At 43.4% G+C, this 72,089-nt stretch overlaps 2 protein-coding genes across 2 annotated transcripts in view; both read right to left on the bottom strand.

The window, feature by feature from the left end:
* The window catches only part of LOC133577122 (uncharacterized), a 6,665-nt gene extending 2,327 nt beyond the window's left edge, over positions 1-4,338 (bottom strand). Inside the window, exon 1 of the mRNA XM_061930704.1 lies at positions 4,206-4,338. The gene's annotated coding sequence lies outside the window, so the exon portion shown is untranslated. The remainder of the gene's footprint in view (positions 1-4,205) is intronic.
* Positions 4,339-18,030: 13,692 nt separating this feature from the next.
* On the bottom strand, positions 18,031-63,863 carry xkrx (XK related X-linked). The gene is made up of 4 exons (XM_061930089.1): positions 63,218-63,863; positions 40,127-40,389; positions 37,350-38,178; positions 18,031-18,449 (listed from the first exon to the last, which is right to left on the bottom strand). The coding sequence occupies exons 1-3, from the start codon at positions 63,514-63,516 to the stop codon at positions 37,370-37,372; spliced, it is 1,371 nt and encodes a 456-aa protein (XP_061786073.1). The 5' UTR covers positions 63,517-63,863; the 3' UTR covers positions 18,031-18,449; positions 37,350-37,369.
* Positions 63,864-72,089: the final 8,226 nt, after the last annotated feature.

Genomic DNA, 72,089 nt, shown 5'->3' with positions numbered 1-72,089 from the left:
AATAGATTTTAAATAGATGCGGGCGGTTGGCGGTTGAACCAATTCGGAAATATATATACATAGTTAAATGTTGTTACCCACATACGAAAAACGAGCAGCACTCTTTGAAACAGTCAATTATTAATCAGGCACCGTGTCCCAGCAACAAGTGGCGCAAGTGAGCGCTCCTTCAGCGCAGCAGGGCACATTTTAGAGGCCAGGCGCTCTCGCATGAATCCTGGCACTGTAGATGCCATTTTATTCCTGCATAGTGCTAACAAAAAAAAAAGTAAGTAGACATACGGTTGGATATGTTAAACGAATTAGTCTACGTTACCTATAAGCTATACCAAATAAGCCCATGTCTAACCTGTATTGAGTTCGGTCAGCTGAATAATTTTGATGGTTACGTGTTGTTTGGGCGCACTACAATGCAAAGGAATTAAGGCAATTGCGTTGTTTATTGTGTTTTTTTTCTATTGGAGATATACTACTATGTGTGAATAATTATTTGGCCTCGCTTTCAAGTGAAGCGCATCTCCGATTGGCGACAATGTAAGGTTATTTAGCCTGCTTTGTTTGTCGCGACCGTCTATTTTCATTATAATTCAAGTTTGATGATAAAGTGCAGTCTGATGGGTTTGATTTCCCCCCTTCAGCTATTTGCCTTGGCCAATAAGTTGCAGGTAACTTATTATTATTATTTATTTAATTTATTTTTGTTTAAATAGAGATGACATACATATGTTATTGTATCATTTAAGTTTGTGCGCGTGATTGACAGCCTAAGGCTTATGAGGCACATTTTTTTTTTTTTTTTTAATTTCAACTTAAAAACGTATGAGCCTATGCCTAGAACATAGGCTATGTGTTTATCTTTATTTTCCTGCCTGTCGTTGACAATGGAGATTGTCTGATATTTTGTCATGGCTGCAGATCAATCAATAAAGGTTCATCTTTGTCACGAAATTGTTCACCGCTTCACTGTGCACCCCGCCCTCGTCCCTATTTGAGCATTATAACGTTAACAAGTTAATATTCATTGAAATAAATTCAGAAAATTTTTTTTACCTAACGAAAATATAGGCCTAGTCTTTCTAAAACATTGTTTTAACTTCTTAAAAGCCTCGTTCTGCTTGCTGCAACTGCGCACACAAAGTGTGAGGAACGCACTCCTGATCTGAGGGCATTGGCAACAATAGTCAACACTTTCTTAATGGAAATGACAATAATACTATAATAATGATAAATAATATTATCACGCATTAATATCTCTTAGCCACTAATGCGTGGCACGCATTGAATGTCTCTGCTACATTGGATCAGTCTCCTTTCTTTAACAGGCAAAAGCTTTCTAACCTCACTAATGCCTTGCATCGTCTATATTAGATATATAACAACAGGCGGGTGCGGGCGGGTGTGGTTTTGATAAAATGTTGGTTCGGGTGGATGGCGGATGGTTGACGACTTTTGTGATGCGATTGCGGATGAAATAATTGCCTATCCGCGCATCTCTAATTGAAATACATTTTGGTTCCGGTACCAAAATATTGGTATCGGGACAACCCTAATGTAAACTGTCATCTGGAAAAAATCAGATAAAAAAAAAAAAAAATCAGATTTGGGCCATTTCGGTCTGCAGTGTGAACGTAGACCAAAGTGAGCCCCGTACGATCCACCGCTCGCCAGCATTACCTCGCAGCTTGAACTCCACATACTTTTGTTCTCCAACCATGGGACCAGAGGAAGTGAGTGTGAAGGACGGAGCTGAGAAGAAGAAGCGCCGTTGATTTGAGATACAAGTGCTTTGAGATACGAGCTTTGTCACAGAACCAATCAAGCTCATTAGTTGAAGTACAACTTACATTGTAGAACACGAGCATGGCCCACATCACTTCACCGTCGACCTCGCCACCTTAATCACTCGTCTTGAGAACTGTGTGGGCATTAAGGGCGCCGCCCTCAACTGGTTCCGGTCGTACCTAACCGACGGGAGTTTTTGTGTAAAAATAGACAGTTTTATGTCGTCCACAGCTCCTTTACCACATGGGGTCCCCCAGGGCTCAATCCTAGCCCCAATTATATTTGCGCTTTACCTTCTCCCCCTTGGTTCTGTTTTTAGGAAGTACGGTATTGCATTTCATTTTTATGCCGATGATTGCCGGATCTATTTTCCCATGGCACAAAATACTATGGTTCAACGTCTCATTGACTGCCTGCACGACATCAAAGCCTGGCTTTCAGTTGACTTCCTGAGCCTAAATGAAGACAAAACAGAAGTTATGTTGTTCGGTCCAAGTCGCTCTCCCTCCCCCAACGTTGACCTCGGCACTCTGACCCCGTATCTCAGCGACTGTGTCACAAACCTGGGGGTAAAGTTCCACTCAGATTTTAAGTTTGAAATACAAATCAGCAGCGTCGTACAAAAAAGCTTTTATCAACTACGCCAAATAGCGAAAGTGAAACCGTTTCTATCGAGAAATCGTTATCTGGACTGGTCTAGACTACTGCAATGCCCTGTACGTTGGCATTAGCCAGGCCTCCCTCGCCCGCCTGCAGCTCGTGCAGAACTCTGCTGCTCGTCTGCTAACACAGACCCGCAGACGTGAACACATCACCCCTATACTAGCGTCCCTTCACTGGCTCCCTGTGCGTTACCCAATACATTTTAAACTCCTACTATTTGTTTTTAAATGTCTGAACAACCTCGCTCCAACATATCTCTCCGACCTACCCCCGATCCCTAAGATCAGCCAATCAGCTGCTACTGACGGTCCCTGACACAAGGCTGAAACTTAGAGGTGACAGAGCTTTCACCACTGCTGCTCCCAAGCTCTGGAACGACCTACCCTCTGAGTGTTAGACAAGCCTCCTCTCTTCCTGTTTTTAAATCACTCTTAAAAACATACTTTTATTCCATGGCTTTTAACACTGAGTGATCTCCGTCCCACAATGCACCTGTTGTGAACCTGTTTTTTATGTTTTATTTATTTCATTTATTTATTTTTTATCGTGCTCTGTTTGTGTTGTGTTTGCTCGGTTCTCGTATTATCTTTTAACCTGCCCATTGCACAGCACTTTGGCTACCCCTGTGGTCAATTTTAAATGTGCTTTATGAATAAAGTTGAATTGATTTGATTGGGAATCAGCACCTCCAAATCCGAGTCCATGGTTCTCGCCCGGAAAAGGGTGGAGTGCCATCTCCGGGTTGGGGAGGAGATCTTGCCCCAAGTGGAGGAATTCAAGTACCTCGGAGTCTTGTTCACGAGTGGGGGAAGAGTGGATGGTGAGATCAACAGGCGGATCGGTGCCACGTCTTCAGTAATGCGGACGCTGTATCGATCCGTTGTGGTGAAGAAGGAGCTGAGCCGGAAGGCAAAGCTCTCAATTTACCGGTCGATCTACGTTCCCATCCTCACCTATGGTCATGAGCTTTGGGTCATGACCGAAAGGACAAGATCACGGGTACAAGCGGCCGAAATGAGTTTCCTCCGCCGGGTGGCGGGGCTCTCCCTTAGAGATAGGGTGAGAAGCTCTGTCATCCGGGGGGAGCTCAAAGTAAAGCCGCTGCTCCTCCACATGGAGAGGAGCCAGATGAGGTGGTTCGGGCATCTGGTCAGGATGCCACCCGAACGCCTCCCTAGGGAGGTGTTTAGGGCACGTCCGAACGGTAGGAGGCCACGGGGAAGACCCAGGACACGTTGGGAAGACTATGTCTCCCGGCTGGCCTGGGAACGCCTCGGGATCCCCCGGGAGGAGCTGGACGAAGTGGCTGGGGAGAGGGAAGTCTGGGCTTCCCTGCTTAGGCTGCTGCCCCCGCGACCCGACCTCGAAGAAGATGGATGGATGGATGATTTGATTGGATTCAGTAACATTTCTCTGATTGATTAGTGATTTATTCTGATTCTGCCGTAAACAAGAAGCCTCCATCTAAATACACCCGCCTGCCTCGTGTGGATGTTTGCTCATCAACGCCCACATCATATTTTAGTCTCCACCTCCGTCCCAAAAATAGAGCGAGCCAAAGCAAAATACCAGCCTCTCCCGGTCTCCTCCAAGGTGTAGCAGTGGTAAATTTCGAGCACACCTCCGGTTGACCGTGACTAAAAGTGGTACTGGGTGGCAGCTCCGAGCATATACAACAACTCAGCATGCTGGCGGTGATAATGAATCCACAGTCTGGGTGCGTGGTGACGGACATCTTTTGCGTTTCGGTTTCCACTCACCTGCTGGCAGGCGACCTTGGCTGATGATCTAAGTCCTGCAGTGGCGAGCTCACAGGTCAATGTGTTAGTTTGTCATGCGACGGCTGATGGCGCTTCTCCTTCAGCGCTCTCTGGCTGCTGCTGCTGCTTCCTGTGAGCAGATTGATCTTCTCCTCAACCAGCCCCTTTTTTTTCCTCCCACCCCTTACTCACGCTCCCTCTCTCTCCCCTCGCTCACTTTCGATTTGCCCTCCTTCCCTGCCTCTAAAAATAGACCCACCATTCATATCTTCACGCCGTCGTTGGACGATCGTCTTCAGAAAGACACGACGCAGACAAAGACTTCAATAAGAAATGGGGAAAATAGGGGCACGGTCTCTTTTACTGATATGTATTACATCAGTACAATCAATCAATCAATCAATCAATCAATGTTTACTTATATAGCCCTAAATCACGACTGTCTCAAAGGGCTGCACAAGCCACAACGACATCCTCGGCTCAGATCCCACATCAGGGCAAGGAAAAACTCAACCCAATGGGATGACAATGAGGAACCTTGGAGGGGACCGTGAGTGGATCTAACATAATAGTGTGAGAGTACAGTCCATAGTGGATCTAACATAATAGTGTGAGAGTCCAGTCCATAGTGGATCTAATATAATAGTGAGAGTCCAGTCCATACTGGATCTAGCAAAATATTGTGAGAGTCCAGTCCATAGTGGATCTAACATAATAGTGTGAGTCCAGTCCATAGTGGATCTAACATAATAGTGTGAGTCCAGTCCATAGTGGATCTAACATAATAGTGTGAGTCCAGTCCATAGTGGATCAAACATATATTGTGTGAGAGTCCAGTCCATAGTGGATCTAGCAAAATATTGTGAGAGTCCAGTCCATAGTGGATCTAACATAATAGTGTGAGTCCAGTCCATAGTGGATCTAACATAATAGTGTGAGTCCAGTCCATAGTGGATCAAACATATATTGTGTGAGAGTCCAGTCCATAGTGGATCTAGCAAAATATTGTGAGAGTCCAGTCCATAGTGGATCTAACATAATAGTGTGAGAGTCCAGTCCATAGTGGATCTAACATAATAGTGTGAGAGTCCAGTCCATAGTGGATCTAACATAATAGTGTGAGAGTCCAGTCCATAGTGGATCTAACATAATAGTGTGAGAGTCCAGTCCATAGTGGATCTAACATAATAGTGTGAGAGTCCAGTCCATAGTGGATCTAATATAATAGTGAGAGTCCAGTCCATACTGGATCTAGCAAAATATTGTGAGAGTCCAGTCCATAGTGGATCTAACATAATAGTGAGAGTCCAGTCCATAGTGGATCTAACATAATAGTGAGAGTCCAGTCCATAGTGGATCTAACATAATAGTGAGAGTCCAGTCCATAGTGGATCTAACATAATAGTGAGAGTCCAGTCCATAGTGGATCTAACATAATAATGTGAGAGTCCAGTCCGTAATGGATCTAACATAATAGTGTGAGAGTCCAGTCCATAGTGGATCTAACATAATAGTGTGAGAGTCCAGTCCATAGTGGATCTAACATAATAGTGTGAGTCCAGTCCATAGTGGATCTAACATAATAGTGTGAGTCCAGTCCATAGTGGATCAAACATATATTGTGTGAGAGTCCAGTCCATAGTGGATCTAACATAATAGTGTGAGTCCAGTCTATAGTGGATCAAACATATATTGTAAGAGTCCAGTCCATAGTGGATCTAGCAAAATATTGTGAGAGTCCAGTCCATAGTGGATCTAACATAATAGTGTGAGAGTCCAGTTCATAGTGGATCTAACATAATAGTGTGAGAGTCCAGTCCATAGTGGATCTAATATAATAGTGTGAGAGTCCAGTCCATAGTGGATCTAACATAATAGTGTGAGAGTCCAGTCCATAGTGGATCTAATATAATAGTGAGAGTCCAGTCCATACTGGATCTAGCAAAATATTGTGAGAGTCCAGTCCATAGTGGATCTAACATAATAGTGTGAGTCCAGTCCATAGTGGATCTAACATAATAGTGTGAGTCCAGTCCATAGTGGATCTAGCAAAATATTGTGAGAGTCCAGTCCATAGTGGATCTAACATAATAGTGAGAGTCCAGTCCATAGTGGATCTAACATAATAGTGTGAGAGTCCAGTCCATAGTGGATCTAACATAATAGTGTGAGAGTCCAGTCCATAGTGGATCTAACATAATAGTGAGAGTCCAGTCCATAGTGGATCTAACATAATAGTGAGAGTCCAGTCCATAGTGGATCTAACATAATAATGTGAGAGTCCAGTCCGTAATGGATCTAACATAATAGTGTGAGAGTCCAGTCCATAGTGGATCTAACATAATAGTGTGAGAGTCCAGTCCATAGTGGATCTAACATAATAGTGAGAGTCCAGTCCATAGTGGATCTAACATAATAATGTGAGAGTCCAGTCCGTAATGGATCTAACATAATAGTGTGAGAGTCCAGTCCATAGTGGATCTAACATAATAGTGTGAGTCCAGTCCATAGTGGATCTAACATAATAGTGTGAGTCCAGTCCATAGTGGATCAAACATATATTGTGTGAGAGTCCAGTCCATAGTGGATCTAACATAATAGTGTGAGTCCAGTCTATAGTGGATCAAACATATATTGCAAGAGTCCAGTCCATAGTGGATCTAGCAAAATATTGTGAGAGTCCAGTCCATAGTGGATCTAACATAATAGTGTGAGAGTCCAGTCCATAGTGGATCTAACATAATAGTGTGAGAGTACAGTCCATAGTGGATCTAACATAATAGTGAGAGTCCAGTCCATAGTGGATCAAACATAATAGTGAGAGTCCAGTCCATAGTGGATCTAACATAATAGTGTGAGAGTCCAGTCCATAGTGGATCTAACATAATAGTGTGAGTCCAGTCCATAGTGGATCAAACATATATTGTGTGAGAGTCCAGTCCATAGTGGATCTAACATAATAGTGTGAGTCCAGTCTATAGTGGATCAAACATATATTGCAAGAGTCCAGTCCATAGTGGATCTAGCAAAATATTGTGAGAGTCCAGTCCATAGTGGATCCAACATAATAGTGTGAGAGTCCAGTCCATAGTGGATCTAACATAATAGTGTGAGAGTCCAGTCCATAGTGGATCTAACATAATAGTGTGAGAGTCCAGTCCATAGTGGATCTAACATAATAGTGTGAGAGTCCAGTCCATAGTGGATCTAATATAATAGTGAGAGTCCAGTCCATACTGGATCTAGCAAAATATTGTGAGAGTCCAGTCCATAGTGGATCTAACATAATAGTGTGAGTCCAGTCCATAGTGGATCTAACATAATAGTGTGAGTCCAGTCCATAGTGGATCAAACATATATTGTGTGAGAGTCCAGTCCATAGTGGATCTAGCAAAATATTGTGAGAGTCCAGTCCATAGTGGATCTAACATAATAGTGAGAGTCCAGTCCATAGTGGATCTAACATAATAGTGTGAGAGTCCAGTCCATAGTGGATCTAACATAATAGTGTGAGAGTCCAGTCCATAGTGGATCTAACATAATAGTGTGAGAGTCCAGTCCATAGTGGATCTAACATAATAGTATGAGAGTCCAGTCCATAGTGGATCTAACATAATAGTGTGAGAGTCCAGTCCATAGTGGATCTAACATAATAGTGTGAGAGTCCAGTCCATAGTGGATCTAACATAATAGTGAGAGTCCAGTCCATAGTGGATCCAACATAATAGTAAGAGTCCAGTCCATAGTGGATCTAACATAATAGTGTGAGAGTCCAGTCCATAGTGGATCTAACATAATAGTAAGAGTCCAGTCCATAGTGGATCCAACATAATAGTGAGAGACCAGTCCATAGTGGATCTAATATAATAGTGTGAGAGTCCAGTCCATAGTGGATCTAACATAATAGTAAGAGTCCAGTCCATAGTGGATCCAACATAATAGTAAGAGTCCAGTCCATAGTGGATCTAACATAATAGTAAGTGTCCAGTCCATAGTGGATCTAACATAATAGTAAGAGTCCAGTCCATAGTGGATCTAACATAATAGTGTGAGAGTCCAGTCCATAGTGGATCTAACATAATAGTGTGAGAGTCCAGTCCATATTGGATCTAACATAATAGTGTGAGAGACCAGTCCATAGTGGATCTAACATAATAGTAAGAGTCCAGTCCATAGTGGATCTAACATAATAGTAAGAGTCCAGTCCATAGTGGATCTAACATAATAGTGTGAGAGTCCAGTCCATAGTGGATCTAACATAATAGTGAGAGTCCAGTCCATAGTGGATCCAACATAATAGTAAGAGTCCAGTCCATAGTGGATCTAACATAATAGTAAGAGTCCAGTCCATAGTGGATCTAACATAATAGTGAGAGTCCAGTCCATAGTGGATCCAACATAATAGTAAGAGTCCAGTCCATAGTGGATCTAACATAATAGTGAGAGTCCAGTCCATAGTGGATCCAACATAATAGTAAGAGTCCAGTCCATAGTGGATCTAACATAATAGTAAGAGTCCAGTCCATAGTGGATCCAACATAATAGTAAGAGTCCAGTCCATAGTGGATCTAACATAATAGTGTGAGAGTCCAGTCCACAGTGGATCCAACATAATAGTAAGAGTCCAGTCCATAGTGGATCCAACATAATAGTAAGAGTCCAGTCCATAGTGGATCTAACATAATAATGAGAGTCCAGTCCATAGTGGATCTAACATAATAATGAGAGTCCAGTCCATAGTGGGGCCAGCAGGACACCATCCCGAGCGGAGACGGGTCAGCAGCGCAGAGACAGTACTGCTTTTCCATTTACCGTAAAATGTTGTAAATAAAAACAAACCAAAAAAAAGACTATATTTTACAGTACAATTCTGTAAATGTAAAGTTTTTACTATAAAATGGACAGTCTACTTAAAACAATTTATATAATTAATAATGAAATCCAGAGGCAAATTAATACATTATTCTCTGTTACAAGCGACCCTCTGATGGCAGTCATAACTGCCATAGACATATTGATATGTCTATACATATGTATTTATGTATATTTGTATATAAATGTACAAATATACATACATATATATATATATATATATATATATATATATATATATATATGCTCAAAATACCTAACCTTGATCCTGACCTCATGGTAAACTACCGACCGGTGTTCCACCTTCCCTTTATTTCGAAAATCCTCGAAAAAATTGTCGCACAGCAGCTAAATGAACACTTAGTGTCTAACAATCTCTGTGAACCTTTTCAATCCGGTTTCAGGGCAAATCACTCTACGGAGACAGCCCTCGCAAAAATGACTAATGATCTACTGCTAACCATGGATTCTGATGCGTCATCTATGTTGCTGCTTCTTGATCTTAGCGCTGCTTTCGATACCGTCGATCATAATATTTTATTAGAGCGTATCAAAACACGTATTGGTATGTCAGACTTAGCTTTGTCGTGGTTTAACTCTTATCTTACTGACAGGATGCAATGCGTCTCCCATAATAATGTGACCTCGGACTATGTTAAGGTAACGTGCGGAGTTCCTCAGGGTTCGATTCTTGGCCCTGCACTCTTTAGTATTTACATGCTGCCGCTAGGCGACATCATACGCAAATACGGTGTTAGCTTTCATTGTTATGCTGATGACAGCCAACTCTACATGCCCCTAAAGCTGACCAACACGCCGGATTGTAGTCAGCTGGAGGCGTGTCTTAATGAAATTAAACAATGGATGTCCGCTAACTTCTTGCAACTCAACGCCAAGAAAACGGAAATGCTGATTATCGGTCCTGCTAAACACCGACATTTATTTGATAATACCACCTTAACATTTGACAACCAAACAATTACACAAGGCGAATCAGTAAAGAATCTGGGTATTATCTTCCACCCAACTCTCTCCTTTGAGTCACACATTAAGAGTGTTACTAAAACGGCCTTCTTTCATCTCCGTAATATCGCTAAAATTCGTTCTATTTTATCCACTAGCGACGCTGAGATCATTATTCATGCGTTCGTTACGTCTCGTCTCGACTACTGTAACGTATTATTTTCGGGTCTCCCTATGTCTAGCATTAAAAGATTACAGTTGGTACAAAATGCGGCTGCTAGACTTTTGACAAGAACAAGAAAGTTTGATCATATTACGCCTATACTGGCTCACCTGCACTGGCTTCCTGTGCACTTAAGATGCGACTTTAAGGTTTTACTACTTACGTATAAAATACTACACGGTCTAGCTCCGTCCTATCTTGTCGATTGCATTGTACCATATGTCCCGGCAAGAAATTTGCGTTCAAAGAACTCCGGCTTATTAGTGATTCCCAGAGCCCAAAAAAAGTCTGCGGGCTATAGAGCGTTTTCTATTCGGGCTCCAGTACTATGGAATGCCCTCCCGGTAACAATTAGAGATGCTACCTCAGTAGAAGCATTTAAGTCCCATCTTAAAACTCATTTGTATACTCTAGCCTTTAAATAGCCCCCCTGTTAGACCAGTTGATCTGCCGTTTCTTTTCTTTTCTCCTCTGCTCCCTTATTCCTTGTGGAGGGAGGCACAGGTCCGGTGGCCATGGATGAAGTGCTGGCTGTCCAGAGTCGGGACCCGGGGTGGACCGCTCGCCTGTGCATCGGCTGGGAACATCTCTGCGCTGCTGACCTGTCTCCGCTCGGGATGGTGTCCTGCTGGCCCCACTATGGACTGGACTCTTACTATTATGTTGGATCCACTATGGACTGGACTCTCACAATATTATGTCAGACCCACTCGACATCCATTGCTTTCGGTCTCCCCTAGAGGGGGGGTTACCCACATATGCGGTCCTCTCCAAGGTTTCTCATAGTCATTCACATCGACGTCCCACTGGGGTGAGTTTTTCCTTGCCCTTATGTGGGCTTTGTACCGAGGATGTCGTTGTGGCTTGTGCAGCCCTTTGAGACACTTGTGATTTAGGGCTATATAAATAAACATTGATTGATTGATTGATTGATATATATATATATATATATATATATATATATATATATATATATATATATATATATATATATGTGTGTGTGTGTGTTTGTGTGTGTGTCCTGAGCATGACAGCTACGACAGTATATAAGAAAAGATACGCCACCCTTCTTCGTGCCTGTGCACCGACGCTACCATCGAAGGAAGATGTTAAGGACCGCTTCCGTCGCACACCTAAGGAGGACAAGATCTTCTTGTTGGGCGATTTCAATGCCAGAGTGGGGAAGGACAACAAGGTGTGGAGTGGTGTTTTTGGCAGGCATGGCATTGGACAAGCCAATGCTAATGGCCTACAGCTGCTAAGCCTCTGTGCTGAGCATGACTCGACCAACACAAACACCATCTTCCAACTAAAAAATAAGCACAAAACATCCTGGATGCACCCACGCTCCAAACATTGGCACCTGGTTGATTACGCCATTGTGAGACGCTTGGACATAAAATACGTATCACTAACTTGTGCAATGAGAGGAGCTGAGTGTTGGACCGACCACCGGCTCGTCATATCCAGGCTCCGGGTGCAAGTACGCCCTGCTATCCGTCTTCCAAAGTCAGGGAAGAAGAGGCTTGACTGTACCCGGCTAGCAGAGCCTATGGCTCGGGACAATCTCCGTCACTCTCTAGCCGAAAACCTGGAAGACATTGAGCATATTCTGGAGAGCGATGACTCCATTGATGACAAATGGACCTCTATCAACTCCAGGCTCTATGAGGCAGCATCCCAATCCATTGGCTATAAGCGCTGAAAGCGTCGGGACTGGTTTGATGACAACGCAGCCACAATAACCACCATGCTCAAACACATGCACACAGCACACAATGCTGTACTCAACAACCCCACTTCAGCTGTGCTCTGACAGCAATGGCAAACATGGGGCGGTATAGCTCGGTTGGTAGAGCGGCCGTTCCAGCAACTTGAGGGTTGCAGATTCGATCCCCGCTTCTGCCATCCTAGTCACTGCCGTTGTGTCCTTGGGCAAGACACTCTACCCACCTGCTCCCAGTGTCACCCACACTGCTTTAAATGTAACTTAGATATTGGGTTTCACTATGTAAAAGCGCTTTATAAATATAATGCACTTCACTTCACATCCAGAAGGGAGGTGCAGTCAAAATTGCGTGCCCTGAAAAATCCATCCATCTTCTTCCGCTTATCCGAGGTCGGGTCGCGGGGGCAGCAGCCTAAGCAGAGAAGCCCAGACTTCCCTCTCCCCAGCCACTTCGTCCAGCTCCTCACGGGGGATCCCGAGGCGTTCCCAGGCCAGCCGGGAGACATAGTCTTCCCAACGTGTCCTGGGTCTGTCTTGGTTGACAAGACTCTGCAGCATCGCGTGGACATCGGGGGCGGTACCTCTGGATTGGCAGACCGGGGTGGTGGTTCCTCTCTTTAAGAAGGGGAACCGGAGGGTGTGTTCTAACTATCGTGGGATCACACTCCTCAGCCTTCCCGGTAAGGTCTATTCAGGTGTACTGGAGAGGAGGCTACGCCGGATAGTCGAACCTCGGATTCAGGAGGAACAGTGTGGTTTTCGTCCTGGTCGTGGAACTGTGGACCAGCTCTATACTCTCGGCAGGGTCCTTGAGGGTGCATGGGAGTTTGCCCAACCAGTCTACATGTGTTTTGTGGACTTGGAGAAGGCATTCGACCGTGTCCCTCGGGAAGTCCTGTGGGGAGTGCTCAGAGAGTATGGGGTATCGGACTGTCTGATTTTGGCGGTCCGCTCCCTGTATGATCAGTGTCAGAGCTTGGTCCGCATTGCCGGCAGTAAGTCGGACACGTTTCCAGTGAGGGTTGGACTCCGCCAAGGCTGCCCTTTGTCACCCATTCTGTTCATAACTTTTATGGACAGAATTTCTAGGCGCAGTCAAGGCGTTGAGGGGATCTGGTTTGGTGGTTACAGGATTAGGTCTGTGCTTTTTGCAGATGATGTGGTCCTGATGGCTTCATCTGGCCAGGATCTCCAGCTCTCGCTGGATCGGTTCGCAGCCGAGTGTAAAGCGACTGGGATGAGAATCAGCACCTCCAAGTCCGAGTCCATGGTTCTCTCCCGGAAAAGGGTGGAATGCCATCTTCGGGTTGGGGAGGAGACCCTGCCCCAAGTGGAGGAGTTCAAGTACCTCGGAGTCTTGTTCACGAGTGAGGAAAGAGTGGATCGTGAGATCGACAGGCGGATCGGTGCGGCGTCTTCAGTAATGCGGACGCTGTATCGATCCGTTGTGGTGAAGAAGGAGCTGAGCTGGAAGGCAAAGCTCTCAATTTACCGGTCGATCTACGTTCCCATCCTCACCTATGGTCATGAGCTTTGGGTTATGACCGAAAGGACAAGATCACGGGTACAAGCGGCCGAAATGAGTTTCCTCCGCCGGGTGGCAGGGCTCTCCCTTAGAGATAGGGTGAGAAGCTCTGTCATCCGGGGGGAGCTCAAATTAAAGCCGCTGCTCCTCCACATCGAGAGGAGCCAGATGAGGTGGTTTGGGCATCTGGTCAGGATGCCACCCGATCGCCTCCCTCGGGAGGTGTTTAGGGCACATCTGACCGGTAGGAGGCCCTGAAAAATGAGTGGTGGATATCAAAGGCAGCTGAAATACAATCTCATGCCAACAAAAATTATATGCACAACTTTTACGATGCAGTGAAAATCATCGACGGCCCAAGAAACTGCGGTCTCCCCACTGGTCTAATGATGGTACAACACTCATAAAAGACCAGAAGCTCATCACCAAAAGATGGGCAGAACATTTTGAAACCCTGCTAAATCAGCCTGCCCCAACAGACCCCTCAGCTCTGGAGGAACTACCTGACTACCCGACCATCCATGACCTTGACCTTCCAGCAACCTTTGGAGAGGTTAAGGGTGCAAAAAGGTCTCTGAAAAACAACAAGACCTCTGGTCCTTACAGCATCCCTGCAGAGATTTTCAAGAAAGGAGGCTACCTTTCCATCCATGCCCTTTTCCTTGTCATCAGCAAAGTGTGGAAGCATGAAACTGTCCCTCAGCAGTGGAGAGATGCAAATATTATCACCATCAACAAAGGCAAGGGGGACAAGTCTCTCTGTGGCAACAGTCGTGGCATTTCACTTCTGGCTGTTGCTGGTAAAGTCCTGGCTAAAGTCATGCCACACAGGCTGGTGAACAACATCACGGAAGACCTGTTGCCGGAGTCCCAATGTGGTTTTAGGAAGAACAGGAGTACTGTGGACATGGTGTTCACAACACGGCAGCTTCAGGAGAATTGTAGGGAGCAGCACCAGGACCTCTCCGTTGCTTTCATTGATCTGTCGAAGGCTTTTGACACTGTCAGCAGGGAGCTTCTCTGGAATATCCTCCTGAAGTTCGGCTGCCCGCAGAAGTTCGTCAACATCCTAAGGCAATTCCATGAAGGGATGATGTCACGTGTGACTATTGGCGGCCAGGAATCAGAACCCTTTAAGGTGTGTACCGGTGTACACCAGGGATGCGTCCTTGCTCCAGTCTTATTTAATATCTTCCTCCTGTGTGTGACACTGCTGCTCCATGAGAGGATCAAGAAGGGCATTGGGGTTACCGTCGACTTCCGACTTGACGTTTAACATCCGGAGGCTCCAAGCAGTCACAAAAGTCACACCAGTGCAAGTCATCGAACTCCAATACGCAGATGACTGCGCAGTTGTGGCCCACACACCGGAAGAGCTGCAAGCTACCCTCTCAGCCGCTGCAAGTGCCTATGGCAGACTGGGCATATCTGTCCATCCATCCATCCATCCATCTTCTTCCGCTTATCCGAGGTCGGGTCGCGGGGGCAGCAGCTTAAGCAGGGTAGTCCAGACTTCCCTCTCCCCAGCCACTTCGTCCAGCTCCTCCCGGGGGATCCCGAGGCGTTCCCAGGCCAGGCGGGAGAGATAGTCTTCCCAGCGTGTCCTGGGTCTTCCCCGTGGCCTCCTACCGGTCGGACGTGCCCGAAACACCTTCCTAGGGAGGCGTTCGGGTGGCATCCTGACCAGATGCCCGAACCACCTCATCTGGCTCCTCTCGATGTGGAGGAGCAGCGGCTTTACTTTGAGCTCCCCCCGAATGACAGAGCTTCTCACCCTATCTCTAAGGGAGAGCCCCGCCACTCGGCGGAGGAAACTCATTTCGGCCGCTTGTACCCGTGATCTTGTCCTTTCGGTCATGACCCAAAGCTCATGACCATAGGTGAGGATGGGAACGTAGATCGACCGGTAAATCGAGAGCTTTGCCTTCCGGCTCAGCTCCATCTTCACCACAACGGATCGATACAGCGTCCGCATTACTGAAGACGCCGCACCGATCCGCCTGTCGATCTCACGATCCACTCTTCCCCCACTCGTGAACAAGACTCCGAGGTACTTGAACTCCTCCACTTGGGGCAAGATCTCCTCCCCAACCCGGAGATGGCACTCCACCCTTTTCCGGGAGAGAACCATGGACTCGGACTTGGAGGTGCTGATTCCCATCCCAGTCGCTTCACACTCGGCTGCGAACCGATCCAGTGAGAGCTGAAGTATGTGTGGCATATCTGTCAACGTGGCAAAAACCGAGGTAACATGCCAGTGGGCATCCACTCCTCCACCAACCTTCACCATTGACAATAAACCACTTGCAGTAGTGGACTCTTTCAAATACCTTGGCAGCTTTCTCTCTGACGATTGCAGTATCGACGGGGCGATTCAAAACAGGATTATGCAGGCGTCAGCATCTTTTGGCAGACTCAGGGGAAGGGTCTTCCAGAACAAAGACCTTAAGCTACATACCAAGGTAGCGGTCTATTCAGCTGTGGTCATGACGACCCTCCTCTACAGCTGTGAAGCGTGGACCCTGTACAGCCACCACCTCAGGATGCTGGAGGCCTTCCACATCAGGTGCTTACAATGCATCCTGGGGATATCTTGTAAGGACAGAGTCCCCCACACTGAAATACTCTGCAAGACCAACTGCACCAGTGTGGAGGCTACAGTCACCCAGCACCAACTTCGCTGGCTAGGCCACATTATCAGGATGCGGGAAGAACGCTTACCACGCAAGGTGCTTTATGTTCAGCTTCATCTTGGTCACCGCTTGGCAGGAGGCCCAAAAAAGCGTTATAAAGATCAGTCTTCAGACTGTCATGAAGAAATGCGGCCTGAACCCGAACCAGCTGGAGGACACTGCAGCCCAACGCTCCACCTGGCGGCAGCTCCTCCAACAAGGAGTTCATAAGCTACAAGTTACTCTCCATTAAACGTATCTAAGCTACAGGGGAAGCTGTCCCAGGAGAATTGTAGCTAGCTACACTACAAAAATAGCTAGCTACTAGAGATGCGCGGTTTGCGGGCACAACCGCGGAGTCCGCGGATTATCCACGGTTCGGGCGGATGAAATTAAAAAAAAATTAGATTTTATCCGCGGGTCGGGTCGGGTCGGGTCGGGTCGGGTGGTTGAAATAAAAAAAATTAGATTTTAAATAGATTCAGGCGGGTGGCAGTTAAACCAATTGGGAAATATATATACATAGTTAAATGTTGTTACCCACATACGAAAAACGAGCAGGCACCTGCAGCATATGCCACAACAGAAGAAAAAAAAAAAAAGAGATGGACACTTTTACGGAGCGGAGAAGGGACGCCTCGCCGGGGTCCCTGGACCGAGGCCCCTTCCCCCGAGAGGGCCCCACCGGGAGCCGTAGCTGAGGCGATCCGCGAGAAGGGCCCGACGCACGTCCAGGGTCACCACCGCGCCCACCGCACCGACACCCCGCCTCGTCCGCCTTTGCCGCGGCCGGCGTCACGCGCAGCAGGTAAGCAGCTTACCTGCCCGCCACCCCCGTGGCCGGGGGCACGTAACAGGGGTCACTCCGCGCGCAGTGCGCTCACGAAAGGGGTGGGGCTCACCCTGGTTGATATAGACAGCAGGACGGTGGCCATGGAAGTCGGAACCCGCTAAGGAGTGTGTAACAACCCACCTGCCGAATCAAATAGCCCTGAAAATGGATGGCGCTGGAGCGTCAGGCCCATACCCGGCCGTCGCCGGCAGCGAGACGCGCTTGGAGGTGCGCTCAGCGCGGCTCCCATATGATTGCGCACTGGTGTGCGTCTGGGTCGTGACAGCGTGGCACGCGAATGTCTGAGCTGCATTGGATCAGTCTCCTTTCTTTAACAGGCAAAAGCTTTATAACCTCACTAATGCCTTGCATCGTCTATATTAGATATATAACAACGGGCGGGTGCGGGCGGTGCGGTTCTGATCAAATGTTACATCGGGTGGATGGCGGATGGTTGACAACTTTCTGATGCGGTTGCGGATGAAATAATTGCCTATCCGCGCATCTCTACTAGCTACATTGAACAACATTTCTATCTATGGTCCACATGTACAATATCTATGTTCATGTAAGTGTACAAATATTACTATTCACTCACTATCTTAACTATAAAAGAACAGCATCTATTGACAAAATGAACTTATGATTGTGCTTGACAGTCAACAACTAAAGGCAAACATTTGTCTAAACATGTGGAAGGACTCACATTATTGTGGGTTCCTGCACCTCATCTTCATCACTAAAGGAAACATCTCATCTGTGGGTAGAAAATTCCTCTGACATTTAGTTTTTGAGTGGTCAGCTTGAAGCGTCCCTCTGTCTCGGACTCCCTCCTGGTCATGTGACATGAGGCTCTGTTACTTCCTGGTCTTATCTTGCCTCTGATTGGCCAGTCTGTAATGTTTGGCCTTAACCTTAGCCAATGGTGCCTCATCGGAGAACAGCAAGCAACCATCATGGATGTTGTCATTCTTATTCTTTATTAAAATGTTCAAATAGAAGAACCATCATGGGTGTTGTCATTCTTATTCTTTATTAAATGTTCAAATCGAAGAAAAGGGTGAAGGCACAAGCAGTAAAATAGAGAAAAAGCTCATTCAGTGGCAGCCATCTTAAATGTGTTCTCTATCCACATTTTCTTTCTGGGAACAATCTGATTGCTTGCATCTTTTCAAAGGTCCCACATATGAGTTCATTAGTGGAGATATTTGTCACACTTCCACACGCAAGAGGAGGAAGATCTCGGTGGGCGGAGCGACTCCCAGAACTCCTCACACCTTTTTGGCGAGCTTGCCTTGCACACCTGGTTCAGTTCTGAGCCGCTCTCAAAGGCGGACTTTGTCTGGGAGGATACATTGTTTGGGTCACCGCCGGGGGGGTCTTGAAGGCCAAAGTCTCCAACGATGTTGTTCAAGTCCACTCCACCTCCTTCAAGAGAACAACATTAATGAGCTACACATCTTATTCCCCTCCACCATCTTATTCCCCTCCACCATCTTATTCCCCTCCACCATCTTATTCCACTCCACCATCTTATTCCACTCCACCATCTTATTCCACTCCACCATCTTATTCCACTCCACCATCTTATTCCACCATAAGCAGGTCCAAGTACTTCTGCCTGAGAACTTCCTCCTTGATCGCTGATCAGTGGTAACAAGACTGCCACAAATGTAACAAGACTGATCAGTGGTAGCAAGACTGATAACGGTAACAAGACTGATAACGGTAACAAGACTGATAACGGTAACAAGACTGATCAGTGGTAACAAGACTGCCACAAATGTAACAAGACTGATCAGTGGTAACAAGACTGATCAGTGGTAACCAGACTGATCAGTGGTAGCAAGACTGATAACGGTAACAAGACTGATAACGGTAACAAGACTGATCAGTGGTAACAAGACTGATAACGGTAACAAGACTGATCAGTGGTAACAAGACTGCCACAAATGAAACAAGACTGATCAGTGGTAACAAGACTGATAACGGTAACAAGACTGATCAGTGGTAACAAGACTGATCAGTGGTAACAAGACTGATAACGGTAACAAGACTGATAACGGTAACAAAACTGATAACGGTAACAAGACTGATCAGTGGTAACAAGACTGCCACAAATGTAACAAGACTGATCAGTGGTAACAAGACTGATCAGTGGTAACAAGACTGATAACGGTAACAAGACTGATCAGTGGTAACAAGACTGATCAGTGGTAGCAAGACTGATAACGGTAACAAGACTGATCAGTGGTAACAAGACTGATAACGGTAACAAGACTGATAACGGTAACAAGACTGATAACGGTAACAAAACTGATCAGTGGTAACAAGACTGCCACAAATGTAACAAGACTGATCAGTGGTAACAAGACTGATAACGGTAACAAGACTGATAACGGTAACGAGACTGATCAGTGCTAACAAGACTGCCACAAATGTAACAAGACTGATCAGTGGTAACAAGACTGATAACGGTAACAAGACTGATAACGGTAACAAGACTGATCAGTGGTAACAAGACTGATCAGTGGTAACAAGACTGATAACGGTAACAAGACTGATAACGGTAACAAGACTGATCAGTGGTAACAAGACTGATAACGGTAACAAGACTGATAACGGTAACAAGACTGATCAGTGGTAACAAGACTGCCACAAATGAAACAAGACTGATCAGTGGTAACAAGACTGATAACGGTAACAAGACTGATCAGTGGTAACAAGACTGCCACAAATGTAACAAGACTGATCAGTCGTAACGAGACTGATAACGGTAACAAGACTGATCAGTGGTAACAAGACTGATCAGTGGTAACCAGACTGATCAGTGGTAACAAGACTGCCACAAATGTAACAAGACTGATCAGTGGTAACAAGACTGATAACGGTAACAAGACTGATAACGGTAACAAGACTGATCAGTGGTAACAAGACTGATAACGGTAACAAGACTGATAACGGTAACAAGACTGATCAGTGGTAACAAGACTGATCAGTGGTAACCAGACTGATCAGTGGTAACAAGACTGATAACGGTAACAAGACTGATAACGGTAACAAGACTGATCAGTGGTAACAAGACTGATAACGGCAACAAGACTGATAACGGTAACAAGACTGATAACGGTAACAAGACTGATCAGTGATAACAAGACTGCCACAAATGTAACAAGACTAATCAGTGGTAACAAGACTGATAACGGTAACAAGACTGATCAGTGGTAACAAGACTGATCAGTGGTAACAAGACTGCCACAAATGTAACAAGACTGATCAGTGGTAACAAGACTGATAACGGTAACAAGACTGATAACGGTAACAAGACTGATAACGGTAACAAGACTGATAACGGTAACAAGACTGATCAGTGGTAACAAGACTGCCACAAATGTAACAAGACTGATCAGTGGTAACAAGACTGATAACGGTAACAAGACTGATAACGGTAACAAGACTGATAACGGTAACAAGACTGATCAGTGGTAACAAGACTGCCACAAATGTAACAAGACTGATCAGTGGTAACAAGACTGATAACGGTAACAAGACTGATAACGGTAACAAGACTGATCAGTGGTAACAAGACTGATAACGGTAACAAGACTGATAACGGTAACAAGACTGATCAGTGGTAACAAGACTGCCACAAATGTAACAAGACTGATCAGTGGTAACAAGACTGATAACGGTAACAAGACTGATAACGGTAACAAGACTGATAACGGTAACAAGACTGATAACGGTAACAAGACTGATCAGTGATAACAAGACTGCCACAAATGTAACAAGACTAATCAGTGGTAACAAGACTGATAACGGTAACAAGACTGATCAGTGGTAACAAGACTGATAACGGTAACAAGACTGATCAGTGGTAACAAGACTGATCAGTGGTAACAAGACTGCCACAAATGTAACAAGACTGATCAGTGGTAACAAGACTGATAACGGTAACAAGACTGATAACGGTAACAAGACTGATCAGTGATAACAAGACTGCCACAAATGTAACAAGACTAATCAGTGGTAACAAGACTGATAACGGTAACAAGACTGATCAGTGGTAACAAGACTGATCAGTGGTAACAAGACTGCCACAAATGTAACAAGACTGATCAGTGGTAACAAGACTGATAACGGTAACAAGACTGATAACGGTAACAAGACTGATAACGGTAACAAGACTGATCAGTGGTAACAAGACTGCCACAAATGTAACAAGACTGATCAGTGGTAACAAGACTGATAACGGTAACAAGACTGATAACGGTAACAAGACTGATCAGTGGTAACAAGACTGATAACGGTAACAAGACTGATCAGTGGTAACAAGACTGCCACAAATGTAACAAGACTGATCAGTGGTAACAAGACTGATAACGGTAACAAGACTGATAACGGTAACAAGACTGATCAGTGGTAACAAGACTGATAACGGTAACAAGACTGATAACGGTAACAAGACTGATCAGTGGTAACAAGACTGCCACAAATGTAACAAGACTGATCAGTGGTAACAAGACTGATAACGGTAACAAGACTGATAACGGTAACAAGACTGATAACGGTAACAAGACTGATCAGTGATAACAAGACTGCCACAAATGTAACAAGACTAATCAGTGGTAACAAGACTGATAACGGTAACAAGACTGATCAGTGGTAACAAGACTGATAACGGTAACAAGACTGATCAGTGGTAACAAGACTGCCACAAATGTAACAAGACTGATCAGTGGTAACAAGACTGATAACGGTAACAAGACTGATAACGGTAACAAGACTGATCAGTGATAACAAGACTGCCACAAATGTAACAAGACTAATCAGTGGTAACAAGACTGATAACGGTAACAAGACTGATCAGTGGTAACAAGACTGCCACAAATGTAACAAGACTGATCAGTGGTAACAAGACTGATAACGGTAACAAGACTGATAATGGTAACAAGACTGATCAGTGGTAACAAGACTGATAACGGTAACAAGACTGATAACGGTAACAAGACTGATCAGTGGTAACAAGACTGCCACAAATGTAACAAGACTGATCAGTGGTAACAAGACTGATAACGGTAACAAGACTGATAACGGTAACAAGACTGATAACGGTAACAAGACTGATCAGTGATAACAAGACTGCCACAAATGTAACAAGACTAATCAGTGGTAACAAGACTGATAACGGTAACAAGACTGATCAGTGGTAACAAGACTGATAACGGTAACAAGACTGATCAGTGGTAACAAGACTGATCAGTGGTAACAAGACTGCCACAAATGTAACAAGACTGATCAGTGGTAACAAGACTGATAACGGTAACAAGACTGATAACGGTAACAAGACTGATCAGTGATAACAACACTGCCACAAATGTAACAAGACTAATCAGTGGTAACAAGACTGATAACGGTAACAAGACTGATCAGTGGTAACAAGACTGATCAGTGGTAACAAGACTGCCACAAATGTAACAAGACTGATCAGTGGTAACAAGACTGATAACGGTAACAAGACTGATAACGGTAACAAGACTGATAACGGTAACAAGACTGATCAGTGGTAACAAGACTGCCACAAATGTAACAAGACTGATCAGTGGTAACAAGACTGATAACGGTAACAAGACTGATAACGGTAACAAGACTGATCAGTGGTAACAAGACTGATAACGGTAACAAGACTGATCAGTGGTAACAAGACTGCCACAAATGTAACAAGACTGATCAGTGGTAACAAGACTGATAACGGTAACAAGACTGATAACGGTAACAAGACTGATCAGTGATAACAAGACTGCCACAAATGTAACAAGACTAATCAGTGGTAACAAGACTGATAACGGTAACAAGACTGATCAGTGGTAACAAGACTGCCACAAATGTAACAAGACTGATCAGTGGTAACAAGACTGATAACGGTAACAAGACTGATAATGGTAACAAGACTGATCAGTGGTAACAAGACTGATAACGGTAACAAGACTGATAACGGTAACAAGACTGATCAGTGGTAACAAGACTGCCACAAATGTAACAAGACTGATCAGTGGTAACAAGACTGATAACGGTAACAAGACTGATAACGGTAACAAGACTGATAACGGTAACAAGACTGATCAGTGATAACAAGACTGCCACAAATGTAACAAGACTAATCAGTGGTAACAAGACTGATAACGGTAACAAGACTGATCAGTGGTAACAAGACTGATAACGGTAACAAGACTGATCAGTGGTAACAAGACTGATCAGTGGTAACAAGACTGCCACAAATGTAACAAGACTGATCAGTGGTAACGAGACTGATAACGGTAACAAGACTGATAACGGTAACAAGACTGATCAGTGGTAACAAGACTGATAACGGTAACAAGACTGATCAGTGGTAACAAGACTGATAACGGTAACAAGACTGATAACGGTAACAAGACTGATCAGTGGTAACAAGACTGATAACGGTAACAAGACTGATCAGTGGTAACAAGACTGATAACGGTAACAAGACTGATCAGTGGTAACAAGACTGCCACAAATGTAACAAGACTGATCAGTGGTAACAAGACTGATAACGGTAACAAGACTGATCAGTGGTAACAAGTCTGATCAGTGGTAACAAGACTGCCACAAATGTAACAAGACTGATCAGTGGTAACAAGACTGATAACGGTAACAAGACTGATAACGGTAACGAGACTGATCAGTGGTAACAAGACTGCCACAAATGTAACAAGACTGATCAGTGGTAACAAGACTGATAACGGTAACAAGACTGATCAGTGGTAACAAGACTGATCAGTGGTAACAAGACTGATAACGGTAACAAGACTGATCAGTGGTAACAAGACTGATAACGGTAACAAGACTGATAACGGTAACAAGACTGATCAGTGGTAACAAGACTGCCACAAATGTAACAAGACTGATCAGTGGTAACAAGACTGATAACGGTAACAAGACTGATCAGTGGTAACAAGACTGCCACAAATGTAACAAGACTGATCAGTGGTAACGAGACTGATAACGGTAACAAGACTGATAACGGTAACAAGACTGATCAGTGGTAACAAGACTGATAACGGTAACAAGACTGATCAGTGGTAACAAGACTGATCAGTGGTAACAAGACTGATAACGGTAACAAGACTGATAACGGTAACAAGACTGATCAGTGGTAACAAGACTGATAACGGTAACAAGACTGATAACGGTAACAAGACTGATCAGTGGTAACAAGACTGCCACAAATGTAACAAGACTGATCAGTGGTAACAAGACTGATAACGGTAACAAGACTGATCAGTGGTAACAAGACTGCCACAAATGTAACAAGACTGATCAGTGGTAACGAGACTGATAACGGTAACAAGACTGATAACGGTAACAAGACTGATCAGTGGTAACAAGACTGATAACGGTAACAAGACTGATCAGTGGTAACAAGACTGCCACAAATGTAACAAGACTGATCAGTGGTAACGAGACTGATAACGGTAACAAGACTGATAACGGTAACAAGACTGATCAGTGGTAACAAGACTGATAACGGTAACAAGACTGATAACGGTAACAAGACTGATCAGTGGTAACAAGACTGCCACAAATGTAACAAGACTGATCAGTGGTAACAAGACTGATAACGGTAACAAGACTGATCAGTGCAGTGGTAACAAGACTGATCAGTGGTAACAAGACTGCCACAAATGTAACAAGACTGATCAGTGGTAACAAGACTGATAACGGTAACAAGACTGATCAGTGGTAACAAGACTGATCAGTGGTAACAAGACTGCCACAAATGTAACAAGACTGATCAGTGGTAACAAGACTGATAACGGTAACAAGACTGATAACGGTAACAAGACTGATCAGTGGTAACAAGACTGATCAGTGGTAACAAGACTGCCACAAATGAATTCACTGGGGTGAGTTTTTCCTTGCCCTTATGTGGGCTCTGTACCGAGGATGTCGTTGTGGCTTGTGCAGCCCTTTGAGACACTTGTGATTTAGGGCTGTATAAATAAACATTGATTGATTGATTGAATTGTCAAATCCAGAAAGGACCTTCTCAGTGACTTGATGAAGTATGAAGTAACAACCTTTAGTCACTTTTTCATCCCAGACAGCGAAAGTCTGGGCCAATCAGGGACCTCGATACTGAACAGCTCTGATGGCTTTGATCAATACTACTGTTGTAGTGATACTTTTGCATTATTTAGCCATGTCTGTTATTGACAATGCTTCATTTAGGAGCAAATAAATGTAGAATATGCTTTAAAAATATTTCTATAAAATTAGCTATGTGTGATATCTGTTATTATAATGTATTTATTTTATTATTATTTTTACATTTATTTAAAATGTTACTTGTTTGGGGAAAAACAGCACGTGATCTATTTTTTAAACTATTCCTGTCGAGTTTATGTGTGGAAAAACCCAATAAACAAATGTTTCACAAAAAAAATCAGCGATGTGGCAAAGTGGCAATATTTAAATAGTGAGGGACGACTGTCACACCTATTTCTAGATTAGACCAATTTAACTACAAATGTTTAGAGACAATATTTAAATAGGTGGTGGTGAGGGACGACTGTCACACCTATTTCTAAAATTAGACCAGTTTAACTACAAATGTTTAGAGACAATATTTAAATAGGTGGTGGTGAGGGACGACTGTCACACCTATTTCTAGATTAGACCAGTTTAACTACAAATGTTTAGAGACAATATTTAAATAGGTGGTGGTGAGGGACGACTGTCACACCTATTTCTAGATTAGACCAGTTTAACTACAAATGTTTAGAGACAATATTTAAATAGGTGGTGGTGAGGGACGACTGTCACACCTATTTCTAGATTAGACCAAATTAACTACAAATGTTTAGAGACAATATTTAAATAGGTGGTGGTGAGGGACGACTGTCACACCTATTTCTAGATTAGACCAATTTAACTACAAATGTTTAAAGACAATATTTAAATAGGTGGTGGTGAGGGACGACTGTCACACCTATTTCTAGATTAGACCAATTTAACTACAAATGTTTAGAGACAATATTTAAATAGGTGGTAGTGAGGGACGACGGTCACACCTATTTGTAGATTATACCAATTTAACTATAAATGTTTAGAGACAATATTTAAATAGGTGGTGGTGAGGGACGACTGTCACACCTATTTCTAAAATTAGACCAGTTTAACTACAAATGTTTAGAGACAATATTTAAATAGGTGGTGGTGAGGGACGACTGTCACACCTATTTCTAAAATTAGACCAGTTTAACTACAAATGTTTAGAGACAATATTTAAATAGGTGGTGGTGAGGGACGACTGTCACACCTATTTCTAGATTAGACCAGTTTAACTACAAATGTTTAGAGACAATATTTAAATAGGTGGTGGTGAGGGACGACTGTCACACCTATTTCTAGATTAGACCAGTTTAACTACAAATGTTTAGAGACAATATTTAAATAGGTGGTGGTGAGGGACGACTGTCACACCTATTTGTAGATTATACCAAATTAACTACAAATGTTTAGAGACAATATTTAAATAGGTGGTGGTGAGGGACGACTGTCACACCTATTTCTAGATTAGACCAATTTAACTACAAATGTTTAAAGACAATATTTAAATAGGTGGTGGTGAGGGACGACTGTCACACCTATTTCTAGATTAGACCAATTTAACTACAAATGTTTAGAGACAATATTTAAATAGGTGGTAGTGAGGGACGACGGTCACACCTATTTGTAGATTATACCAATTTAACTATAAATGTTTAGAGACAATATTTAAATAGTTGGTGGTGAGGGACGACTGTCACACCTATTTCTAGATTAGACCAGTTTAACTACAAATGTTTAGAGACAATATTTAAATAGGTGGTGGTGAGGGACGACTGTCACACCTATTTCTAGATTAGACCAATTCAACTACAAATGTTTAGAGACAATATTTAAATAGGTGGTGGTGAGGGACGACTGTCACACCTATTTGTAGATTATACCAATTTAACTATAAATGTTTAGAGACAATATTTAAACAGTTGGTGGTGAGGGACGACTGTCACACCTATTTCTAGATTAGACCAGTTTAACTACAAATGTTTAGAGACAATATTTAAATAGGTGGTGGTGAGGGACGACTGTCACACCTATTTCTAGATTAGACCAATTTAACTACAAATGTTTAGAGACAATATTTAAATAGGTGGTGGTGAGGGACGACTGTCACACCTATTTGTAGATTATACCAATTTAACTATAAATGTTTAGAGACAATATTTAAATAGTTGGTGGTGAGGGACGACTGTCACACCTATTTCTAGATTAGACCAGTTTAACTACAAATGTTTAGAGACAATATTTAAATAGGTGGTGGTGAGGGACGACTGTCAGACCTATTTCGAGATTAGACCAATTCAACTACAAATGTTTAGAGACAATATTTAAATAGGTGGTGGTGAGGGACGACTGTCACACCTATTTCTAGATTAGACCAATTTAACTACAAATGTTTAGAGACAATATTTAAATAGGTGGTGGTGAGGGACGACTGTCACACCTATTTCTAGAATAGACCAATTTAACTACAAATGTTTAGAGACAATATTTAAATAGGTGGTGGTGAGGGATGACTGTCACACCTATTTCTAGATTAGACCAGTTTAACTACAAATGTTTAGAGACAATATTTAAATAGGTGGTGGTGAGGGACGACTGTCACACCTATTTCTAGATTAGACCAATTTAACTACAAATGTTTAGAGACAATATTTAAATAGGTGGTGGTGAGGGACGACTGTCACACCTATTTCTAGATTAGACCAATTTAACTACAAATGTTTGGATACAATATTTAAATAGGTGGTGGTGAGGGACGACTGTCACACCTATTTCTAGATTAGACCAATTTAACTACAAATGTTTGGATACAATATTTAAATAGGTGGTGGTGAGGGACGACTGTCACACCTATTTAAGGATTATACCAATTCAACTACAAATGTTTAGAGACAATATTTAAATAGGTGGTGGTGAGGGACGACTGTCACACCTATTTCTAGATTAGACCAATTTAACTACAAATGTTTAGAGACAATATTTAAATAGGTGGTGGTGAGGGACGACTGTCACACCTATTTCTAGATTAGACCAATTTAACTACAAATGTTTAGAGACAATATTTAAATAGGTGGTGGTGAGGGACGACTGTCACACCTATTTGTAGATTATACCAATTTAACTACAAATGTTTAGAGACAATATTTAAATAGGTGGTGGTGAGGGACGACTGTCACACCTATTTCTAGATTAGACCAGTTTAACTACAAATGTTTAGAGACAATATTTAAATAGGTGGTGGTGAGGGAGGACTGTCACACCTATTTCTAGATTAGACCAATTCAACTACAAATGTTTAGAGACAATATTTAAATAGGTGGTGGTGAGGGACGACTGTCACACCTATTTCTAGATTAGACCAGTTTAACTACAAATGTTTAGAGACAATATTTAAATAGGTGGTGGTGAGGGACGACTGTCACACCTATTTGTAGATTATACCAATTTAACTACAAATGTTTAGAGACAATATTTAAATAGGTGGTGGTGAGGGACGACTGTCACACCTATTTCTAGATTAGACCAATTTAACTACAAATGTTTAGAGACAATATTTAAATAGGTGGTGGTGAGGGACGACTGTCACACCTATTTAAGGATTATACCAATTCAACTACAAATGTTTAGAGACAATATTTAAATAGGTGGTGGTGAGGGACGACTGTCACACCTATTTCTAGATTAGACCAATTTAACTACAAATGTTTAGAGACAATATTTAAATAGGTGGTGGTGAGGGACGACTGTCACACCTATTTCTAGATTAGACCAATTTAACTACAAATGTTTAGAGACAATATTTAAATAGGTGGTGGTGAGGGACGACTGTCACACCTATTTCTAGATTAGACCAATTTAACTACACGTTTAGAGACAATATTTAAAAAGGTGGTGGTGAGGGACGACTGTCACACCTATTTCTAGATTAGACCAATTTAACTACACGTTTAGAGACAATATTTAAAAAGGTGGTGGTGAGGGACGACTGTCACACCTATTTGTAGATTATACCAATTTAACTACAAATGTTTAGAGACAATATTTAAATAGGTGGTGGTGAGGGACGACTGTCACACCTATTTCTAGATTAGACCAGTTTAACTACAAATGTTTAGAGACAATATTTAAATAGGTGGTGGTGAGGGAGGACTGTCACACCTATTTCTAGATTAGACCAATTCAACTACAAATGTTTAGAGACAATATTTAAATAGGTGGTGGTGAGGGACGACTGTCACACCTATTTCTAGATTAGACCAGTTTAACTACAAATGTTTAGAGACAATATTTAAATAGGTGGTGGTGAGGGACGACTGTCACACCTATTTGTAGATTATACCAATTTAACTACAAATGTTTAGAGACAATATTTAAATAGGTGGTGGTGAGGGACGACTGTCACACCTATTTCTAGATTAGACCAATTTAACTACAAATGTTTAGAGACAATATTTAAATAGGTGGTGGTGAGGGACGACTGTCACACCTATTTAAGGATTATACCAATTCAACTACAAATGTTTAGAGACAATATTTAAATAGGTGGTGGTGAGGGACGACTGTCACACCTATTTCTAGATTAGACCAATTTAACTACAAATGTTTAGAGACAATATTTAAATAGGTGGTGGTGAGGGACGACTGTCACACCTATTCCTAGATTAGACCAGTTTAACTACAAATGTTTAGAGACAATATTTAAATAGGTGGTGGTGAGGGACGACTGTCACACCTATTTCTAGATTAGACCAATTTAACTACAAATGTTTAGAGACAATATTTAAATAGGTGGTGGTGAGGGACGACTGTCACACCTATTTCTAGATTAGACCAATTTAACTACACGTTTAGAGACAATATTTAAAAAGGTGGTGGTGAGGGACGACTGTCACACCTATTTCTAGATTAGACCAATTTAACTACAAATGTTTAGAGACAATATTTAAATAGGTGGTGGTGAGGGACGACTGTCACACCTATTTCTAGATTAGACCAATTTAACTACAAATGTTTAGAGACAATATTTAAATAGGTGGTGGTGAGGGACGACTGTCACACCTATTTCTAGATTAGACCAATTTAACTACAAATGTTTAGAGACAATATTTAAATAGGTGGTGGTGAGGGACGACTGTCACACCTATTTCTAGATTAGATCAATTTAACTACAAATGTTTAGAGACAATATTTAAATAGGTGGTGGTGAGGGACGACTGTCACACCTATTTCTAGATTAGACCAATTTAACTACAAATGTTTAGAGACAATATTTAAATAGGTGGTGGTGAGGGACGACTGTCACACCTATTTCTAGATTAGACCAGTTTAACTACAAATGTTTAGAGACAATATTTAAATAGGTGGTGGTGAGGGACGACTGTCACACCTATTTCTAGATTAGACCAGTTTAACTACAAATGTTTAGAGACAATATTTAAATAGGTGGTGGTGAGGGACGACTGTCACACCTATTTCTAGATTAGACCAATTTAACTACAAATTTTTAGAGACAATATTTGAATAGGTGGTGGTGAGGGACGACTGTCACACCTATTTCTAGATTAGACCAATTTAACTACAAATGTTTAGAGACAATATTTAAATAGGTGGTGGTGAGGGACGACTGTCACACCTATTTCTAGATTAGACCAATTTAACTACAAATGTTTAGAGACAATATTTAAATAGGTGGTGGTGAGGGACGACTGTCACACCTATTTCTAGATTAGACCAGTTTAACTACAAATGTTTAGAGACAATATTTAAATAGGTGGTGGTGAGGGACGACTGTCACACCTATTTCTAGATTAGACCAATTTAACTACAAATGTTTAGAGACAATATTTAAATAGGTGGTGGTGAGGGACGACTGTCACACCTATTTCTAGATTAGACCAGTTTAACTACAAATGTTTAGAGACAATATTTAAATAGGTGGTGGTGAGGGAGGACTGTCACACCTATTTCTAGATTAGACCAATTCAACTACAAATGTTTAGAGACAATATTTAAATAGGTGGTGGTGAGGGACGACTGTCACACCTATTTCTAGATTAGACCAGTTTAACTACAAATGTTTAGAGACAATATTTAAATAGGTGGTGGTGAGGGACGACTGTCACACCTATTTGTAGATTATACCAATTTAACTACAAATGTTTAGAGACAATATTTAAATAGGTGGTGGTGAGGGACGACTGTCACACCTATTTCTAGATTAGACCAATTTAACTACAAATGTTTAGAGACAATATTTAAATAGGTGGTGGTGAGGGACGACTGTCACACCTATTTAAGGATTATACCAATTCAACTACAAATGTTTAGAGACAATATTTAAATAGGTGGTGGTGAGGGACGACTGTCACACCTATTTCTAGATTAGACCAATTTAACTACAAATGTTTAGAGACAATATTTAAATAGGTGGTGGTGAGGGACGACTGTCACACCTATTCCTAGATTAGACCAGTTTAACTACAAATGTTTAGAGACAATATTTAAATAGGTGGTGGTGAGGGACGACTGTCACACCTATTTCTAGATTAGACCAATTTAACTACAAATGTTTAGAGACAATATTTAAATAGGTGGTGGTGAGGGACGACTGTCACACCTATTTCTAGATTAGACCAATTTAACTACACATGTTTAGAGACAATATTTAAAAAGGTGGTGGTGAGGGACGACTGTCACACCTATTTCTAGATTAGACCAATTTAACTACAAATGTTTAGAGACAATATTTAAATAGGTGGTGGTGAGGGACGACTGTCACACCTATTTCTAGATTAGACCAATTTAACTACAAATGTTTAGAGACAATATTTAAATAGGTGGTGGTGAGGGACGACTGTCACACCTATTTCTAGATTAGACGAATTTAACTACAAATGTTTAGAGACAATATTTAAATAGGTGGTGGTGAGGGACGACTGTCACACCTATTTCTAGATTAGACCAATTTAACTACAAATGTTTAGAGACAATATTTAAATAGGTGGTGGTGAGGGACGACTGTCACACCTATTTCTAGATTAGATCAATTTAACTACAAATGTTTAGAGACAATATTTAAATAGGTGGTGGTGAGGGACGACTGTCACACCTATTTCTAGATTAGACCAATTTAACTACAAATGTTTAGAGACAATATTTAAATAGGTGGTGGTGAGGGACGACTGTCACACCTATTTCTAGATTAGACCAGTTTAACTACAAATGTTTAGAGACAATATTTAAATAGGTGGTGGTGAGGGACGACTGTCACACCTATTTCTAGATTAGACCAGTTTAACTACAAATGTTTAGAGACAATATTTAAATAGGTGGTGGTGAGGGACGACTGTCACACCTATTTCTAGATTAGACCAATTTAACTACAAATCTTTAGAGACAATATTTAAATAGGTGGTGGTGAGGGACGACTGTCACACCTATTTCTAGATTAGACCAATTTAACTACAAATGTTTAGAGACAATATTTAAATAGGTGGTGGTGAGGGACGACTGTCACACCTAATTCTAGATTAGACCAGTTTAACTACAAATGTTTAGAGACAATATTTAAATAGGTGGTGGTAAGGGACGACTGTCACCCCTATTTCTAGATTAGACCAATTTAACTACAAATTTTTAGAGACAATATTTGAATAGGTGGTGGTGAGGGACGACTGTCACACCTATTTCTAGATTAGACCAATTTAACTACAAATGTTTAGAGACAATATTTAAATAGGTGGTGGTGAGGGACGACTGTCACACCTATTTCTAGATTAGACCAATTTAACTACAAATGTTTAGAGACAATATTTAAATAGGTGGTGGTGAGGGACGACTGTCACACCTATTTCTAGATTAGACCAGTTTAACTACAAATGTTTAGAGACAATATTTAAATAGGTGGTGGTGAGGGACGACTGTCACATCTATTTCTAGATTAGACCAATTTAACTACAAATGTTTAGAGACAATATTTAAATAGGTGGTGGTGAGGGACGACTGTCACACCTATTTCTAGATTAGACCAGTTTAACTGCAAATGTTTAGAGACAATATTTAAATAGGTGGTGGTGAGGGACGACTGTCACACCTATTTGTAGATTATACCAATTTAACTACAAATGTTTAGAGACAATATTTAAATAAGTGGTGGTGAGGGACGACTGTCACACCTATTTCTAGATTAGACCAATTTAACTACAAATGTTTAGAGACAATATTTAAATAGGTGGTGGTGAGGGACGACTGTCACACCTATTTCTAGATTAGACCAATTTAACTACAAATGTTTAGAGACAATATTTAAATAGGTGGTGGTGAGGGACGACTGTCACACCTATTCCTAGATTAGACCAGTTTAACTACAAATGTTTAGAGACAATATTTAAATAGGTGGTGGTGAGGGACGACTGTCACACCTATTTCTAGATTAGACCAATTTAACTACAAATGTTTAGAGACAATATTTAAATAGGTGGTGGTGAGGGACGACTGTCACACCTATTTCTAGATTAGACCAATTTAACTACACATGTTTAGAGACAATATTTAAAAAGGTGGTGGTGAGGGACGACTGTCACACCTATTTCTAGATTAGACCAATTTAACTACAAATGTTTAGAGACAATATTTAAATAGGTGGTGGTGAGGGACGACTGTCACACCTATTTCTAGATTAGACCAATTTAACTACAAATGTTTAGAGACAATATTTAAATAGGTGGTGGTGAGGGACGACTGTCACACCTATTTCTAGATTAGACCAATTTAACTACAAATGTTTAGAGACAATATTTAAATAGGTGGTGGTGAGGGACGACTGTCACACCTATTTCTAGATTAGACCAATTTAACTACAAATGTTTAGAGACAATATTTAAATAGGTGGTGGTGAGGGACGACTGTCACACCTATTTCTAGATTAGATCAATTTAACTACAAATGTTTAGAGACAATATTTAAATAGGTGGTGGTGAGGGACGACTGTCACACCTATTTCTAGATTAGACCAATTTAACTACAAATGTTTAGAGACAATATTTAAATAGGTGGTGGTGAGGGACGACTGTCACACCTATTTCTAGATTAGACCAGTTTAACTACAAATGTTTAGAGACAATATTTAAATAGGTGGTGGTGAGGGACGACTGTCACACCTATTTCTAGATTAGACCAGTTTAACTACAAATGTTTAGAGACAATATTTAAATAGGTGGTGGTGAGGGACGACTGTCACACCTATTTCTAGATTAGACCAATTTAACTACAAATCTTTAGAGACAATATTTAAATAGGTGGTGGTGAGGGACGACTGTCACACCTATTTCTAGATTAGACCAATTTAACTACAAATGTTTAGAGACAATATTTAAATAGGTGGTGGTGAGGGACGACTGTCACACCTAATTCTAGATTAGACCAGTTTAACTACAAATGTTTAGAGACAATATTTAAATAGGTGGTGGTAAGGGACGACTGTCACACCTATTTCTAGATTAGACCAATTTAACTACAAATTTTTAGAGACAATATTTGAATAGGTGGTGGTGAGGGACGACTGTCACACCTATTTCTAGATTAGACCAATTTAACTACAAATGGTTAGAGACAATATTTAAATAGGTGGTGGTGAGGGACGACTGTCACACCTATTTCTAGATTAGACCAATTTAACTACAAATGTTTAGAGACAATATTTAAATAGGTGGTGGTGAGGGACGACTGTCACACCTATTTCTAGATTAGACCAGTTTAACTACAAATGTTTAGAGACAATATTTAAATAGGTGGTGGTGAGGGACGACTGTCACATGTATTTCTAGATTAGACCAATTTAACTACAAATGTTTAGAGACAATATTTAAATAGGTGGTGGTGAGGGACGACTGTCACACCTATTTCTAGATTAGACCAGTTTAACTACAAATGTTTAGAGACAATATTTAAATAGGTGGTGGTGAGGGACGACTGTCACACCTATTTGTAGATTATACCAATTTAACTACAAATGTTTAGAGACAATATTTAAATAAGTGGTGGTGAGGGACGACTGTCACACCTATTTCTAGATTAGACCAATTTAACTACAAATGTTTAGAGACAATATTTAAATAGGTGGTGGTGAGGGACGACTGTCACACCTATTTCTAGATTAGACCAATTTAACTACAAATGTTTAGAGACAATATTTAAATAGGTGGTGGTGAGGGACGACTGTCACACCTATTTGTAGATTATACCAATTTAACTACAAATGTTTAGAGACAATATTTAAATAGGTGGTGGTGAGGGACGACTGTCACACCTATTTCTAGATTAGACCAATTTAACTACAAATGTTTAGAGACAATATTTAAATAGGTGGTGGTGAGGGACGACTGTCACACCTATTTCTAGATTAGACCAGTTTAACTACAAATGTTTAGAGACAATATTTAAATAGGTGGTGGTGAGGGACGACTGTCACACCTATTTGTAGATTATACCAATTTAACTACAAATGTTTAGAGACAATATTTAAATAGGTGGTGGTGAGGGACGACTGTCACACCTATTTCTAGATTAGACCAATTTAACTACAAATGTTTAGAGACAATATTTAAATAGGTGGTGGTGAGGGACGACTGTCACACCTATTTCTAGATTAGACCAATTTAACTACAAATGTTTAGAGACAATATTTAAATAGGTGGTGGTGAGGGACGACTGTCACACCTATTTCTAGATTAGACCAGTTTAACTACAAATGTTTAGAGACAATATTTAAATAGGTGGTGGTGAGGGACGACTGTCACACCTATTTCTAGATTAGACCAGTTTAACTACAAATGTTTAGAGACAATATTTAAATAGGTGGTGGTGAGGGACGACTGTCACACCTATTTCTAGATTAGACCAATTTAACTACAAATGTTTAGAGACAATATTTAAATAGGTGGTGGTGAGGGACGACTGTCACACCTATTTCTAGATTAGACCAGTTTAACTACAAATGTTTAGAGACAATATTTAAATAGGTGGTGGTGAGGGACGACTGTCACACCTATTTCTAGATTAGACCAATTTAACTACAAATGTTTAGAGACAATATTTAAATAGGTGGTGGTGAGGGACGACTGTCACACCTATTTCTAGATTAGACCAGTTTAACTACAAATGTTTAGAGACAATATTTAAATAGGTGGTGGTGAGGGACGACTGTCACACCTATTTCTAGATTAGAACAATTTAAGTACAAATGTTTAGAGACAATATTTAAATAGGTGGTGGTGAGGGACGACTGTCACACCTATTTCTAGATTAGACCAATTTAACTACAAATGTTTAGAGACAATATTTAAATAGGTGGTGGTGAGGGACGACTGTCACACCTATTTCTAGATTAGACCAATTTAACTACAAATGTTTAGAGACAATATTTAAATAGGTGGTGGTGAGGGACGACTGTCACACCTATTTCTAGATTAGACCAATTTAACTGCAAATGTTTAGAGACAATATTTACATAGGTGGTGGTGAGGGACGACTGTCACACCTATTTCTAGATTAGACCAATTTAACTACAAATGTTTAGAGACAATATTTAAATAGGTGGTGGTGAGGGACGACTGTCACACCTATTTCTAGATTAGACCAATTCAACTACAAATGCTTAGAGACAATATTTAAATAGGTGGTGGTGAGGGACGACTGTCACACCTATTTCTAGATTAGACCAATTTAACTACAAATGTTTAGAGACAATATTTACATAGGTGGTGGTGAGGGACGACTGTCACACCTATTTCTAGATTAGACCAGTTTAACTACAAATGTTTAGAGACAATATTTAAATAGGTGGTGGTGAGGGACGACTGTCACACCTATTTCTAGATTAGACCAGTTTAACTACAAATGTTTAGAGACAATATTTAAATAGGTGGTGGTGAGGGACGACTGTCACACCTATTTCTAGATTAGACCAATTTAACTACAAATGTTTAGAGACAATATTTAAATAGGTGGTGGTGGACGACTGTCACACCTATTTCTAGATTAGACCAATTTAACTACAAATGTTTAGAGACAATATTTAAATAGGTGGTGGTGAGGGACGACTGTCACACCTATTTCAGGATTATACCAATTCAACTGCAAATGTTTAGAGACATGATGGCGGGCACTCGCACAACAAATAAATTGCTGAATTCTTACCTCCAAACACCACATTTTTCTCAGGCATATTCTGTCAGGTCATCCAAGATAGTGGTCTCCTGCAGGTGGGAGTCCGGAGGGTCCAGCAGCGCCACGGGCTCGTCCGACATCAGCACCATGGTGGCGGCGGCGGAGTAGGACGGGGCCATCTTGCCGGCCTCCGGGTGGTGCTGGCGGCAGCACAGGACGTTGTGGCTGAAGAGGCGCCTGCAGGGGTGGAGGTACTGGTAGAAGAGCAGCATGAAGAGCACGGCCAGGCTGTAGCACACCAGCAGCTGCAAGGCCAGCAGCGGCGCACACACGTACTCGTAGAAGTCCGACTTGAAGAAGTACCAGAGCGTGATGAGGAGCAGGTTCTCCACAAAGCGCACGCTGTAGTACGCGGCCAGGCGGTCCCAGCGCTGCTTCCGGTCCAGGAGCTCCGGGTGGCCCAGGTCCAGCTGCACGGCCGACCAGCAGAAGACGTTGATGCAGGCGTAGAGCAGCGTGAAGGCGCTCAGCACCACCACCGTGCCCAGCTTGGAGAAGTTCTTCTCCACGTCCTCGGCCAGCGAGCCCTTTTTGGCCCACAACTCGGCCCAGGGCAAGAAGAAGAAGAAGAGCAGGTTGGCCACGCCCACCAGGATGACCCAATGGTTGAGCGCTGTGCTCATGAGGACCAGGGTGGTGATGCGGGTGGCGATCTCCAGGCCTCGCCACAGGACCATGCACAGGTAGGCCAACTTGCGGAAACGAACCTTGTAGTCGTCGTAGCACACCTGGATGGCCAGCACGCTGCACACCAGGGCGCCGTAAATGATGGACACCTTGGTGATGATCATCAGCGACACTGCAAACACACGGCAGGCACATTGCTCTCATCACACTTCAACACATTCAACACTCTGCTCTACGCTAACATAAACATGAAGAATGTACCAGATGCTGCCACTAGGGGGCACCGTTACCTAAACATGAAGAATGTACCAGATGCTGCCACTAGGGGGCACCGTTACCTAAACATGAAGAATGTACCAGATGCTGCCACTAGGGGGCACCGTTACCTCCACTTCACCTCTACTCTAACATAAACATGAAGAATGTACCAGATGCTGCCACTAGGGGGCACCGTTACCTAAACATGAAGAATGTACCAGATGCTGCCACTAGGGGGCACCGTTACCTAAACATGAAGAATGTACCAGATGCCGCCACTAGGGGGCACCGTTACCTCCACTTCACCTCTACTCTAACATAAACATGAAGAATGTACCAGATGGTGCCACTAGGGGGCACCGTTACCTAAACATGAAGAATGTACCAGATGCCGCCACTAGGGGGCACCGTTACCTCCACTTCACCTCTACTCTAACATAAACATGAAGAATGTACCAGATGGTGCCACTAGGGGGCACCGTTACCTAAACATGAAGAATGTACCAGATGCTGCCACTAGGGGGCACCGTTACCTAAACATCAAGAATGTACCAGATGCTGCCACTAGGGGGCACCGTTACCTAAACATGAAGAATGTACCAGATGCTGCCACTAGGGGGCGCCGTTACCTCCACTTCACCTCTACTCTAACATAAACATGAAGAATGTACCAGATGCTGCCACTAGGGGGAACCGTTACCTAAACATCAAGAATGTACCAGATGCTGCCACTAGGGGGCACCGTTACCTAAACATGAAGAATGTACCAGATGCTGCCACTAGGGGGCACCGTTACCTAAACATCAAGAATGTACCAGATGCTGCCACTAGGGGGCACCGTTACCTCCACTTCACCTCTACTCTAACATAAACATGAAGAATGTACCAGATGGTGCCACTAGGGGGCACCGTTACCTAAACATGAAGAATGTACCAGATGGTGCCACTAGGGGGCACCGTTACCTAAACATGAAGAATGCACCAGATGCTGCCACTAGGGGGCATCGTTACCTCCACTTCACCTCTACTCTAACATAACATGAAGAATGTACCAGATGCCGCCACTAGGGGGCACCGTTACCTCCACTTCACCTCTACTCTAACATAAACATGAAGAATGTACCAGATGGTGCCACTAGGGGGCACCGTTACCTAAACATGAAGAATGCACCAGATGCTGCCACTAGGGGGCACCGTTACCTCCACTTCACCTCTACTCTAACATAACATGAAGAATGTCCTAGATGGTGCCACTAGGGGGCACCGTTACCTAAACATGAAGAATGTACCAGATGCTGCCACTAGGGGGCACCGTTACCTAAACATGAAGAATGTACCACATGCTGCCACTAGGGGGCACCGTTACCTAAACATGAAGAATGTACCACATGCTGCCACTAGGGGGCACCGTTACCTCCACTTCACCTCTACTCTAACATAAACATGAAGAATGTACCAGATGGTGCCACTAGGGGGCACCGTTACCTAAACATGAAGAATGTACCAGATGCTGCCACTAGGGGGCACCGTTACCTCCACTTCACCTCTACTCTAACATAAACATGAAGAATGTACCAGATGGTGCCACTAGGGGGCACCGTTACCTAAACATGAAGAATGTACCACATGCTGCCACTATGTTAGCATGTTAACATTTTACAGGTAAAAATGTACAAATTTAGCCTTAAGGCTAGCATTTCTCTTACGTGGTATTTAGACAAGTACACAAGGTGAGTATTTCCTCTTATGTGGTATTTAGACAAGTACACAAGGTGAGTATTTAGACAAGTACACAAGGTGAGTATTTAGACAAGTACACAAGGTGAGTATTGCGACAAGTAGAGCAAGTGAGTACTTCTTACGTCGTACAGACAGGATGGACTTCTCCAGGATGGCGGCGTACAGTTGGAGGGTGAGCTGCGGCGTGGAGCCCAGGAAGGCCTGGATGACGGAGGTGCGCTTGAAGGCGTTCTTGTGCGTGGCCAGGATGCGCTGCGACCGGCTGATCTCGTACTCGGTCCAGGTCCTCTGGTGGCCCCTCCCCAGGAAGATCTTCCTGGTGATGGTGACGTACGGCTCCTCCACCTTGCCGGCTTTGAAGTACACCACCAAGGCATCAAAACACCTGCGACACAGTACACATGAGCGTGTAGTACTTATGTACGCCAGCAGAGGGCAGTGTAGCAGTACAAGGAGTAAATAAATAAATAAATACTGCTTTCACACTGAACTATTATCATTGAAAAATATATTCAACATTTTAGACATATTACAGGAAATTCACAAAAAAAAGATGTCATTCAACAAACTTATTTCTTGCTTGTGTATTTGCGCAAATAAGCAAATTTATACAATAAATCCAACTTTATGCACATTGTCAAATTATATTTATTTGAAAATATATCAGGTAAAAATAAGCAAAATACTTATTGATCATGGTAAATATATATTTGTAAAGAAATAAATGTAGGAAATTGATTTATTTTATTTAAAAAAACTGTATGTACATAATGCATGATTGTCGGTTGCAATGTGACACGAATGACAACATTGTTACATTTATTTAAAATATATATTGTTGCGTTTTGGACCAGTTGTTCCTCCCAGGGAATTCAAGTCACAATTCGCTCCCAAGCTCTTTACGACACTTAAAGCTGAGTTGAAAAAACCACCAGAGACAGAATAGGTATTTTGTTGTATATTTTCAAAGCTTTTCCAATATACATTTTGAGACCAGTCTAACCATAGAACATTCTATTGCGCCTCCCAAAATGGTCTGTCTTCCCGATCCCACCACCCTCTCTCTCCTCCCATCTCTGTAGACCTAACAAATGCTAGTCTAAACACATTCCAAAGAACTCAAGGTTAACACACATAGTATACTTGCTGACAGAGCATCAAGAGAATAAATGGAAAACACGAGCTGTTTTCAAATATGACTAAGAAAGTAAAGTACAACTTAAATTCGGATATATGTAAATATCTGCCTCCGACAATATCCAGGGGAAAAAAACAAAACACAAAATACTTATTACGATAAATATATATTTGTAAAGGAATAACTGTAAGAAATGTATTTGGTTATTTAAAAAATATATTGTATTAGCAATGTTTCATTTTTAGAAGACAAAGATGAGCAAGTACAGTATTAAACAAAAATGTTACTCCCATTTTTTTAAATCACCATCCATTACTATTAATATTGTTTAAATGTAGTGGAGTCATATCTCAGTTGGAAATAACATTTAAACACACCGTCAACTTTCAAGAGTTTTTTTTTAAAGCATTTGGTCTTTTAAAGTTTTAAATTCTAGAGTTTCACAATTTACATCAAAAAATCAAATGCTAGTTAGGACCCGCATGGCCCATTGCATAAGGACTCCCACAGGGAGTCCTTATGCAATGGGACATAAGGACCTATTGAATTTGTAAGGTTTTTCTTTATTATTATTCTTCCGCCGCCTCTTTGACCCACACATCAGGACCTGTGAAAATTGTATTTTAATAAAAAAAACCGAACCGCAAAAATCAAAATTGCGCTCTAGCGCCCCCTAGGAAAAAAAAAACTAGACTGCCTGTAACTCCCACTAGGAAGGTCGGAAAAACATGAAACAAAACCCTCTATGTAGGTCTGACTTAGACCTAGTTCTCATAATTGTATATCCTCGGGCTAAAATCAACAGGAAGTTGGCAATTCCCCCTTCAAGACAAAAAAGTACTAAAAACAGTCACTTTTGCCTCTTTGAGCTGTAATTTGACCCCCTTAACATGCTTCAAAACTCACCGAACTGAACACACACATCAGGACTGGCAAAAATTGCGATCTAATAAAAAAACCTAACCCCAAATCTGAAAATTGTGCTCTAGCGCAATTTTTTTATGAAACGCACAAAAAACTGCTCCTCGGATGAAAAAACTGACAAAACTGCCTGTAACTCCCACTGGGAAGGTCGGAGAGACCTCTATGTAGGTCTCACTTAGACCTACATTTCATTAATTGACAACCCCCAGCAAAAATCAACAGGAAGTTTGCTATTCCCCCTTCAAAACAAATTTTTTGTAAAAACCGGTCACCTTCCTTCAAAAACAAACTCCTCTGAGCGCGTTTGTCGTTTCGCCTTCAAACTAACACAGGAGAGAGATTGAACCCTTGTGATTACAATGACAGAAGCGCTTTTTTTCTAACTGCTCCGGTTTTGATTTTATGACCCTTCAAAGACCCGCTGCGCTGATGCTGCTGCGCTGCTGTTTTTTTAAGATGGCTGCTTAAAAGCAGGAAGCACCAACGTGCCCACACAATGCAGACAAGGTAGGTACACTAGACAAAAGTCTTGGGACACTTCAGACTAAAAGTAGACAAATGTATTGGGACACTTATGACTATCACTGGACAAAAGTATTGGGACAGTTAGGACTAGCACCTGCCAAATACGCGGGCCCGACCAATGCTGCTTGCAGCTTTAATATTAACATTAAAGCTGCAAGCAGCATTGGTCGGGCCCGCGTATTTGGCAGGTGCTAGTCCTAAGTGTCCCAATACTTTTGTCTACTTTTAGTCTGAAGTGTCCCAAGACTTTTGTCTAGTGTACCTACCTTGTCTGCATTGTGTGGGCACGTTGGTGCTTCCTGCTTTTAAGCAGCCATCTTAAAAAAACAGCAGCGCAGCAGCATCAGCGCAGCGGGTCTTTGAAGGGTCATAAAATCAAAACCGGAGCAGGTATTAAAAAGCCGTTCTGTTATTTTATACACAAGGGTTTAATCTCTCTCCTGTGTTAGTTTGAAGCCGAAACGACAAACGCGCTCAGAGGAGATAGTTTTTGAAGGAAGGTGACCGGTTTTTACAAAAAAAATTGTTTTGAAGGGGGAATAGCAAACTTCCTGTTGATTTTTGCTGGGGGTTGTCAATTTATGAAATGTAGGTCTAAGTGAGACCTACATAGAGGTTTTTGTTTCATGTCTCTCCGACCTTCCCAGGGAGAGTTACAGGCAGTTTTGTCAGTTTTTTCATCCGAGGAGCAGTTTTTTGTGCGTTTCATTAAAAAATTGCGCTAGAGCACAATTTTGAGATTTGGGGTTAGGTTTTTTTTTTAGATCGCAATGTTTGCCAGTCCTGATGTGTGCGTTCAGTTTGGTGAGTTTTGAAGCATGTTAAGGGGGTCAAAATACAGCTCAAAGAGGCAAAAGTGACTGTTTTTAGTACTTTTTTGTCTTGAAGGGGGAATTGCCAACTTCCTGTTGATTTTTGCCCGAGAATATACTATTATGAAATCTAGGTCTAAGTCACACCTACATAAAGGTTTTTGTTTCATGTCTCTCCGACCTTCCTAGTGGGAGTTACAGGCAGTCTAGTTTTTTTTTTTTCGTAGGGGGCGCTAGAGCGCAATTTTGAGTTTTGTGGTTCGGTTTTTTTCTTAAAAAGGCAATTTCCGCAGGTCCTGATGTGTGGGTCAAATATGGTGAGTTTTGAAGCATGTTAAGTGGGTCAAATTACAGTTTAAAGTGGCGGCGGAAGAATAAAGAATAATAAAACCTTACAAATTCAATAGGTCCTTATGTCCCATTGCATAAGGACTCCCTTTGGGAGTCCTTATACAATGGGCCATGCGGGCCCTAATTATATTTTCTATTCATAAATTAAACAATACGTTTTATTTTCAAATATTCTGAGCAGGTCATGAACACATTACTGTCTTGAAGTTGATGTCAAAGTGGAAGTTGCATTTTGACGTAATGTGGGTGTGCTTCATTAAATGTCCACTAGAGGGCAGGCTGAGGACAGAAAAGTGAAAGTCCCAGGGTGTGGTGGTGTTACGTTACAGGACAAACAACACACCCTAGAAAAAGACCTCAGGACAAGGAAGTACTCGTTGGAAAGAAGCAAGCCAGTGAGGATTGTCAGCGCATGGCGTGGCCTCACACCACGGTGCTGGAATGTTGATGACATTGCACAGCAGGTTTGACCCAGAGTCTGCCAGCCCAGCCCACAGCAGGTTTGACCCAGAGTCTGCCAGCCCAGCCCACAGCAGGTTTGACCCAGAGTCTGCCAGCCTAGCCCACAGCAGGTTTGACCCAGAGTCTGCCAGCCCAGCCCACAGCAGGTTTGACCCAGAGTCTGCCAGCCCAGCCCACAGGGAAAAGTGGAGTTATCTGCCCCTGTGCCTTGCATACATGGTGTTAGCATAGCAGCAGACACACAGTCTGAAGGCCATGGACTCCAGACTGCGCTCAGGTTGACAAATGCATTTGGAGGCAAGGCACTCACTTCCTTTTATGGATTTTTGGCTGCTGACTAAGTCTGAATGGAGCAAGTTCCTCTAAAAGATCAAATAAGTGACTCGCGTGTCACTCTTCTCTCAGCTGGGCGCCCAGGAACTTGTTTGATCATCCTGAGAAGGAATCCTTAATGTATGTCTGCATGCCGGGACCTGTTGACACTTCAATCCTGTCTTTAGACGCTCAGAAGACAAGTCCAGGCCTGACACATCTCTAGCATGTAGTATAATCCCAACAAGTTCCTGTGCAGACTATGCCGCTTGAACCTAGGAAACAGGACAAACTAGACCATGGACACAATTTCAAACAGACACATAGAAGCACTAGTCTCCTTGAACCCAGGAAACAGGATGGACTAGACCATGGACTTACAATTACAAACAGACACATGGAAGCACTAGTCTCATTGAACCCAGGAAACAGGACAGACTAGACCATGGACACACAATTACAAACAGACACATGGAAGCACTAGTCTCCTTGAACCCAGGAAACAGGACAAACTAGACCATGGACACAATTCCAAACAGACACATGGAAACACTAGTCTCCTTGAACCCAGGAAACAGGACAAACTAGACCATGGACACAATTACAAACAGACACAAAGAAGCACTAGTCTCCTTGAACCCAGGAAACAGGACGGACTAGACCATGGACACACAATTACAAACAGACACATGGAAGCACTAGTCTCCTTGAACCCAGGAAACAGGACAAACTAGACCATGGACACAATTTCAAACAGACACATAGAAGCACTAGTCTCCTTGAACCCAGGAAACAGGACAAACTAGACCATGGACACAATTCCAAACAGACACATGGAAGCACTAGTCTCCTTGAACCCAGGAAACAGGACGGACTTGACCATGGACACAATTACAAACAGACACACAGAAGCACTAGTCTCCTTGAACCCAGGAAACAGGACAAACTAGACCATGGACACAATTTCAAACAGACACATAGAAGCACTAGTCTCCTTGAACCCAGGAAACAGGACAAACTAGACCATGGACACAATTCCAAACAGACACATGGAAGCACTAGTCTCCTTGAACCCAGGAAACAGGATGGACTAGACCATGGACTTACAATTACAAACAGACACATGGAAGCACTAGTCTCCTTGAACCCAGGAAACAGGACGGACTAGACCATGGACACACAATTACAAACAGACACACAGAAGCACTAGTCTCCTTGAACCCAGGAAACAGGACGGAATAGACCATGGACACACAATTACAAACAGACACATGGAAGCACTAGTCTCCTTGAACCCAGGAAACAGGACAAACTAGACCATGGACACAATTTCAAACAGACACATAGAAGCACTAGTCTCCTTGAACCCAGGAAACAGGATGGACTAGACCATGGACACAATTACAAACAGACACACAGAAGCACTAGTCTCCTTGAACCCAGGAAACAGGACGAACTAGACCATGGACACACAATTCCAAACAGACACATAGAAGCACTAGTCTCCTTGAACCCCGGAAACAGGACGGACTAGACCATGGACACAATTACAAACAGTATGATATGCTGCATGCAGACAACTATGCTAGTGTCAAGTGAGCGTGCAAACAGTGTATGATATGCTGCATGCAGCGTCGTGCGTTTGAGTGTGAACACTATCAAGAGAAACCACTTGATAGGTGCGTCTCTGTCCGCTTGTGCGTTTGAGTGTGAACACTATCAAGAGAAACCACTTGATAGGTGCGTCTCTGTCCGCTTGTATGTTTGAGTGTGAACACTATCAAGAGAAACCACTTGATAGGTGCGTGTCTGTCCGCTTGTATGTTTGAGTGTGAACACTATCAAGAGAAACCACTTGATAGGTGCGTCTCTGTCCGCTTGTATGTTTGAGTGTGAACACTATCAAGAGAAACCACTTGATAGGTGCTTCTCTGTCCGCTTGTATGTTTGAGTGTGAACACTATCAAGAGAAACCACTTGATAAGTGCGTCTCTGTCCGCTTGTATGTTTGAGTGTGAACACTATCAAGAGAAACCACTTGATAGGTGCGTCTCTGTCCGCTTGTATGTTTGAGTGTGAACACTATCAAGAGAAACCACTTGATAGGTGCGTCTCTGTCCGCTTGTATGTTTGAGTGTGAACACTATCAAGAGAAACCACTTGATAGGTGCGTGTCTGTCCGCTTGTATGTTTGAGTGTGAACACTATCAAGAGAAACCACTTGATAGGTGCGTCTCTGTCCGCTTGTATGTTTGAGTGTGAACACTATCAAGAGAAACCACTTGATAGGTGCTTCTCTGTCCGCTTGTATGTTTGAGTGTGAACACTATCAAGAGAAACCACTTGATAAGTGCGTCTCTGTCCGCTTGTATGTTTGAGTGTGAACACTATCAAGAGAAACCACTTGATAGGTGCGTCTCTGTCCGCTTGTATGTTTGAGTGTGAACACTATCAAGAGAAACCACTTGATAGGTGCGTCTCTGTCCGCTTGTGCGTTTGAGTGTGAACACTATCAAGAGAAACCACTTGATAGGTGCGTCTCTGTCCACGTGTATGTTTGAGTGTGAACACTATCAAGAGAAACCACTTGATAGGTGCGTCTCTGTCCGCTTGTATGTTTGAGTGTGAACACTATCAAGAGAAACCACTTGATAGGTGCGTCTCTGTCCGCTTGTATGTTTGAGTGTGAACACTATCAAGAGAAACCACTTGATAGGTGCGTCTCTGTCCGCTTGTATGTTTGAGTGTGAACACTATCAAGAGAAACCACTTGATAGGTGTGTCTCTGTCTACTTGCCAAACAACTCTTCTGGGCTGTGGTCTCAAATGACAACAAGAAGCTTGCAAAATGACAAATTATAAGAGAAAATGTAATGGAAGTGCTTTTTCTCCGCTCACCCCTTCTGTGTGTGTGTGTGTGTGTGTGTGTGTGTGTGTGTGCGTGTGTGTGCGTGTGCGTGTGCGTGTGTCTTTAAACCCAGGAAACAGGACAAACTAGACCATGGACACAATTCCAAACAGACACATGGAAGCACTAGTCTCCTTGAACCCAGGAAACAGGATGGACTAGACCATGGACTTACAATTACAAACAGACACATGGAAGCACTAGTCTCCTTGAACCCAGGAAACAGGACAAACTAGACCATGGACACAATTCCAAACAGACACACAGAAGCACTAGTCTCCTTGAACCCAGGAAACAGGACGGAATAGACCATGGACACACAATTCCAAACAGACACATAGAAGCAGCACTAGTCTCCTTGAACCCAAGAAACAGGACGGACTAGACCATGGACACAATTCCAAACAGACACATGGAAGCACTAGTCTCCTTGAAACCAGGAAACAGGACGGACTAGACCATGGACACACAATTACAAACAGACACATGGAAGCACTAGTCTCCTTGAACCCAGGAAACAGGACAAACTAGACCATGGACACAATTTCAAACAGACACATAGAAGCACTAGTCTCCTTGAACCCAGGAAACAGGATGGACTAGACCATGGACACAATTACAAACAGACACAGAAGCACTAGTCTCCTTGAACCCAGGAAACAGGACGGACTAGACCATGGACACACAATTACAAACAGACACATAGAAGCACTATTCTCCTTGAACCCAGGAAACAGAACGGACTAGACCATGGACACACAATTCCAAACAGACACATAGAAGCATTAGTCTCCTTGAACCCAGGAAACAGGACGGACTAGACCATGGACACAATTCCAAACAGACACACGGAAGCACTAGTCTCCTTGAACCCAAGAAACAGGATGGACTAGACCATGGACACAATTACAAACAGACACACAGAAGCACTAGTCTCCTTGAACCCAGGAAACAGGACGGACTAGACCATGGACACAATTACAAACAGACACATGGAAGCACTAGTCTCCTTGAACCCAGGAAACAGGACAAACTAGACCATGGACACAATTCCAAACAGACACATGGAAGCACTAGTCTCCTTGAACCCAGGAAACAGGACGGACTAGACCATGGACACACAATTACAAACAGACACACAGAAGCACTAGTCTCCTTGAACCCAGGAAACAGGACGGACTAGACCATGGACACACAATTCCAAACAGACACATAGAAGCACTAGTCTCCTTGAACCCAGGAAACAGGACGGACTAGACCATGGACACAATTCCAAACAGACACATGGAAGCACTAGTCTCCTTGAACCCAGGAAACAGGACAAACTAGACCATGGACACAATTTCAAACAGACACATAGAAGCACTAGTCTCCTTGAACCCAGGAAACAGGACAAACTAGACCATGGACACAATTTCAAACAGACACATAGAAGCACTAGTCTCCTTGAACCCAGGAAACAGGATGGACTAGACCATGGACACAATTACAAACAGACACACAGAAGCACTAGTCTCCTTGAACCCAGGAAACAGGACGAACTAGACCATGGACACACAATTCCAAACAGACACATAGAAGCACTAGTCTCCTTGAACCCCGGAAACAGGACGGACTAGACCATGGACACAATTACAAACAGTATGATATGCTGCATGCAGACAACTATGCTAGTGTCAAGTGAGCGTGCAAACAGTGTATGATATGCTGCATGCAGCGTCGTGCGTTTGAGTGTGAACACTATCAAGAGAAACCACTTGATAGGTGCGTCTCTGTCCGCTTGTGCGTTTGAGTGTGAACACTATCAAGAGAAACCACTTGATAGGTGCGTCTCTGTCCGCTTGTATGTTTGAGTGTGAACACTATCAAGAGAAACCACTTGATAGGTGCGTGTCTGTCCGCTTGTATGTTTGAGTGTGAACACTATCAAGAGAAACCACTTGATAGGTGCGTCTCTGTCCGCTTGTATGTTTGAGTGTGAACACTATCAAGAGAAACCACTTGATAGGTGCTTCTCTGTCCGCTTGTATGTTTGAGTGTGAACACTATCAAGAGAAACCACTTGATAAGTGCGTCTCTGTCCGCTTGTATGTTTGAGTGTGAACACTATCAAGAGAAACCACTTGATAGGTGCGTCTCTGTCCGCTTGTATGTTTGAGTGTGAACACTATCAAGAGAAACCACTTGATAGGTGCGTCTCTGTCCGCTTGTATGTTTGAGTGTGAACACTATCAAGAGAAACCACTTGATAGGTGCGTGTCTGTCCGCTTGTATGTTTGAGTGTGAACACTATCAAGAGAAACCACTTGATAGGTGCGTCTCTGTCCGCTTGTATGTTTGAGTGTGAACACTATCAAGAGAAACCACTTGATAGGTGCTTCTCTGTCCGCTTGTATGTTTGAGTGTGAACACTATCAAGAGAAACCACTTGATAAGTGCGTCTCTGTCCGCTTGTATGTTTGAGTGTGAACACTATCAAGAGAAACCACTTGATAGGTGCGTCTCTGTCCGCTTGTATGTTTGAGTGTGAACACTATCAAGAGAAACCACTTGATAGGTGCGTCTCTGTCCGCTTGTGCGTTTGAGTGTGAACACTATCAAGAGAAACCACTTGATAGGTGCGTCTCTGTCCACGTGTATGTTTGAGTGTGAACACTATCAAGAGAAACCACTTGATAGGTGCGTCTCTGTCCGCTTGTATGTTTGAGTGTGAACACTATCAAGAGAAACCACTTGATAGGTGCGTCTCTGTCCGCTTGTATGTTTGAGTGTGAACACTATCAAGAGAAACCACTTGATAGGTGCGTCTCTGTCCGCTTGTATGTTTGAGTGTGAACACTATCAAGAGAAACCACTTGATAGGTGTGTCTCTGTCTACTTGCCAAACAACTCTTCTGGGCTGTGGTCTCAAATGACAACAAGAAGCTTGCAAAATGACAAATTATAAGAGAAAATGTAATGGAAGTGCTTTTTCTCCGCTCACCCCTTCTGTGTGTGTGTGTGTGTGTGTGTGTGTGTGTGTGTGTGCGTGTGTGTGCGTGTGCGTGTGCGTGTGTCTTTAAAAGGTTTTTGAGTTACTTGTTACAAAAGCGTTCTGATCAATACCACAGTGAACACTATGTGTGCACCAAGATAAGGTTTCTCCCAGATTGCCAACATATACCTGTGGGGGCGTGGTCAATATGACATCATCATAGAAGTTGCATAACATGTAATGATGCATATGTTTTCTTTGAAAAAGCTAAACAAAAAATGTATACATACATTTGAATTTGTATTATTTAGCATTAACTTAGTGTAGTTTCCGGGCTATAGAGCCCACCGGTATTTAAGCCCCACCCACCAAATTTTAGACTACTTTTTACTTTTTCTCAAGTAATTATGCTAATTACTTGAGAATGCATATTGTGATTGTAATGAAAATCTGTATTACCTACAGTATAATCTGATGAAGCCTTATTTCCGGCTGTGTTGGATGAATGAAAGTGACATTTGCCGGAGAATATATTTAGACTTCTTTAAAAACATGTTAATTAATGTCCTTACATTTAAAATGTGTTCCCTGTGACTAAAAATGTGCCATTGACGATGCTGTTTTTGATCACACAATTATGTTAAGAAAATCCTTTATGTGCGTATTTCAATTCATGCCATTGTTTGTTATTGGTCCACTAGATGGAGCTACATGTTCCCATTCAAAGCATGCATCTAGTTAAGTAAAGCACACTGGATGGAGCTACATGTTCCCATTCAAAGCATGCATCCAGTGAAGTAAAGCATGCAGCGGGTGTCTTGGAAGACTAAATCATTGAAAGTAGAAAATAGATATCATATGTGTTTTAGCAAGCTAACGTGTGGTCTTTAAAGAGGAGCCAGGATGTTCATCCATCCATTATCAATCTTATTACAATGTTGGACGACGACAGACGTCAAATCATAAGTTTCACGCAATCAGTTTTGTTTTTTTCCAACAAAGGGCCAATTATGACATCACAGATTGGCGGACGTACTTACCGTATCTCTGAGCAACATTTATGCTAATTTGACAGCAAAGCACATCACACACGTTTCGACGAGGAAGTAGGAATATGTCATGTAACATATTGGAACTGTTGGAAATAAACAACAATTACCAGCAGAGGTGGGTAGAGTAGCCAGAAATTGTACTCAAGTAAGAGTACTGTTACTTTAGAGATTTATTACTCAAGTAAAAGTAAGGAGTAGTCACCCAAATATTTACTTGAGTAAAAGTAAAAAGTATGTTGTGAAAAAACTACTCAAGTACTGAGTAACTGATGAGTAACATACACACATATATCATGTGTATATATATATATATATATATATATATATATATACACACACACACACACACACACACACACACACACACACACACACACACACACACATACATATTTATATATATACATACATTGATATATACAGTATATAATTTATATTTATTTATTTTGCCATTTTTGTTTACATGTTAAAGGTGTTTTAATGAATATACATGCATGTTTAACACATATAGTTTCCTTTTTTTTCATGAAGACAAGAATATAAGTTGGTGTATTACCTGATTCTGATGACTTGCATTGATTGTAATCAGACAGTAGTGATGATTACGTACACGTTTTCAAATGGAGGAGAAAAAAGTTCCTCATTTCTGTCTAATACCACATGAAAGTGGTTGGTTTTTGGCATCTAATTTGTCCAGCTTCCATATTCGTTTTTATACACTTTACAAGAAATACATTGGCGGCAAAATCCGTAGCTTGCTAGCTTGTTTGCGCTGGCTTTCGGAGACTCTTATTTTGAAAGCGCATGCGCGATGGAGCGGCACTTTTATTGTGAAGACAGGAACTGTGCAGTCAGTCTTTAGGCTTTTGACGGGATGTACGGTTGAAATAAAAAAGGGTCTTTTTTCCTTCACACTTTTGATTGATTGATTGGAACTTTTATTAGTAGATTGCACAGTACAGTACATATTCTGTACAATTGACTACTAAATGGTAACACCCCAATAAGTTTTTACACTTGTTTAAGTCAGGTCATGTGACCGCCTGGCTCTGTTTGATTGGTCCAACGTCACCAGTGACTGCATCTGATTGTTGAAACGCAGGCACTATGAAGGTCTGTCTGACAGACCAAAACAAACAAAGCGTGCATTAACAGATCGATAAAAATTAGTAGCGAGTAGCGAGCTAAATGTAGATAAAAGTAGCGGAGTAAAAGTAGCGTTTCTTCTCTATAAATATACTCAAGTAAAAGTAAAAGTATGTTGCATTAAAACTACTCTGAGAAGTACAATTTATCCCAAAAGTTACTCAAGTAGATGTAACGGAGTAAATGTAGCGCGTTACTACCCACCTCTGATTACCAGGAAGTGTTTTAAATGTATTTTACAATCATGATAGGTCAATAAGTTCAATTCAAGCTTGAATTTTAGGGACCTCTTATGGTTTGGATATTTTAGTCAAATGATAGTATTAGCTTAGCCCTCAGAGGCTGACTTTTCAGTCAATATTTACTGTTCTGTTGGCCATATTCTTGTTGTCTTTCCATTCACACGTTTTTTTGTCCATGTTGGATTTAAACCTTTTCATGTCACACTGAAAGTTATGTGTCCATACTCCAAAGCCAAACAGGACACAACAGTCCTTTATTTTAAAAATGGCCCTTAAAACATTTAGGTTGTATGTTTGTTTTTGTATTTTTACATTTGTGGCTCAAATCTACAAAAAAAAAACCAAAAAAAAAACATGTTTTTTATTGTATTTAAAGTTGACACTGAAGGCCTTTTGATCAAATATCACATTGATCAAATATCACATTGACCAAATATCACATTGATCAAATATCACATTGACCAAATATCACATTGACCAAATATCACATTGACCAAATATCACATTGACCAAATATCACATTGATCAATTAGCATACATTTGCACAAGTTATTTGACCAATTTAAACTATGTGACATTATCTGCTCAAAAGGCCTTCAAAGGGGTAAACAAACATTACATGTTTGATATTTTTGTTTAGGACAGAAGATTTTAGCAAAACAAATATGAATCCAAAATGTTTTAGTCTTTGGATCCGTCCATCCATCATCCATCCATCATCCATCCATCATCCATCCATCCATCCATCCATCATCCATCAATCCATCCATCATCCATCATCCATCCATCCATCCATCATCCATCCATCCATCCATCCATTTTCTACCGCTTGTACATTCCAAATGGTATGGTTAAAGTTCATTGAGAAGTAGGACATTCTTTTTTGAAACTTTAGAATGATGTTACTGTTCCTGAAATGAGCCTAAAATGGCATTGATCCAACATGAAAACTGCACCTTTTATGCCACATTCATAACCAATATATCTTCACATTTGGCCTCCTATTTAAATGTGTCCACCGGATGGAGATACTTTTTCCTATTCAAAGCATGCATCACTTTAGAAAAACTGCTCCATTTTTCTTTCATCTGACCACACAACTTTCCTCCAGAAGGTCTCATCTTTGTCCATGTGATGTCAGATGAAACAAAAATGGATCTGTTTGGCCACAACACCCAGCAATATGTTTGGAGGAGAAAAGGTGAGGCCTTTAATCCCAGGAACACCATGCCTACTAGAGATGCCCGGATAGGCAATTATTTCATCCGCAACCGCATCAGAAAGTCGTCAACCATCCGCCATCCACCTGTTTCTAACATTTAATCAGAACCGCATCCGCCCGCACCCGCCCGTTGTTATATATCTAATATAGACGATGTGAGGTTATAAAGCTTTTGCCTGTTAAAGAAAGGAGACTGATCCAATGCAGCACAGACATTCGCGTGCCACGCTGTCACGGCCCAGACGCACACCAGTGCGCAATCATATGGGAGCCGCGCTGAGCGCACCTCCAAGCGCGTCTCGCTGCCGGCGACGGCCGGGTATGGGCCCGACGCTCCAGCGCCATCCATTTTCAGGGCTAGTTGATTCGGCAGGTGGGTTGTTACACACTCCTTAGCGGGTTCCGACTTCCATGGCCACCGTCCTGCTGTCTATATCAACCAGGGTGAGCCCCACCCCTTTCGTTTGCGGGCACAACCGCGGAGTCCGCGGATTATCTGCGGATCGGGCGGCTGAAATTAAAAAAAATTAGATTTTATCCGCAGGTCGGGTGGTTAAAATAAAAAAAAATTAGATTTTAAATAGATTCAGGCGGGTGGCAGTTAAACCAATTGGGAAATATATATACATAGTTAAATGTTGTTACCCACATACGAAAAACGAGCAGGCACCTGCAGCATATGCCACAACAGAAGAAGAAAAAAAAAAGAGATGGACACTTTTACGGAGCGGAGAAGGGACGCCTCGCCGGGGTCCGGGACCGAGGCCCCTTCCCCCGAGAGGGCCCCACCAGGAGCCGTAGCTGAGGCGATCCGCGAGAAGGGCCCGACGCAAGTCCAGGGTCACCACCGCGCCCACCGCACCGACACCCCGCCTCGTCCGCCTTCGCCGCGGCCGGCGTCACGCGCAGCAGGTAAGCAGCTTACCTGCCCGCCACCCCCGTGGCCGGAGGCTCGTAACAGGGGTCACTCCGCGCGCTCCGCCCGCGCAGCTTACCTGCCCGCCACCCCTGTTGCCGGGGGCGCGCAACAGGGGTCACTCCGCGCGCAGTGCGCTCACGAAAGGGGTGGGGCTCACCCTGGTTGATACAGACAGCAGGACGGTGGCCATGGAAGTCGGAACCCGCTAAGGAGTGTGTAACAACCCACCTGCCGAATCAACTAGCCCTGAAAATGGATGGCGCTGGAGCGTCGGGCCCATACCTGGCCGTCGCCGGCAGCGAGACGCGCTTGGAGGTGCGCTCAGCGCGGCTCCCATATGATTGCGCACTGGTGTGCGTCTGGGCCGTGACAGCGTGGCACGCGAATGTCTGTGCTGCATTGGATCAGTCTCCTTTCTTTAACAGGCGCAACCGCGGAGTCCGCGGATTATCTGCGGATCGGGCGGCTGAAATTTAAAAAAATTAGATTTTATCCGCGGGTCGGGTCGGGCGGTTAAAATAAAAAAAAATTAGATTTTAAATAGATTCAGGCGGGTGGCAGTTAAACCAATTCGGAAATATATATACATAGTTAAATGTTGTTACCCACATACGAAAAACGAGCAGGCACCTGCAGCATATGCCACAACAGAAGAAGAAAAAAAAAAGAAATGGACACTTTTACGGAGCGGAGAAGGGACGCCTCGCCGGGGTCCGGGACCGAGGCCCCTTCCCCCGAGAGGGCCCCACCAGGAGCCGTAGCTGAGGCGATCCGCGAGAAGGGCCCGACGCAAGTCCAGGGTCACCACCGCGCCCACCGCACCGACACCCCGCCTCGTCCGCCTTCGCCGCGGCCGGCGTCACGCGCAGCAGGTAAGCAGCTTACCTGCCCGCCACCCCCGTGGCCGGGGGCTCGTAACAGGGGTCACTCCGCTCGCTCCGCCCGCGCAGCTTACCTGCCCGCCACCCCTGTTGCCGGGGGCGCGCAACAGGGGTCACTCCGCGCGCAGTGCGCTCACGAAAGGGGTGGGGCTCACCCTGGTTGATACAGACAGCAGGAGGTGGCCATGGAAGTCGGAACCCGCTAAGGAGTGTGTAACAACCCACCTGCCGAATCAACTAGCCCTGAAAATGGATGGCGCTGGAGCGTCGGGCCCATACCTGGCCGTCGCCGGCAGCGAGACGCGCTTGGAGGTGCGCTCAGCGCGGCTCCCATATGATTGCGCACTGGTGTGCGTCTGGGCCGTGACAGCGTGGCACGCGAATGTCTGTGCTGCATTGGATCAGTCTCCTTTCTTTAACAGGCGCAACCGCGGAGTCCGCGGATTATCTGCGGATCGGGCGGCTGAAATTTAAAAAAATTAGATTTTATCCGCGGGTCGGGTCGGGCGGTTAAAATTAAAAAAAATTAGATTTTAAATAGATTCAGGCGGGTGGCAGTTAAACCAATTCGGAAATATATATACATAGTTAAATGTTGTTACCCACATACGAAAAACGAGCAGGCACCTGCAGCATATGCCACAACAGAAGAAGAAAAAAAAAAGAAATGGACACTTTTACGGAGCGGAGAAGGGACGCCACGCCGGGGTCCGGGACCGAGGCCCCTTCCCCCGAGAGGGCCCCACCAGGAGCCGTAGCTGAGGCGATCCGCGAGAAGGGCCCGACGCAAGTCCAGGGTCACCACCGCGCCCACCGCACCGACACCCCGCCTCGTCCGCCTTCGCCGCGGCCGGCGTCACGCGCAGCAGGTAAGCAGCTTACCTGCCCGCCACCCCCGTGGCCGGGGGCTCGTAACAGGGGTCACTCCGCGCGCTCCGCCCGCGCAGCTTACCTGCCCACCACCCCTGTTGCCGGGGGCGCGCAACAGGGGTCACTCCGCGCGCAGTGCGCTCACGAAAGGGGTGGGGCTCACCCTGGTTGATACAGACAGCAGGACGGTGGCCATGGAAGTCGGAACCCGCTAAGGAGTGTGTAACAACCCACCTGCCGAATCAACTAGCCCTGAAAATGGATGGCGCTGGAGCGTCGGGCCCATACCCGGCCGTCGTCGGCAGCGAGACGCGCTTGGAGGTGCGCTCAGCGCGGCTCCCATATGATTGCGCACTGGTGTGCGTCTGGGCCGTGACAGCGTGGCACGCGAATGTCTGTGCTGCATTGGATCAGTCTCCTTTCTTTAACAGGCGCTTTATAACCTCACTAATGCCTTGCATCGTCTATATTAGATATATAACAACGGGCGGGTGCGGGCGGATGCGGTTCTGATTAAATGTTAGGTCGGGTGGATGGCGGATGGTTGACGACTTTCTGATGCGGATGAAATAATTGCCTATCCGCGCATCTCTAGCGGACGTACTTACCGTATCTCTGAGCGACATTTATGCTAATTTGACAGCAAAGCACATCGCACACGTTTCAACGAGGACGTAGAAATATGTCATGTAACATATTGGAACTGTTGGAAATAAACAACAATTACCAGGAAGTGTTTTAAATGTGTTTTACAATCATGATAGGTCAATGAGTTCAATTCAAGCTTGAATTTTAGGGACCTCTTATGGTTTGGATATTTTAGTCAAATGATGTATTAGCTTAGCCCTCAGAGGCTGACTTTTCAGTCAATATTTACTGTTCTGTTGGCCATATTCTTGTTGTCTTTCCATTCACATGTTTTGTTTGTTGTCTTTCCATTCACATGTTTTGTTTGTTGTCTTTCCATTCACATGTTTTTTTGTCCATGTTGGATTTAAACCTTTTCATGTCACACTGAAAGTTATGTGTCCATACTAGAGATGCGCGGATAGGCAATTATTTCATCCGCAACCACATCAGAAAGTCGTCAACCATCCGCCATCCACCCGATGTAACATTTGATCAGAACCGCACCCGCCCGTTGTTATATATCTAATATAGACGATGCAAGGCATTAGTGAGGTTATAAAGCTTTTGCCTGTTAAAGAAAGGAGACTGATCCAATGCAGCACCGACATTCGCGTGCCACGCTGTCACGGCCCAGACGCACACCAGTGCGCAATCATATGGGAGCCGCGCTGAGCGCACCTCCAAGCGCGTCTCGCTGCCGGCGACGGCCGGGTATGGGCCCGACGCTCCAACGCCATCCATTTTCAGGGCTAGTTGATTCGGCAGGTGGGTTGTTACACACTCCTTAGCGGGTTCCGACTTCCATGGCCACCGTCCTGCTGTCTATATCAACCAGGGTGAGCCCCACCCCTTTCGTTTGCGGGCACAACCGCGGAGTCCGCGGATTATCTGCGGATCGGGCGGCTGAAATTAAAAAAAATTAGATTTTATCCGCGGGTCGGGTCGGGCGGTTAAAATAAAAAAAAAATTTGATTTTAAATAGATTCAGGCGGGTGGCAGTTAAACCAATTCGGAAATATATATACATAGTTAAATGTTGTTACCCACATACGAAAAACGAGCAGGCACCTGCAGCATATGCCACAACAGAAGAAGAAAAAAAAAAGAGATGGACACTTTTACGGAGCGGAGAAGGGACGCCTCGCCGGGGTCCGGGACCGAGGCCCCTTCCCCCGAGAGGGCCCCACCAGGGGCCGTAGCTGAGGCGATCCGCGAGAATGGCCCGACGCAAGTCCAGGGTCACCACCGCGCCCACCGCACCGACACCCCGCCTCGTCCGCCTTCGCCGCGGCCGGCGTCACGCGCAGCAGGTAAGCAGCTTACCTGCCCGCCACCCCCGTGGCCGGGGGCGCGTAACAGGGGTCACTCCGCGCGCAGTGCGCTCACGAAAGGGGTGGGGCTCACCCTGGTTGATATAGACAGCAGGACGGTGGCCATGGAAGTCGGAACCCGCTAAGGAGTGTGTAACAACCCACCTGCCGAATCAACTAGCCCTGAAAATGGATGGCGCTGGAGCGTCGGGCCCATACCTGGCCGTCGCCGGCAGTGAGACGCGCTTGGAGGTGCGCTCAGCGCGGCTCCCATATGATTGCGCACTGGTGTGCGTCTGGGCCGTGACAGCGTGGCACGCGAATGTCTGTGATGCATTGGATCAGTCTCCTTTCTTTAACAGGCGCTTTATAACCTCACTAATGCCTTGCATCGTCTATATTAGATATATAACAACGGGCGGGTGCGGGCGGATGCGGTTCTGATTAAATGTTAGGTCGGGTGGATGGCGGATGGTTGACGACTTTCTGATGCGGATGCGGATGAAATAATTGCCTATCCGCGCATCTCTAGCGGACGTACTTACCGTATCTCTGAGTGACATTTATGCTAATTTGACAGCAAAGCACATCGCACACGTTTCAACGAGGACGTAGAAATATGTCATGTAACATATTGGAACTGTTGGAAATAAACAACAATTACCAGGAAGTGTTTTAAATGTGTTTTACAATCATGATAGGTCAATAAGTTCAATTCAAGCTTGAATTTTAGGGACCTCTTATGGTTTGGATATTTTAGTCAAATGATGTATTAGCTTAGCCCTCAGAGGCTGACTTTTCAGTCAATATTTACTGTTCTGTTGGCCATATTCTTGTTGTCTTTCCATTCACATGTTTTGTTTGTTGTCTTTCCATTCACATGTTTTGTTTGTTGTCTTTCCATTCACATGTTTTTTTGTCCATGTTGGATTTAAACCTTTTCATGTCACACTGAAAGTTATGTGTCCATACTAGAGATGCGCGGATAGGCAATTATTTCATCCGCAACCGCATCAGAAAGTCGTCAACCATCCGCCATCCACCCGATGTAACATTTGATCAGAACCGCACCCGCCCGTTGTTATATATCTAATATAGACGATGCAAGGCATTAGTGAGGTTATAAAGCTTTTGCCTGTTAAAGAAAGGAGACTGATCCAATGCAGCACCGACATTCGCGTGCCACGCTGTCACGGCCCAGACGCACACCAGTGCGCAATCATATGGGAGCCGCGCTGAGCGCACCTCCAAGCGCGTCTCGCTGCCGGCGACGGCCGGGTATGGGCCCGACGCTCCAACGCCATCCATTTTCAGGGCTAGTTGATTCGGCAGGTGGGTTGTTACACACTCCTTAGCGGGTTCCGACTTCCATGGCCACCGTCCTGCTGTCTATATCAACCAGGGTGAGCCCCACCCCTTTCGTTTGCGGGCACAACCGCGGAGTCCGCGGATTATCTGCGGATCGGGCGGCTGAAATTAAAAAAAATTAGATTTTATCCGCGGGTCGGGTCGGGCGGTTAAAATAAAAAAAAAATTTGATTTTAAATAGATTCAGGCGGGTGGCAGTTAAACCAATTCGGAAATATATATACATAGTTAAATGTTGTTACCCACATACGAAAAACGAGCAGGCACCTGCAGCATATGCCACAACAGAAGAAGAAAAAAAAAAGAGATGGACACTTTTACGGAGCGGAGAAGGGACGCCTCGCCGGGGTCCGGGACCGAGGCCCCTTCCCCCGAGAGGGCCCCACCAGGGGCCGTAGCTGAGGCGATCCGCGAGAATGGCCCGACGCAAGTCCAGGGTCACCACCGCGCCCACCGCACCGACACCCCGCCTCGTCCGCCTTCGCCGCGGCCGGCGTCACGCGCAGCAGGTAAGCAGCTTACCTGCCCGCCACCCCCGTGGCCGGGGGCGCGTAACAGGGGTCACTCCGCGCGCAGTGCGCTCACGAAAGGGGTGGGGCTCACCCTGGTTGATATAGACAGCAGGACGGTGGCCATGGAAGTCGGAACCCGCTAAGGAGTGTGTAACAACCCACCTGCCGAATCAACTAGCCCTGAAAATGGATGGCGCTGGAGCGTCGGGCCCATACCTGGCCGTCGCCGGCAGTGAGACGCGCTTGGAGGTGCGCTCAGCGCGGCTCCCATATGATTGCGCACTGGTGTGCGTCTGGGCCGTGACAGCGTGGCACGCGAATGTCTGTGATGCATTGGATCAGTCTCCTTTCTTTAACAGGCGCTTTATAACCTCACTAATGCCTTGCATCGTCTATATTAGATATATAACAACGGGCGGGTGCGGGCGGATGCGGTTCTGATTAAATGTTAGGTCGGGTGGATGGCGGATGGTTGACGACTTTCTGATGCGGATGCGGATGAAATAATTGCCTATCCGCGCATCTCTAGCGGACGTACTTACCGTATCTCTGAGTGACATTTATGCTAATTTGACAGCAAAGCACATCGCACACGTTTCAACGAGGACGTAGAAATATGTCATGTAACATATTGGAACTGTTGGAAATAAACAACAATTACCAGGAAGTGTTTTAAATGTGTTTTACAATCATGATAGGTCAATAAGTTCAATTCAAGCTTGAATTTTAGGGACCTCTTATGGTTTGGATATTTTAGTCAAATGATGTATTAGCTTAGCCCTCAGAGGCTGACTTTTCAGTCAATATTTACTGTTCTGTTGGCCATATTCTTGTTGTCTTTCCATTCACATGTTTTGTTTGTTGTCTTTCCATTCACATGTTTTGTTTGTTGTCTTTCCATTCACATGTTTTTTTGTCCATGTTGGATTTAAACCTTTTCATGTCACACTGAAAGTTATGTGTCCATACTAGAGATGCGCGGATAGGCAATTATTTCATCCGCAACCGCATCAGAAAGTCGTCAACCATCCGCCATCCACCCGATGTAACATTTGATCAGAACCGCACCCGCCCGTTGTTATACATCTAATATAGACGATGCAAGGCATTAGTGAGGTTATAAAGCTTTTGCCTGTTAAAGAAAGGAGACTGATCCAATGCAGGACCGACATTCGCGTGCCACGCTGTCACGGCCCAGACGCACACCAGTGCGCAATCATATGGGAGCCGCGCTGAGCGCACCTCCAAGCGCGTCTCGCTGCCGGCGACGGCCGGGTATGGGCCCGACGCTCCAGCGCCATCCATTTTCAGGGCTAGTTGATTCGGCAGGTGGGTTGTTACACACTCCTTAGCGGGTTCCAACTTCCATGGCCACCGTCCTGCTGTCTATATCAACCAGGGTGAGCCCCACCCCTTTCGTTTGCGGGCACAACCGCGGAGTCCGCGGATTATCTGCGGATCGGGCGGATGAAATTAAAAAAAATTAGATTTTATCCGCGGGTCGGGTCGGGCGGTTAAAATAAAAAAAAATTTGATTTTAAATAGATTCAGGCGGGTGGCAGTTAAACCAATTGGGAAATATATATACATAGTTAAATGTTGTTACCCACATACGAAAAACGAGCAGGCACCTGCAGCATATGCCACAACAGAAGAAGAAAAAAAAAAGAGATGGACACTTTTACGGAGCGGAGAAGGGACGCCTCGCCGGGGTCCGGGACCGAGGCACCTTCCCCCGAGAGGGCCCCACCAGGAGCCGTAGCTGAGGCGATCCGCGAGAAGGGCCCGACGCAAGTCCAGGGTCACCACCGCGCCCACCGCACCGACACCCCGCCTCGTCCGCCTTCGCCGCGGCCGGCGTCACGCACAGCAGGTAAGCAGCTTACCTGCCCGCCACCCCCGTGGCCGGGGGCTCGTAACAGGGGTCACTCTGCGCGCTCCGCCCGCGCAGCTTACCTGCCCGCCACCCCTGTTGCCGGGGGCGCGCAACAGGGGTCACTCCGCGCGCAGTGCGCTCACGAAAGGGGTGGGGCTCACCCTGGTTGATATAGACAGCAGGACGGTGGCCATGGAAGTCGGAACCCGCTAAGGAGTGTGTAACAACCCACCTGCCGAATCAACTAGCCCTGAAAATGGATGGCGCTGGAGCGTCGGGCCCATACCCGGCCGTCGCCGGCAGCGAGACGCGCTTGGAGGTGCGCTCAGCGCGGCTCCCATATGATTGCGCACTGGTGTGCGTCTGGGTCGTGACAGCGTGGCACGCGAATGTCTGTACTGCATTGGATCAGTCTCCTTTCTTTAACAGGCAAAAGCTTTATAACCTCACTAATGCCTTGCATCGTCTATATTAGATATATAACAACGGGCGGGTGCGGGCGGGTGCGGTTCTGATCAAATGTTAGGTCGGGTGGATGGCGGATGGTTGACGACTTTCTGATGCGGTTGCGGATGAAATAATTGCCTATCCGCGCATCTCTAATAAGCGGTGAGGGGGACATAACCGATGAGGGGGGGACATACCCGATGAAGAGGGGACATAAGCGATGAGGGGGGACATACCCGATGAGGAGGGGACATACCCGATGAGGGGTCACATACCTGATGAGGGGGGGACATACCTGATGAGGGGGGACATACCCAAAGAGGGGTGCATACCTGATGAGGGGGCCCAGCAGGAGCAGGTGCAGGAGGAGGACCAGCGGCCTGTCCCTGCCCACGTCCCTGTGGATGAAGATGAGCGTCATCTGGATGAGGACGGCGGGCAGCAGCATGAAGGTGAGGGTGAAGGCCAGCCAGTGGGTGTCGTCAGTGCGGCTGTATTGTCGGCACAGGATGGCGGCGTTGATCAGCTCTGCGCAGTAAAGCAGGGTGGCGAACACTACGCTCAGCGGGGCTCGAACCTTGCTCCCACTCACCACCAACATGTCCTCCCTCTCCCTCTCCCGCTCCTCCATGGACGCACTTGTCACAGTCCGAGGTGAGCCATACCTAACTTGTCATACCTAACTTGTCATACCTTTCCTCCTTCCAACTTGCCCTGCTTCTCAACTTTGCGACAGCGTCACAAAGTTTGCGGCAGTATTGTCCGCTGGAAACGCCTCGCTGGATAATCCTCCGCTCGGCGTTCAACTTCCGCCTCGAGTCGTCACGTCGTCCGCCAAATCATGGCGAAGACGGCCGCACCCCGCGCGGACAACAAGAAGATTTAGTGGCGGCTCGTCGTGCGTCTTTGGCCAGCTTTCATGCGCTCTAGCCGCCAGTCAAGCAGCGTCAAGATGACCGCCTTAAAGCGGAAGTCAGTAGTCGGCCATCCAAAATAAGAGCTACAACATCCGGTTTTGGTTTGGTGAAAAAGGTGGAAAACATTCTTCCAACTAGATGAGGCAATTCCTGAAGGAAGTGCGTGGGAATGCTGAAGTTGAGCTGAAATCCTGGAATTATTTTTAGAATTGTTGAAGTAGAGCCAGGGCCGGCCCGTGGCATAGGCCGTATAGGCAAATGCTAAGGGCGCCGTCCATCAGGGGGCGCCACGCCAGTGCCACAAATGTTGGAGAAAAAAAAAAAAAAGTTGGTACTATTATTTCTAAATACAAAAAATAATCCAACGTTAATTAAAATGCAAAGTAAAGCCTATATAATGGAAATATTATTTGTTACAACATTACGCCCCCCCCCCCGCCCCCCCTCCCTTCCCGTATCATGACTCTTTTTGGACGTCACCACATCAAAAAATCAACACAAGATGTCAAAACGGCCAAAACTGTCAGGTGCCCAGGGAAGAAAAAAGAGAAAAGAAGAGGAGGAGAAACGAGAAAAAGACAAGAGGTAGCAGGTAGGTAACGTTAGCCTACATGAAATTATTTGTCTGTTACAGAATAGTAACCTGGCTTTTTAGCATTAAGCTAATGTTACATGATTCGGCAATTGCTAATCAATAAATAGCTAGTTCTGTTTTAACGTCGGGTTAATATTGTGGAGGGGGCTAAATTGTTATGGAAAATAATAATGTAACGTTAGGTAATTACCTTACATTCCTCAGGGACATTTGTATTAGATCTTTTAAGCAGGTGTTTTTTGTTTACATTGTTATTGCCTTCTGGTTAGCTAATGTTTGCCCTGCAGGTAATAGTCACTTTTCCACCCCTTTATATATTAGGTATAGTTGTAAGCCTAGTTGTTAAAGTGCACATCATTAATGTAAATTAAGCAATATGTATGTAAAAAAAATATTGTATTTCATATATTCATTTTTTATTTTTTGCATTCATTTATTTATTCATATTTTTTTTATCTTGTTAACTATTCTGATTGTTAATTTGCTTTCTTTAAGTAAAAAAAAACGTCAAAGACAAAGCTATTCGGTTTCTTGTGAGTATATACACTTCACTGCCGATGTGGGGGGGCGCCACCTAAAATCTTGCCTAGGGCGCCAGATTGGTTAGGGCCGGGCCTGAGTAGAGCACACAAATCCTGAACAGGGTGAATATTTACAAGTTGGAACGGTTTGAATCAGATAACAAATGTGGGAGTTGTGGAACTTTGAAGAATGTTCCATGGATTTCAATGTGAACTTTCCCAAAAATTTGGGAATTTCGGGGAAAAGCGGGAATTTTTTTTTTCAATGGTAAAAAAAAGCTTGAATGGTCTGAATGAGTTGAAATGTTTGCTGCTGGACTTTTTCACATCAGTCGAGAAATGTTGAATTGACAAATGGCATCCATACATCCGTTTTATACCGCTTGTCCCTTTTGGGTCGCGGGGGGGTGCTGGAGCCTATCTAAGCTGCATTCGGGCGGAAGGCGGTGTACACCCTGGAAAAGTTCCTGGAATTTCGGGAAAATCTGGAATTTTTCCAGTTTAAAAAAAATAATAATAATAATTTTTTTGTCCTGATTAAGAGGAATGTTTTGACGGGGTTGGAAAATGTGGAAAGAGTAGTCGCCAGAAAAAAGGGTGGAAATAGAGCTTTGGAAAACAAGGAATTCTGGTAAATCCCGGAATTTTTTGGATCTTGGAAAAAATATGAATGTGTGGAATGTGGGAATGGTTTGAATCGGTTGGAAAATGTGGAAATGGTGGAAGTTTGGAAAATGGCCAATTCATTTTGAATGGGGAAAAATGTCCTGGAATTCTGGGAAATCTGGGAATTTGTCAAGTGATTGAGCAGTTGGAAGTTGGAACGCTTTGAACGGGATGAGAAATGTGCAAGGTAGGGAGCACCAACATCTGGAGAAGAAGTTGAATAAAGAGATGCATTTTAGTGAAGAAAATGTTTGGAGCATTCACACTATGAGAGTATAGAAAATGTTTGGAGCATTCACACTATGAGAGTGTAGAAAATGTTTGGAGCATTCACACTATGAGAGTGTAGAAAATGTTTGGAGCATTCACGCTATGAGAGTGTAGAAAATGTTTGGAGCATTCACGCTATGAGAGTGTAGAAAATGTTTGGAGCATTCACACTATGAGAGTGTAGAAAATGTTTGGAGCATTCACACTATGAGAGTGTAAAATATGTTTGGAGTATTCACACTATGAGAGTGTAGAAAATGTTTGGAGCATTCACACTATGAGAGTGTAGAAAATGTTTGGAGCATTCACACTATGAGAGTGTAGAAAATGTTTGGAGCATTCACACTATGAGAGTGTAGAAAATGTTTGGAGCATTCACACTATGAGAGTGTAGAAAATGTTTGGAGCATTCACACTATGAGAGTGTAGAAAATGTTTGGAGCATTCACACTATGAGAGTGTAGAAAATGTTTGGAGCATTCACACTATGAGAGTGTAAAATATGTTTGGAGTATTCACGCTATGAGAGTGTAGAAAATGTTTGGAGCATTCACACTATGAGAGTGTAAAATATGTTTGGAGTATTCACACTATGAGAGTGTAAAATATGTTTGGAGTATTCACACTATGAGAGTGTAGAAAATGTTTGGAGCATTCACACTATGAGAGTGTAAAATATGTTTGGAGCATTCACACTATGAGTGTAGAAAATGTTTGGAGCATTCACACTATGAGAGTGTAGAAAATGTTTGGAGCATTCACACAATGAGAGTGTAGAAAATGTTTGGAGCATTCACACTATGAGAGTGTAGAAAATGTTTGGAGCATTCACACTATGAGAGTGTAAAATATGTTTGGAGCATTCACACTATGAGAGTGTAGAAAATGTTTGGAGCATTCACACTATGAGAGTGTAGAAAATGTTTGGAGCATTCACACTATGAGAGTGTAGAAAATGTTTGGAGCATTCACACTATGAGAGTGTAAAATATGTTTGGAGCATTCACACTATGAGAGTGTAAAATATGTTTGGAGTATTCACACTATGAGAGTGTAGAAAATGTTTGGAGCATTCACACTATGAGAGTGTAAAATATGTTTGGAGTATTCACACTATGAGAGTGTAGAAAATGTTTGGAGCATTCACGCTATGAGAGTGTAGAAAATGTTTGGACTATTCACGCTATGAGAGTGTAGAAAATGTTTGGAGCATTCACACTATGAGAGTGTAGAAAATGTTTGGAGCATTCACACTATGAGAGTGTAGAAAATGTTTGGAGCATTCACGCTATGAGAGTGTAGAAAATGTTTGGAGCATTCACACTATAAGAGTGTAGAAATTGTTTGGAGCATTCATACTATGAGAGTGTAGAAAATGTTTGGAGCATTCACACTATGAGAGTGTAGAAAATGTTTGGAGCATTCACACTATGAGAGTGTAAAATATGTTTGGAGCATTCACACTATGAGAGTGTAGAAAATGTTTGGAGCATTCACACTATGAGAGTGTAGAAAATGTTTGGAGCATTCACACTATGAGAGTGTAGAAAATGTTTGGAGCATTCACACTATGAGAGTGTAGAAAATGTTTGGAGCATTCACGCTATGAGAGTGTAGAAAATGTTTGGAGCATTCACACTATGAGAGTGTAGAAAATGTTTGGAGCATTCACACTATGAGAGTGTGAAATATGTTTGGAGTATTCACACTATGAGAGTGTAGAAAATGTTTGGAGCATTCACACTATGAGAGTGTAGAAAATGTTTGGAGCATTCACACTATGAGAGTGTAAAATATGTTTGGAGCATTCACACTATGAGAGTGTAAAATATGTTTGGAGTATTCACACTATGAGAGTGTAGAAAATGTTTGGAGCATTCACACTATGAGAGTGTAAAATATGTTTGGAGTATTCACACTATGAGAGTGTAGAAAATGTTTGGAGCATTCCCACTATGAGAGTGTAAAATATGTTTGGAGTATTCACACTATGAGAGTGTAGAAAATGTTTGGAGCATTCACACTATGAGAGTGTAGAAAATGTTTGGAGCATTCACACTATGAGAGTGTAGAAAATGTTTGGAGCATTCACACTATGAGAGTGTAGAAAATGTTTGGAGCATTCACACTATGAGGGTGTAGAAAATGTTTGGAGCATTCACACTATGAGAGTGTAGAAAATGTTTGGAGCATTCACACTATGAGAGTGTAGAAAATGTTTGGAGCATTCACACTATGAGAGTGTAGAAAATGTTTGGAGCATTCACACTATGAGAGTGTAGAAAATGTTTGGAGCATTCACACTATGAGAGTGTAGAAAATGTTTGGAGCATTCACACTATGAGAGTGTAAAATATGTTTGGAGCATTCACACTATGAGAGTTTAAAATATGTTTGGAGCATTCACACTATGAGAGTGTAGAAAATGTTTGGAGCATTCACACTATGAGAGTGTAGAAAATGTTTGGAGCATTCACACTATGAGAGTGTAGAAAATGTTTGGAGCATTCACACTATGAGAGTGTAGAAAATGTTTGGAGCATTCACACTTTGAGAGTGTAGAAAATGTTTGGAGCATTCACACTATGAGAGTGTAGAAAATGTTTGGAGCATTCACACTATGAGAGTGTAGAAAATGTTTGGAGCATTCACACTATGAGAGTGTAGAAAATGGGACATACCTGATGAAGGGGGACATACCCAAAGAGGGGGGACATACCTGACCAGACAGGACATGACCAGGGATACAAATCTTTGTAGTACATGATCTGCCACCTCAGCTTATGTCTTTTATTGAGTTGAGTTTGTTTGGTGTCTTACTTCCTGTTTAGCGCTCTTATTTTGGTTGTTGTTCCTGTGTTCCTTCCAGCCTCACCCCTACCACTGAGTGTCTTTTCCTCGTAGCTGTTTTCATTTGAAGTTGAGCCTTTGCTGCTTGCCTTTGTTGCTCCTGTACGTTGCTACATTGTGGATGTTTTCACCCGAGAGTTTTTGCTGTTCTCCAGCATTCCGTTTTGTTTACACCCTGATCAGTTTAGTTCTGTTTCGCATAGCCTTCCCTATACTTTGGTGCTGTTCCTGTTTGTTCATTTGAGCCGTTAAATGACCTTTACACCTGCACCTTGTCCCCTTGGTGGTCTGCGTCTTGGGAACACGCCAAATGGTGGCTGTCGTGTGACCCGAGCGTTGCACACTCGTTTGTTTCCACTTGACATGAAATGCTGTCTTTTCCATATGTTCCATATTTTGTACTTCAGCAGACAGCACCTTGCACATGCATGGTCATGTGACTGGCGGTGATCACGTGACAGGACAGATCAGCACCATGACATCATTGGCTGCAGCTGGGATACATTTAGCACTCAGGGTTCAGTTACTTTGCACTTGCACTTTTAGTGTCACCCACTTCTGGCTGTGGGAGCTGCTGAAGTCCAACAAACCTTCATTTGACCCGTCTTTGTGGCTGTCAGTAGTGATGGGTTGATGAGGCGTCATGAAGCGTTTCGACACATTGCAAAACTGTATTGATACTGTGTCGATACTGTGTCACTAAATACTGACATCTGCTGGACATTAAAAATCCCTACAGGCAACCTATGGACCGACTCAACTGACACTGATTTGATGCCCTAGTACAGGGGTCACCAACCTTTTTGAAACCAAAAACTACTTCTTGGGTACTGATTAATGCGAAGGGCTACCAGTTTGATACACTATTAAATAAATAAATATACTGTCATTTGTAAGTTACACGTAAGTGTGATTTAAACAAGAATAGCTAAATAAATAAATGTATATATATATAAAAAAAATGGGTATTTGTCTGTCATTCCGTCGTACATTTTTGTTTCCTTTTACGGAAGGTTTTTTGTAGAGAATAAATGATGAAAAAAAACACTTAATTGAACGGTTTAAAAGAGGAGAAAACACGAAAAAAATTCAAATAAAATTTTGAAACATAGTTTATCTTCAATTTCGACTCTTTAAAATTCAAAATTCAACCGACAAAAAGAAGAGAAAAACTAGCTCATTTGAATCTTTTTGAAAAAATTAAAAAAATAATTTATGGAACATCATTAGTCATTTTTCCTGATTAAGATACATTTTAGAATTTTGATGACATGTTTTTAAATTGGTTAAAATCCAATCTGCACTTTGTTAGAATATTTAACAAATTGGACCAAGCTATATTTCTAACAAAGACAAATCAGTATTTCTTCTAGATTTTCCAGAACAACATTTTCAAAAGAAATTCAAAATACTTTGAAAAAAGATTTACATTTTATTCTACAGATTTTCTAGATTTGCCAGAATATTTTCATTTTATTTTAATCATAGTAAGTTTGAAGAAATATTTCACAAATATTCTTCGTCGAAAAAACAGAAGCTAAAATATTTATTCTTTACAATAAAAACAAACAAAAAAATACTTGAACATTGATTTAAATTGTCAGGAAAGAAGAGGAAGAAATTTAAAAGGTAAAAAGGTATATTTGTTTAAAAATCCTAAAATCATTTTTAAGGTTGTATTTTTTCTCTAAAATTGTATTTCTAAAAGTAATAAGAAGCAAAGTAAAAAATAAATGAATTTATTTAAACAAGTGAAGACCCATCCATCCATCCATTTTCTACCGCTTATTCCAAGTGAAGACCAAGTCTTTAAAATATTTTCTTGGATTTTCAAATTCTATTTGAGTTTTGTCTCTTTTAGAATTAAAAATGTCGAGCAAAGCGAGACCAGCTTGCTAGTAAATAAATAAAATGTAAAAAATAGAGGCAGCTCACTGGTAAGTGCTGCTCTTTGAGCTATTTTTAGAACAGGCCAGCGGGCGACTGATCTGGTCCTTACGGGCTACCTGGTGACCGCGGGCACCGCGTTGGTGACCCCTGCCCTAGTATATACAATAATATAAACCAAGTCATTGTATTTCATTTAGGATTATTTCATATCTTCATTTAAATAAAAATATATTTTTATCTTTTTTAGATACAGTCAAAAAATAATGTGAACATGTATCATAACATGCAAATCTAAGAGAACGTGTTGTGGATGATTGTGGACTGGGAATTGTTTTAATTTTATTTTTTTACACATTTTTATTAAAAAAAAAAAAAAAAAAAAAAAAGTTTTTCCGACGTATTACATTTTAGACGATTTCTCTTCTTAGTTATTATTTCTCCGGCTGTAGAAAAGACACGCTCACAGGGCACAGAGGAGGCGACACAGTTCGCGTATCGGTCACGTGACCAAAACAGCTCATGATCGGTCACGTGACTTTCTAAAAGCGGTACGCGCACCGACACAGGGTTTTGCTCTATGAGCTCGACGCATGCGCCGATGCATCGGTGTTGCCGGACCCATCACTACTAAACGTTACTCGGAAAAGGAAAAGTGTGATGACAACCATAGAAAAGGAAATTAAACATACTGCAACATGGTGGTACACTGTGAGAAAAAAAAATCGTAATTTTTTGCAGAATTTGACTGTAAAAGTGAAAGAGAAAGCATTTTTCCATGCACATGAATGCAGTGTAAAAATAACAGCCCTACATTTGACGGTAAAACAACTTGCAAAACAAAACAAAAACAGTGGTTCCATTTCCAGTATGCACTATGAAAGAAAAGTAGAAAGAAAGAAACCTACGACCTCAGTCAGCAGAATTTGATGATAACAATAAAGGTTAAAAGCCATGGAAAACGACTTCCGGACGGCTTCGAAGCAATTCTGGACCACCATCCGCCGCCTCAGGAAGGGGAAGCAGTGCACTATCAACACCGTGTATGGTGAGGATGGTGTTCTGCTGACCTCGACTGCGGATGTTGTGGATCGGTGGAGGGAATACTTCGAAGACCTCCTCAATCCCACCAGCACGTCTTCCTATGAGGAAGCAGTGCCTGGGGAGTCTGTGGTGGGCTCTCCTATTTCTGGGGCTGAGGTTGCTGAGGTAGTTAAAAAGCTCCTCGGTGGCAAGGCCCCGGGGGTAGATGAGATCCGCTCGGAGTTCCTTAAGGCTCTGGATGCTGTGGGGCTGTCTTGGTTGACAAGACTCTGCAGCATCGCGTGGACATCGGGGGCGGTACCTCTGAATTGGCAGACCGGGGTGGTGGTTCCTCTCTTTAAGAAGGGGAACCGGAGGGTGTGCTCTAACTATCGTGGGATCACACTCCTCAGCCTTCCCGGTAAGGTCTATTCAGGTGTACTGGAGAGGAGGCTACGCCGGATAGTCGAACCTC

The sequence above is a fragment of the Nerophis lumbriciformis genome, linkage group LG36 (assembly GCF_033978685.3).
Source record: "Nerophis lumbriciformis linkage group LG36, RoL_Nlum_v2.1, whole genome shotgun sequence".
In the NCBI taxonomy this organism is placed as follows: domain Eukaryota; kingdom Metazoa; phylum Chordata; class Actinopteri; order Syngnathiformes; family Syngnathidae; genus Nerophis; species Nerophis lumbriciformis.
The sequence above is the reverse complement of the archived record's forward strand: the minus strand, read 5'-3'. Positions and strand labels throughout refer to the sequence as shown.

Coding starts and splice junctions, on each gene's coding strand:
- xkrx (XM_061930089.1), bottom strand. CDS start 63,516: ATGGAGGAGCGGGAGAGGGAGAGGGAGGACATGTTGGTGGTGAGTGGG. Junction 40,390..63,217: donor CTGCTGGGCCCCCTCATCAG/GTATGCACCCCT, acceptor ACTGTGTCGCAG/GTGTTTTGATGCCTTGGTGG. Junction 38,179..40,126: donor GTCCATCCTGTCTGTACGAC/GTAAGAAGTACT, acceptor GTGTGTTTGCAG/TGTCGCTGATGATCATCACC.